Source organism: Oreochromis aureus, linkage group 3 (assembly GCF_013358895.1).
Source record: "Oreochromis aureus strain Israel breed Guangdong linkage group 3, ZZ_aureus, whole genome shotgun sequence".
NCBI lineage: Eukaryota > Metazoa > Chordata > Actinopteri > Cichliformes > Cichlidae > Oreochromis > Oreochromis aureus.
Genome location: NC_052944.1, coordinates 63,617,423 through 63,670,478, shown reverse-complemented (window position 1 = coordinate 63,670,478; position 53,056 = coordinate 63,617,423). Strand labels below are relative to the sequence as shown.

The window sequence follows — 53,056 nt, the reverse complement described above, 5'->3', positions numbered from 1 at the left end:
AAACTCAAAATGTTGGGTCACAGACTCAGCCTCCTGACAACTGCAGACTCAGTTGAAGTCAGCAGCACCCCCAGATCCCCTACACACCGAATGAGTGGAGCATCACTTTGCTCCTGAGTGACCTGACAGCTTTCCTGAATTGCAATTCAAGGCAGTTTGAAAGTCTTCTTACATGGCCTCACTGAACTCAAGTGACAACAAGTCCTACAAATATAGAAGAGATGGGTATTAATTTTGAAGAAATCTTGCTTAACATAGAGCAAGTATGAAGGAGTGCTTAGTCTGGTCTATTTTGGGGGAAAAACTGTTGTCAGTTAAAAGGTTTGTGATTTAGATTCTTTGTTAATTCCAATGCAGTTTCCACATGTGAAAAAAAAATGTTTTTAAGTTTTTCTTCCAGATTTTATAACACTTTTATTCCTTTACAAAAAATATGCACTTTAATAATAATAATAATAATAAATCTTCTTTTGTTTTCCTAAATGTCAGGTCCCTACATAGATTGATTGAATCATTACACAGCCGTGCGAACTTATCAACCAAGTTTTCAACGGCTATGGAGATTGAAAGGAAAAGAAGGCATTCAACTACAAAGAGGTAATCTGTGTAGGGATGGGTATTGATAAGATTTTAACGATTCCGATTCCATTTTCGATTCTGTTTAACGATTCGATTCTTTATCGATTCTCTTATCGATTCTTTTGAAAAAGGAGAACACTAAGGTCGATTAGCTTAGAACTTTGTTTTTATCTTCTCTTTGAACAAGATAGAAATTTAGGAGTAACATGGCCTTACAAACCCAACAGTGCGATCTCAAGAGAACCAGCCTTCAATGGGGTGTCACAGGGTCCCCAGGAAAAAAAAATGTAAATGTAAAATAATAAAATAAATATTCTTCTGTACTATAACATAAATTATTCTGTAGCAATTACACAAGAATATCCAGTAATGTCCCTGCCTACAATTAAACACCTTCACTTACCGAAAATCGGGGGCATCTGCTGTGACAAATGGGTGCAAGCCTTTGACCACAAACTTAGTCACTGCTCGGTGACATTCATCCTGGCCTGAAAGGAGACGCTACCGGAAGACTGCAGCGAGAACTGCCAGCATCTGAGCCAGCCAGACTCTGTCTGTCTCTCTCATCACGGTCACCTAAATGCACAGTAATGTCAGGTTTTGTAATAAAGCAGATCGCGCTAACATAATATGCACTGTTAGTTGATTATTTACCTGCCGCATTAACGGGAGAGGACGTGCAAACGTTACCGCTGCTGCTGAGTTCAGATTCACGAGTCCGGAGCGGAATTAAAAACACGACATTCATTTAAGGTCATCGCGTGTTTTGTGAGCAAATGCTTTTGCATGTTCGTAGTGTTTCCTCCCTTAAGTGAAATATCTACTTTGCAAGTATTGCAAGTTCCCTGTTGTCATTCGTTCTCGTAAAGTATGAACAAACTTTTGAGCGTTTGAGCCGCCATGTTTCCTGCCAGGTAAATGACGCTCCGCAACGTGGTGACGTCATTCGGGGCGACTGGAATCGATAAGGGAATCGTTTGCAAAATGGCAAACAATTCCAAGGAATTGAAACAGTGGGAACCGGTTCTCAACAAGAACCGGTTTTCGATACCCATCCCTAAATCTGTGTGTAAATTTTGTTTCCGACTCAGTGTTTCTGAATAAATCGTCCAACATATTTAATGAGTGCTCTCTCTCTCTCTCTCTATATATATATATATATATGTATATATATATATATGTGTGTGTGTGTGTGTGTGTGTGTGTGTGTATATATATATACACACACACACACACACACACTATATATATATATATATATATATATATATATATATATATATATATATATATATATATATATATATATATATATATATATATATATATATGTGTGTGTGTGTGTGTGTGTATATAATTTATATACACACACACACACACACACACACACACATATATATATATATATATGTGTGTGTGTGTGTGTGTGTGTGTATATAATTTATATACACACACACACACACACACACATATGTATATACATATATATGAGAAACACGAAATCACACACACACATAGATATATATATATCTATGTGTGTGTGTATATATATATATATAAGGGGTGCAACAATACTCGTATCGATATTGAACCGTTCGATACAGTGCTTTCGGTTCGGTACAGTTCGATTAAGAGTAAATCCGATGTAATTTTTAAAGATCAGAGTTTTTTAAATGTGCACAATTGTGAGTCTTGGTAGACGGACCAATCCCTGGCTCCTGGTCGGCGCCCGAGCTGCTCCAGCATGAAGAACCTAAGTTTTTGTGTTTTTTCATATCAGCGGTTTTGTTTTGACTAGTTTGCGCTCTGTTGTGGGCTTCAGGGTTAGTTTTTTACTTGGTCCCCGCTTAAACTGGGGAAAGACCCTCACCCGTATTATTCTTTCTTTCGTTGTTCTATTTTGTGTTCACAGCTCAGGTTTTACAGTACACACTCTTCTTTCTCATACTCTCATACTCATACCAAATATCAGGTTTCTTTGAAACTCTGAGTTCAGGGTCAAAGTTTCAAGAAATTCAATCTATCCATTTTCTTCCTCTTATCTGAGGCTAGGTCATAGGAGCAGAAGCGTTAGTTCCTAGATACATACATACATATATATATATATATATAATTTTTTTTTTTTAGGGGTGCACCAATACATGTATCGATATTGAACCATTCGATACAGTGCTTTCAGTTCGGTACACATATGTATCGAACAATACAATTTTTTTTAATTTATTTTATCTACTTTTCTTCTGACGATGCTGTCTGTGTTGAGTGCTCAGTGGATCTGAGCGCCGTCCAGCCCCACGCACAGGGCGATCCGCGGAAACTTGTTAACGGAGATTTGCCGCATTATGGCGTTAATGTCATTTTAACGAGATTAATGCTGACAGCACTAGTGGGAACACAACGAATATAACTGCAAATTTACAATGACATCATCCTAGTGCAAAGACAAGCAGAAGCAGACAAAAACAACAAGCACGCATGCTATAAACTTTACCCGAGTCATTTAGACAGCTGTTAGCACATGATTCTCCTTATGGGACCTGATATGTTTAATATGCTGCTGAGAATATAGCCCAGAAGAAGCGTACAGTATAGCTTTTATTTTGGAAAGAGCCATTTCTCTGTAATAAACTCTCTTTTCCAAAGATGAGTGATTTCTCGATCAGATAGATTTATTTTTTTTTATTTTGTTGTTTCAGCAGCATTAAATTTAAAAACTGTACTTTTGAGTTGAAATATATATTTATAATTTTAATAAATGACAAATTAAAAAGGCATGAACATTTTTATATATATAACATTTCATAAGGGCTTTATTATTTTTTTATATAATAAATTTATTCAAAACCCAGTGTTTCTGAATAAATTCTCTAACATGCTTAATGACTTTTTTTTTTTTTTACATTTACATTTGTGTGTGTGTGTGTGTGTGTATGTATATATATATATATATATATATATATATATATATATACATATGTACTCATGTCCATATATATGTATATATATACACAATATTTTTGTTTTCTCAGGATCCAACAAACAGAGCACTGTGCTAAAATCTTTGCCAGTTATTCCCCAACCAGTCCCTCAATGCAGTAGGGATGGGTAATTATTTTGAAGAAATCTTGCCCAACACAGAGTGAGTATTGTGGATTGCTTAAACACAAAAGAGTTTTATTTTGTTTGGTTGTTTTTGTTTTTGTGTAATGTAAGCAGAATTGGACCACCTAGTATAGGATTGATAAATTCAGGAATACTAATAGGCAGGCATGCAAGCCATAGACTTCTTTTGAACTTGGTTTATTGGACATGCTCCATTGATTTTGGTGAAAATGTACCATTTTAGTATGCAATGCTGTCCGAGTGCCTTCTTCCTTTTATTTAAAAACTTATTTCTTTACACTTTCAATGTTTACATTTTAAAACACATTTTATGCCGACTAAAAAATGCAAATTGCTTTTCATGTTAGGGAGCACTGGGGTGAAAATTCTGATGATCTGGAATTTCGAGGGCAACGTTTATTTCCTGCAGAGAGGTAATCTGTGTCTAAATGCTGTTCCTCTCTGTGTTTTTGAAAAAAGTCTCCAACATGTTGTTGTCTGCTCAGATTTTTTTTCAGACATATACCTAAGGCCAAATGTGGAATAAGCAATGTTTCTGTGTGTGTGGCTTAGGATCCATCAGACAGACAGGTGTATAGGACAGAAAATACTTTTCATAAGGGCTTGATTATTTTTATATAGTTTTTATATTTCATATTTATATTTTATTATTTTTCTTATCAGAAAATTTGCTTGTGGTTTGGATAATTTATTTTAATTTAATCTATCATGTCGCTGATTATTGTTTTTGTTTTTCAGCAATTTTCTATTTTCATATTTTAAAACACATTTCAAAAAAGAAAATGCATTTTGGAAACAGTTTTTCTGTCTAAATGTTGTTTCTGAGCATTATCTGAATATATTTTTCATAATGTTTAGTATAATCTCAGGTAATTTGATTTTTTTAAAAGAATCTACAGTTTTAAAGTAGATTTTGCAAAAAAAAAATTGAATTTTTTACAATTGTTTTACATTTTCTTTCAGGGATTTTCCTTTAGTACACCTTATGGAATTTGGACAGAGCCATTGGTCACCACAGACAGACAATACAAGGCATATGGACATTAATGTTGAAGAAACCCTTTCTAACAGAGAGTGAGTATTATGGAGGATGTAATAAAGGTTTGATCGTATTTTAGAGGGTAGAGTGATGTCAGTTTAAAAGTTTGTGATTTCAGTTAATTTTGATGTAATTTCAAAATCTGACTTTTTAAATTCTCTATTACTATTATCATTAAACCTTTTTATGTTCATTTTTTAAAATTTATTTTAAAAAGTTTTAGATTTAATAAGGTTTTTTTTTTGATATTTTGAAACCATGAACTGGATCCATTCATATCCTAAAGCCTACTTTCCTTACAGCCTGACAAAGGAAACACGGAAATCACTTTAGTTTTTCACAGATAGTAAAAGAAGCTTTGATTGATTGAACACGTGTTCCTAGTGTTTGTTCTGTGGTCTAGCACCTCTGCAATTCCAATAGTGTGACGGAAACTTAGGAGGAGTTCACAATCAAGTGTAAAAACATTTATACATTTTCTCCGTCACTAAATTAAAATATGCAGGTACTTGTGACAATTTGAAGCACAGTTTGTGCTTCATTCAGTGGTTTTACGTAGGTATGGTCTAACAACCTATAAAAATGATCCCCTCAGCAGGCAGTCTATAATTCACTTAAAAGATGATGCAAATAAAAGAATTCTAATTCTAATTTAAATATCATTGGAACCATAAGTAAACCAGCAGTCTGAGAGCAAAGTGCTCTATTGGAATGATAGAGTATTTTAAGGTAATTAAGTTAAGATGGGGCCTGGTCATTTAAGACCTTGTATGTAAGAAGAAGGACTGAGGTCTGACAGAACAACAGAGATGTGTTCATTGTCACAGACCAAGAAGATCTTTTGTAACTTTCACTAAAGCTGTTTCCGTGCTGTGATGAGATCTGAAACCTGACTGAGACTTCTCAAATAAACCATTCCACTGCAGATGATCTGTTAGCTGTTTGACAACTACTCTCTCAAGACTTAAGAAGTCACTTGGATAACGTTTGACAAAATGTTTCCTCTCTGGAAAACATTTCGTCCACAAGAACAGAATAAACTTCATGGGATACATGTTCAAGTTTTTTTTTGTTTTTTTTTAAGAAAAAAAGGAAGGTTGGAGACGGACCTATTAGTAAAGAAAGCTGGGTTAAGTGATGGCTTTTTATGTCATGGTTAAACTACTGTCCACTTGTAGGCCTGTGGTACATAGCCGATAAATAGAGAAAGGTTGATTGTATTTAAGATTGAAACATGAATTAATGATTTAACTTCTTTGAGTAGTCCTTTGGAAATGAGGTCCAAAAGACATTTTGATGGTTTTGAGGAAGTAATTACTCAAGCTAATACAGAAAGATCAATTGCTGAAATGAGTCTTAATAAATATCAGTTGTATTCTAGCACCCAAATGACAATATGACAAGGACAATAGATTGATGTGAAGGTCAAAGTGATAATAACGCATGTATTTAAAAGAGTTTCTTGCTGCTATTGTTTGCATTGATGACATATAGTCATGTAGTAAAAGGCATATGTGTGTTCTAAATATCAGGTTGATGTAGACTGAAGCCACGATTAATGGCAGGATTTGTTTGACCAGTCTTGTAGGAATAAGGTCTAAAAGACATCTTGATAGTTTGGCGGCAGTAATAGCTGAACTTAACTAATAAAGATCAATTGGGAAAAAATGACAATAAATAAATATCAATTGTATTGAAATTAGCTGTAGATAATTATACAGCTGTGAGATGGTTATGAATACTTTTTTTCTGTAGTGGTAAATTGTTTTGTGTATTTTGTCTTTTAAATGAGCCAAGGTCAGAGTTGATCTTAATTTGTGTTTCAAGAAACCAAAGTGTGGGCAAAAGATACCTTCTTGTATTTTAGGTTTACTATTAAGTTGATGTTTGATTTCTAATTTATATAGAGTGGCTTGCATATTTGATAATTTCAGGATTAATAATAGGCACATTCCAGTTATGTTCACTTAAGGTTAACCACGTAAGTTGACAATATTGTATGGGCTCAAAATGTGGTCATAAATATTTTGTACTTGTAAATCAGTTTTGTACTTGTAAATCAGGATTTGTATGTGTAAAAAAGATTTGTGTGTGCGTAAAAAAGATTTGTATGTGTAAAAAGATTTGTTTGTGCGTAAAAAGATTTGTATGTGTAAAAAGATTTTGTGTGCGTAAAAAGATTTGTATGTAAAAAGATTTGTGTGTGCGTAAAAAGATTTGTATGTGTAAAAAGAATTTGTGTGTGCGTAAAAAGATTTGTGTGTGGACTTAGACAAAAAAACCCTGCAAGTTACAACTACGAATTTTGACCCTATTTTTCTTCCTTTCATCTGATTGGTCAATGTCATGTCAATCACAAATGTAACAATCCAATCAGAGAACAGATGGGTTTGGCTGTCGGAGGGTCACTTTTTTGAACTGCAGGTCCTTGAAGGGTGATACAGTTTGAAGCTGGAGGATCTCTATATAAATATCCGATAGCAGCTAGGTCCCCTAACCTAACTTTCAGCAGCTGTTGAAAGGATAAAGTTGTGGTATGTCAGTGGTTAGAAATACCATTATTACTTTAGGATTAGTTTAACACAAAGTCAGGGCTGACCCGGGACCATTGCTGTGAGTGACAGTGCGCAGCATAAGTCCTTTCACATCGGACGCAGGATGTGCTGCTAATGCTAACTAAAAGCTAAGGATCCAGAGTTTGTTGCGCTGGCTGCTGAGCTCTGTGGGTTTTTGCAGCAGCTCTACCTGTACTAGATGCACCTGCTCCTTGTCGTTTCTATCTCTGACTTTATGTCCTCTACACGAGTTTCTGTTTATTTTGCTAGTTTTTCAAATGTTCAATAAAAACATGTATGCTAATTCATAACGAAGAAAGCTTTGTAGTGAAGACTGTCATTTCCACAACACTTCCCCCCGAGGTCCGCAGTGCTGTTGAAAAGCCTGTGGAAGTCCCTGTATTAAGCACGTAGACCTGTGACACAAAAATCTAAAATCACCAAACTCGGACGACCACATCGTGACATGCCAACCCAGCGTTTTCCTTCATCGTGGTGATGAAGGAGCGCGCTAATTAACATGTAAAGGGCATTATTCCTTCAAGGACCTGAAGCTCCATAAAGCACCCTCCGACAGCCAAACCCATCTGTTCTCTGATTGGATTGTTACATTTGTGATTGACATGACATTGACCAATCAGATGAAAGGAAGAAAAATAGGGTCAAAATTCGTAGTTGTAACTTGCAGGGTTTTTTTGTCTAAGTCCACACACAAATCTTTTTTACGCACACACAAATTCTTTTTACACATACAAATCTTTTTTACGCACACACAAATCTTTTTTACACATACAAATCTTTTTTACGCACACACAAATCTTTTTTACACATACAAATCTTTTTTACGCACAAACAAATCTTTTTTACACATACAAATCTTTTTTACGCACACACAAATCTTTTTTACACATACATATCCTGATTTACAAGTACAAAACTGATTTACAAGTACAAAATATTTATGACCACATTTTGAGCCCATAATATTGTACTGTTTGTGGTTAGGACAGGGATCAGCAACCTTTAACATCCAAAGAGCCATTTGGACCTGGTTTCCACGCAAAAGAAAACACTGGGAGCTGCAAATACATTTTGACATCGAAAATGTAGATAACACTGTATATATTGTTTTTTACCATTATGCTTTGTGTGAACAACTAAGGTGTGCTGCTTATGAAATCCATGAAGTGCTACAGAGAAAATTACATTTTATTTATGTAATTAACACATTTTGAACTCAAATATAACAAAAGGAAAGACACCCAGCTGAACTAAAATGATCCATGTAGCAAACAAAAACTGTTGTGAGCCGCCACCCTTATATCGCCTTTGGGCTTTTGGAGCCTTGACCTGACTTTTAAAAAATATTTGGAAAAAAAGCACTATGCTGCACAAAAACTTAAAAATAGATATTTGCAAAATTCTGCCTAAATATGTATTTTACCTGGTTAATGTGTGGCGGGGCGTGGTCTGCAGCACCGCTGCAGGGGAGGCGGACGCACCTGAGAGGCACCCGCAATCACGCCTCGCCGACTTAATGTCTGTGCTCACTCTGCTGTTGTGTTGGTATATGTCGAGTTGTGACCTGAAAAGCTACAGATGTCTGTATGCGTACAGAAACCGTGTGTGAAAAGTGGTCAATAAAGAGATGCTGAAAAGCGTGTTCATGGAAACGTCACACCTGTGAGGCATGAGCGGTGTTTGTCTTTAACATAGTTCACGGTGGAGAACAGCTGCTGACATAATGTGGATCCAAAGATCCATAATTGGCCTATCTGGGGTTGAAAGTCTCGATAAATGCGGCGGCGTTTGGTAGCGGGAATACCGGCTTCCGCGAGTGTGACGCTTATTTTGAGTGATGAAAAAATAATAGAATATAATTTTATTTTTATATTTCAATATCAAAATAATCTTCCAATTTAGGACTACAAGTTAAAAAAAAGAACTAAACACAAATGAAATACACTTCAGCTAAATACTTCTAATTTATTTTCCCAAACCACACGGAGCCGCACTATAAGGACTAAAGAGCCGCATGCGGCTCCGGAGCTGTAGGTTGCCTACCCCTGGGTTAGGAGCTAAAATAGGTGCTTACCACTTTAAGAACATAGACACAATTGTAGCAGGGGAGCCTGGGGGCTTTTTTAAGTTGAGAGGCATGGCCTGAAATATGAGTCTCACAGTTTTCTGATCATGTTCACGAGTTAGTTCTTTACGATGCCTTATTTTAAACATTGATGCTTGCCTTTTGAAGGAATTCATTGTTACCTTGTTTAGTTAGTAATAAACCTTGAAGTATAACATGGAGCATGGAGAGAGCTGTACAACACAGTTTTTATTTTTTCAGAACAATGCCACAATGATACCATACATTTTTACAAAATTGCACACTACATTAACAATGATATAATAAAAGCTCATAATTTTATTTCTCTTAAATAATCTACAATTATGAAACAGACTTTACAGAATCTTTACATCTAGCAATTTTTTTGTTTTTGTTTTTCAGGATTCTTCCTCTACTAGGCCTTACTGACTCTGTGCCCAGTTTTGTGTCCCTACAAAGTGATTTTTCAAAGGATATGGGCATTGATTTTAAGGAAAGACAGAATTTTGCCATGGAGAGGTAATCTGTGTCTAAATTGTGTTCCTGACTCTGTGTTTCTAAATAAATTTTCCAACATGTTTAATGTCAGCTTGCTTATTTGCCAGACATTTCTATATTAATATATGGATTATAGTATGTTTTGTTTTCTTTGTCAGGAACCATTATATGCAGAATTTGAATGGGTCTGTAGTCAGCCACCGGTCCTTACAGAGCGACTTTTCGAAGGATATGGGGATTGATTTTAAGGAAAGACAGCATTGTGGCAGGAAGAGGTAATCTGTCTTTCAACTTTGTTACTGACTCAGTAAATAAATTCTCCATCAAATTTATTATCATCTCAGCCCCCACTCACATTTTTTTATTCATATGTGAACTGGTCTGTTTTACCACAAACACAGAGTTCAAAAGTACATGAAAGAATGGATGTTGTAGGAGGTGATTATGTAGTGAAGAGGCTGTATCTATAGAAGGCCTGAAAATACAGACAATTTGCATTTCACTTACTGTTTCAATGTTTAGGATTCCTCCCCCACTAGTTTTTACTGAAAATGGATGATAAATTGTCTGTTAAATAGTATTTCAAATAATAATTATTTAAGTTGGCCCATGATGTTCATGTTTTTGGGGGGGTTTTTTGTGTTTTTTATGTTTAATAAAAAATAATTAAATTACAAAACAAATTTTCAAGAAAACTAAATAAAATATATTTCAAAAAGATGATTCTTTTCTCTGTCAGGAACCATTGTTGTGAAACTGTAATTGTTCTGAACTTTACACTACCACCTGCTCTTCCTGTGAGAGAGTTGGGTGTCTAAATGTTTTATCTGAGTGAATGTTAACTGAATAAATTCTCTAACATGTTTAACGTCAAGTAGCTTTTCTACCCACACATTTCTATATTAATATATGGTAAAATATGTTTGTTTTTTTTTATTCTTTGTCAGGACCCATCATATGCAGAGTTTGAATGAGTCTGTAGTCAGCCACCTGTCCTTACTGAGTGATCTTTCAAAGGATATGGGAATTGATTTTAAGGAAAGACAGCATCGTAGCAGGAAGAGGTAATCTGTCTCTCAACCTTGTTACTGACTCAGTGAATACATTTTCCATCAAATTTAATTTCAACTCAGCCCTTCCATGCATTTCCATGTTCAAATGTGAACTGGTCTGTTTTACCACAAACACAGAGTTTGAAAGTACATGAAAGAATAGATGTTCTGGTTTTTACTGAAAATGGATGATAAATTGTCTGTTAAATAGTCCATTCCATCTCATCCATTCACTTCCACATATACATTTCATGGTCGTGGAGGGCGCTGGAGCCAATCCAGCTGTCATAGGGCGAGAGGCAGGCAGTTAAAGAGTATTTCAATAATAATAACTTAAGTTGACTCATGTCCATATATTTTTGGTTTTTTGTTGGGTTTTTATGTTGTCATTTTTAATTAAAATAATTACATTTCACAACAAATGTTCCTCAAAAAATTAAAACAAAAAAAATCTATTTTAAAAAAGAACATTTGGGGGGGGGGGGGTTCTGGCTCCAACACTTTTAATGTTATCTTGAAGCTAATATGATAACCTTTTCCCACCAGTGCTGTGGAGGTCCAGCTCCAATTAAAATCAAATCACTCATAATGATTCTCTGGAAAACAGTGGAATTCTTAGAACAGAGTTTTTTAAGCATTGTCACATGAACAGCAGAACAGTACATTTAAAGGCACAAATATCACATAGAAAGCCATAGAAACAAACGAAAAGCGAACCAACCTTTATGCTTAGACAGAAACACACACACAAAAGACAGAGAGGAAATAAGCAGCAGACAACAGCTACTCAGTGCATTTTGGACTCTTATATAGGGACAGTGACCACCCTCTCCCATCGCTGGGTACTCTTTCATCCTTTGTTTTTTCTTTTCATCTTCCACTTATGATACATACAACCCTACACCATAACTTCTTGCAAACCAGTCTCTCATCCATCATTGCATTGGATCCCTCTGTTAGTTTTATGGCCAAAGTGAGTTCCAAAGTAGGCAGAAAGCAGTCAATCAGTTAATCCATTCAACAATTTTGTTGGGCATGCATGACAGACATAAATGCTATCCATGCTGAGTAAGGGTTTGCTTCTTTGCCTTCTGGCATTTGAGGCGAGAACCAGAATCCCAGGTACATGCCCTGCAAAGGCCAGGTTTATTGGTTGGTTATTCCACCTATTCCACGGAATAGGACCCCCCCCCGACCTCACACACACAACACAGACATTGCATGAGGATACAAGTCGGAGATCGGTAGCAGTACAGAAAAAACACTGAAATGTGTATTACAATGGGAAATTACAGGAGGAAAAAAAGAGACCTCTACTCATGCTGGGCTCCCATGGCAGGACAGCACGAGAACAGGAAACAAAAAAACTCCTCTGCACAAAAAGCACATAAATGTCCACAGCACAACATTATGAAAGACATGACAAGCCACAGGGTTGGGTGGGGGGTGAGGAGTTATCCGAAGCAAGCACAGCAGCCGCCCTGCCCAGCTCTACCATTCCAGCGCGGGCGCAGACCCGCCATGTTCGTCCGCAGGAAACAAGCATCAAAGGTGTTTGGAAAGGGAGGGGGGGATGAGTGTGTGCATATCAGTGTGTATGTAAGTGTATGCGTGTCCAGAGTTCAGCTGAGACAGTGTCCTTCGCCCTGCCAGGCTAAGTAAACAGTCTTCCAGCCAACCCAGGTGGCCTTGCATGGAATGGGAAGGAACAGTCTAAACACAGTCGTTATCAGGGGGTTTTGTTCAGCTCCAGCCTTGAGCCCACAGCTGGCGCCGAAGGGGTAGCCGCATTATGACGGTGATTTTTCTTTTGCAACAACTCATGAGAATTTCAAGCTGTTTTTTAGCACTCCGACACTGGTCTCTCAATCTCCCGTTGGATAGCTGCGAGTTTCTCCATGATGTTATTAACCTTCAGATCCGTGGTGTTGCCATTCTTTTGTTCAATGAGCAGATTCTGAGACCTCACAACCGCAGTCAACTGATCCAAGATGTGATCCAGCTTCCGCCCATATATGTTGTTCTGAGTGGATTCTTTCCTGATGTGATCCAATATACGCTCAGAGGTGTTATTCTGAGTATTCACTGCAGCCGTCAGCGCCTCCAAGCTGTTAACCATGCTGCACTCAGTGAGCCTTTTCTGAGAAGCTGCACCTCGTCCCATCGTTTCAATCCCAGCGGGCAGCTTTGTGGGGGTTTGAACAGCTGGTTCCACTTTCTTAATTCTCCACTAAGCCAGGGCCAAGCCAGCTCCGATCAGCAATAACCCTGTTATCATGGTTCCGAATAGGTAGATATCTTCAGCGTCCTCGATCGACAGTCCCGCCAGGCACACGATCCTCCATTTCTGCCACCCGTCCATCATGTATCCGGCAGGGAAAGTCCCTCCAGGGCACTCGGGCTCTCCCGAGCCCAGACTTCTCGTTGAAAAAAGGGTGTCAATAGCATTCAGAGACCAGTTCTCCTTTAGGTTTTAGACACAGACTGTGAGAGAGTGTTCCAGGGAAAGTAATAAAAAAAAAGCATGAGACAAGACAAAGACACAAGAAGCTAAGCAGGGGAGATAAGGGAGAGGAGAGGAGAAAAGTGCGACCGCCTTCGCTGAGAGCCAAACGAGAAATTTACAGTGATATAAAGAGTTGCCTGCTTTTGTTTTAGTCATTTAGAGGGATGTATGCTTTTATCTTACAGCCCCAGAAAGGGCTGCAGGCCTTTGCTTTACAGCCATCTGAAGAGCTACATACTTCTGTTGTACAGCCATTTAAAGGGCTGCACATACCTTGAAGTAGCCCAGTTAACCACAGCTGCATACTGAGAAAGGTCCTGTGCACATACTTTAGCAGTGCCAAGCTGAATTAACCCTTTGTTGGACTAGTCACAGTCAAAGGTTTCTTTCTGATCCTTATTGTTACATATTCAAAAAGTATTGATCAACATGTGTTCATACAACAAGTGACACAACTTTTTCAATATTATAGTGGGAGATATATATCACCTAAATATACGGGCATGTGATTTGAACATGCAGGTTAAATGCTTAACACAGTGACTTCACTAAACACTTCATTGTGAGTAGTTTAAATGAGTAGATATAATTACATACAATTTATGAGAGTGACTATGATTACATGTCTAGTCTATACAGGTATATATGTCATAATAAAATCCACAACATCATCACTTTTAAAAAAGCTATAAGTATAAACGATTTTACAGAAAATTTGTAAAAGTTAAGAGTTTTTTTTCTTTTTTCCCCCTTTAGGATTTCTTCTTACAACAATCCAAAAGACATGAATATTAATAAGATTAAGAACAGACGACGTCCTGCCAGGAAGAGGTAATCTGTGTCTAAATGTTGTCTCGGAGTGAGCTCCTTCTCCTTCTCATTTCTATGTGCATATGGTATACATCAGTTGTTGCTTTTTCTTTTATTCCCTAGTTCAATCTATTTTTTTCTCAATTGTAATAATTCATATATTATTTCCTTTATTTTTGAAGACGGTTCAAGGAAAATTTGCTTAATTTTGAAATAATGGGATAATATTAAATTTTCTTTTTAATTTAATCACAATCCAGTTTTGTTTTTATAGCACCAAATCTCAACAGCTGCCTGAAGGTGTTGAAATAATTTTTTTTAAACAGAGTCAGGAGTTGTACTATGGAACGCCAGGACTGCCATAATGAATTAATTAAATACACCATTAAATAATTAAATGTGGCAATAATTATTAAAATTGGAATTAATTAAATAAATAGTTATGACACATGTAATTAATTAATTATTGACACATTTAATTAATTATTTAATGATATATTTATTTATTTCATTTTGGCAGTCCTGGCGCCTGGCTCTCATCTTGAATTAATTTTATCAGTCAGCCTCACCCATCAAACTCAGGGGGCGGGGTTAACGCTGATCGAATCAAAACCGTTGCTTTGGCCTGGTGGCCATTGTTTTTAGCCCACAACAACCGGCATGTGGAAACTAACAGAACTGAACTTTGAAAAACCCTGTTTCTGTGTCACCAAATACAGTTTTAATATTTTTTTAGCCAAGAATGTAGTGGTTTAATCTTCATATGTCTGGTCAGTTTGTCAAGATACAGCCTCTTTGCAAAAGTGCTTCGATGATTTTGGGGATGTCTGCCAGTCTCACGGCAAAGCGTGGGATAGACCCGCTCGCCTCGCAAGCAATCGAGCTGTTGTTACCGCCGACAAAGCGCAGGCCCCGCTACACAGCTATAATAACCCCCACTGACACTGACTTCTTTTACTGAGGTTATATTTATCGGGGTGTTATTTCCTGATGTTCTTATGTGTTCTACGTGTTTCACTCGCCAATTCTGAATTATAACTAACATTAAAAACATGTTTAACCTCCTAAGACCCGAACTCTTCCATGACATGCATTTTTAATTTCTCTTTGATATTTGGGCATATTGGGGCCCAATGAATGTAAAAACAAAGACTTTCCAGATTTTTTTTGTTTTTAAGAAAAATAAGAGCCACAAATGAGGATAGTCATTTAAAAATTTGATAGAACAGTAGCAGTATAATGTCCTCGTAAGTGGATATCAGGCCCATGTAGAGCAAAATTGAGTATTTTGGTCTAAATAACCCAAAATGTGATGTCCACATATGTGGACGGCAGGTCCTAGGAGGTTAAGGAGGAGAGAGAGCAAATAAATTCGATTAACATCTAATCTTTGGGTTTTTGTTCAGTAATCAGCGTGACCTGTGTATAATCGCAGAAGAGAGATAACGTTGGTGTTTCCGTCATGTAGTAGCTGCTGGCTTTAACTGTACAAAGGTTATTCGACACTATGAAACACATACAGACTTCATGATGTTCGGCTAATATTTTTATTGTGGATATTAATCATGAGGGTAAACGGCCCTGTACACCACGGAGCGAGGTCAGCATCTCCACGATATCTTCAGCTCTATGAATTAACACAGAGTTTCCCATCTGACTAATCTAACTGTCATCTACGAATATGTCACGGGTCATATCAATATGATTTTACAGAAAAGCATCCTTATTACTGCCAACTATTCCAGAGATGTGAAAATCTACAGCATAAAGAACAACAACACTGTAACAGAGATGAACCGTCAGTTTGTCGCAGATCAAAGTGGAAAGAAAGTGATTGGTTGAACAGGTGTTCGTGATCTGTGTTTTCTGCATTTTCATCAGCGTAAGACTCAGCAGCAGATTAGACTAACATAATACACGCAAGAAACGAGCAAACCTGTTCCGACAGTTTGAGTTTGTATTCCCTCAGCTGCAGACTCGCTGCTGTTTAAATGTTTGAGAGGAAGAGTAGATATAAAGCAAACGTCAAACATAGACTCAGTCTGCGTTCACATTTGATTTGAGGCCAGCACGGATAGTGGCTGTCCTGTTTTAAGATCATACATGTAAAATTGTTGTCTGACCTCTGTCGATCCAGCCGCTCACAGTCCGTGGTTACCATGGTTACTGCATAAGCAGCTATAATGTTAACAGCGGAAACCTACCGGCAGCATGGGTGTTTATGTTTTTCATTGGAAAAGAACTGTCTGAATGGTTAACTGACGTTAACTTGGATAAATTATAATTAAGGAGTATCACAGATAACGCCCATATGAGCTGTGTGACTGTTCACCACTGCACTGAAATCAGTAGGCTATTACTGAAATACACGTGCTATATCATAAACTATGATAGGGAGGTCCTACTAACATGTTTAGTTTTAAAGGACACCTTCCTGCCTTTAGTCTCATTCATGAGCAGTATTAGTTTTCTTCTAACATCCAGAAGTCTGCACGATGTGTTTCATAGTTTGTAACAAGCCTTTGACAGTTAAACATAACATGACCGAAAAAAAAAAGAGAGAGAAATCACACAAATTATATGTTAACCTCATTTATTTTTAGTTAAGTAAACTCTAAAAATTCTAACAGATAGCTGGTGCTTAGAATACAGTTAAATAACTATTAAAAAACAGATATAATATTTCTGTCCAGGTTGCAGTCTTCATGATGACCACGCTGTTGCAAACTCTGCTCCTCTCGGTGGAAATGCGCCTTCTCTTTCCTCTTTGTATAAAAACATTTTAAAAGTCAGTTTAATCTCAAAATTCACTGTTAAATCCAAAACACACCAGATAAAGAAAAGCGAATAGTTCAGTCTAACACATGTGCCAGTGAACCATTAAACGTCTGTAAAACTCTGCAGTTATGAAACGTAACTTTAGCCTCAGCCAAACCGATTTGCTCAGTTGTAAATAAAACAACCTCTGAGAGCTAAAACTCAGGTGAGGTTTCAAAGCTGTGCCGGTGATTGGAGATCAGCCGCTGATAAAGTGGGTTCGCCTATAAAGTGCTCTGTAAGGAAAGTGCTCCAGCAGCTCTGCGCTCGTGAAAAATACTATATTTACTTATCTTGTGCAGAAAAATGCGCTGACATTGCGTTATATCGAGCACCGGCTGCACAGTTAAACTGTGACGATCACCAGGTAACGTGTTCGTGTTTCTTGAATTAGCAGCAGGTGTTAAACAGCTGACAGGTGAGGAGGAGGATGCATGCAGGTAAACTGAGGGCCTGCTCAGCTGATCGCTGGTGTCATGAGAAAAATGTCAGCTCGTTCTTTATGTTACAGAAGCACAGAGACACAAGACCAGGCGGAAAGAGACGATCGTTCGGTGAAAATGAGAATCTGCGAATGCAACATGTGGAACACGGAGAGTGGAATATGTAAACAAACCGGTTAACGTAACCCCCTCGGTGCACTCTGCATGCTGACTGTTAGCAGAGCTACTGAAATCTCTGAAAACATCTGAGCACTTTTGCAAACATGTTCTATGTTGACAACCTGACCAGACATGTGAAGATTACGGCGCGACATTCGCGGCTAAAACACTGTTAAAAGTGTAGTTGGTGATAGAAAAACGGGGTATTTTAAAACTACACCACCACCATTGCTGCCTGTGATTTGAAATGCATTCTGGGATACCTGGCTGCCCCAAGTCCACACAAGCAATCGATTATCTAGGATCGACCTGTTTTGACTTACTTTGCACGGCAACCAATCAAATGTTAAGCTGCATGGGCAGCGTTAACCCCGCCCCCTGAGTTTGATGGGTGAGGCTGACGGATAAAATTAATTCATGATGAGAGCCAGGCGCCAGGACTGCCAAAATGAAATAAATAAATATATCATTAAATAATTAATTACATGTGTCAATAATTAATTAATTAAATGTGTCAATAATTAATTAAAATGTGAAATAAATAATTAATTAATTAAATGTGTCAATAATTAATTAAATGTGTCAATAATAATTAAAACGTGAAATTAATAATTAATTAAATGTGTCAATAATTAATTAAAATGTGAAATAAATAATTAATTAATTAAATGTGTCAATAAATAATTAATTAAATGTGTCAATAATTAATTAAATGTGTCAATAATTAATTAATTACATGTGTCATAACTATTTATTTAATTAATTAATTCCAATTTTAATTAATTATTGACACATTTAATTAATTATTTAATGGTGTATTTAATTAATTTATTATGGCAGTCCTGGCGTTCCATATTGTACGCTCACAAATATCTGATTGTAAAAGAATTTACTTAGAGTTCGACTTAAATCAGGACTGTGTATATTTTTCATTTAATCCGTGTGTGAGCTTTCACTGAATTTAACAGTCTGGCCCTGTGGGGAAAAATAATAATACAGGCTATCCCTACACTGGAGCATGAAATGTAAACAGTCTGTAGTTGAAAAACAGATAATTTACTCCTCTTAGGGTAATGCTTTGGAGAATGTGCAGCGTCCAGCTGTTTGGGGGAATTACAGGCTGTTATTGCAAATCTGAGTCCGTATTAAGAACGAGTGTTTTTGAGGCTCCTCAGCAATGTTCCCTCTAATTTTTCATGTGTCTGAGCGAACACACAAACTCCCTGAGCGATCCCTTGGACCACTGTGAGCGACATCAGACGTGTGCACTGTGATCATGCCAGCATTGAATCCATCCAAGTTACATGGTTTATTAAAATAATCAAATTACAGCATTTACATTTATGTTAGACTAGTTTTAATTAACTGCTTTAGCCCGCTTACAATGAAAATGTAAAAAAATCTAGTCATTGACCTGTGCAGTATGTTGGAAGTAAAAATAACTTGCACTCCAATTTTGAAAAGACAACTTTTTTTTTCTTTTCTTTGTTTTTATAAAGCTCTGACTTGTATTATAAGTATGAGTCTGTGGTCTGGGAGAGAGTCCTGTAACTCTCTGTCTGCAAAATACAGTATATAATGACCAATGTTGGGCAATTAATTATATAGTTACTTCTTCAAAAAAGTAACCGAGTTATGCAAACAACAAAGTTTATTGCAGCTGTTTTTTTAAATGCAGCCAAGGCGTTTTTTTAAATAAACATTTCAAACTATTTACAGAACAATCAGCTGTTCTGCATCAAATCTGATGCAACACAAATTGTTTGTGACACTCCAAAAAATAATTTCTGTCCACTATGAGATAAAGGAGAACAACAGCCTGATCCCTGCAGGCCTGACAGCAGGAGATGTATCACTCCTGTAACACCTGTAACATTCAGCAGTCGCCTCATTGTTCTGACACACACAACAAAACTATTGACTACACTACACACTAACTACACACTAACTACACAACATTTGCGCTAAACGTCGCAAATCTCTCACATCTTAAAACACCGCCGTCACTCCAAAAACTTCCCTCCATTTCTCAACAACTAGATGCCACATTGCCATATCATTTTTTGATTGGTCGACATGGTACTTTTTTCCACCAATAGGAAAGGGTGGGGGTTTTTTTGGTTTTGTTTTTGCTCACAGGTGGAGAGTGCTTTCGAGCGTTTTCCTTATAGAACGCTGTTTTTACCGTTTCTTCCCGCAGTAAATATAAACAACGATAGTATTCAGGAAGAAAACCAAACGTTGCATATATTTTTATCATAACTCTGGTTTTACGTGGCCTATCAACACAATTTAAAAACTGGTATAAACTCCACACTTTTTCCCTCAGTTGTTCCGTCTGTCCTGCTCACATCTCCAATGGTTGTACACGTCGTCATTAACGTGGCTTCACTCCACATCAGCCTCCACTTTGCTAGCTAAAACACCCGTATCGGCACATAAGGACGCTGTCATAGCCTGTCAACGACGTTGATTAACTGCGTATATACGAATGTGAATCGCATCAGTGGCTGGACTATGGGATAAGGTGACATCGTTCTAATCCCATACGGGAGCAGCCAGTCACTTACTGACTAACACTGCAAAATAGAATTGTTAAAGTTTTAATTTTAATTTCAATTCAGGTTAGATTTTTTTTTTGTGCGCAACGCAGATTTTTTGTGCGCACAGACCGTGCCAGCAGTGCGCAATTGCGCACGTGCGCAGCTTAGAGGGAACATTGCTCCTCAGGCAGCCTGTAGTGGCAGATTGCTCTTTGCTGCCAGCCTTGGCTTGTTAAGTGTGTGCTCATTTTGATAAAGAGCCATCGGTCCAATGCCAGACATTTTTCTCTGTCTGATCTCATTAGAGCTATGGAGTGAATCACCTGCTCACATTTTACAGAGAAAACCCCAATAATCAGATGAGCAGGTTAAGATGAGCATTTGTGAGTGATGCTAGTGAGTCAAGCACTTCTGATCTTAGGCTTTTTTTTTTCCAGCATCCAGAGTTATACAAAGAAAGAATGTAATCCTCTTACTAAGAAAAGTGCCCCCTGTGCAAATAGTTTAGATAGCTGGTCTGCACTATGTTAGCACATGCCATTGATAAAAAATGGTAAATGGTAAATGGCCTGTATTTATATAGCGCTTTTCTAGTCCCTAAGGACCCCAAAGCGCTTTACATATCCAGTCATTCACCCATTCACGCACACATTCACACACTGGTGATGGCAAGCTACATTGTAGCCACAGCCACCCTGGGGCGCACTGACAGAGGCGAGGCTGCCAGACACTGGCGCCACCGGGCCCTCTGACCACCACCAGTAGGCAACGGGTGAAGTGTCTTGCCCAAGGACACAACGACCGAGACTGTCCAAGCCGGGGCTCGAAACTGCAACCTTCCGATTACAAGGCGAACTGCCAACTCAAAAACTGTGCAGTGAAATAACCACTTAAACTTATCTCCACTGCTGTGTAATCCACTGTTACAAATTACTATTTTGTAAAGAAATTATTATGAGTTTTTTGGAATACTGTTAAATGTTATTAAACCCAATTCTTTGATCCCCATGATAGAACAGAGAAAACCAGAAAAAACCTGACTCAGAGTGGTCAAAACATTTATATGAGTCCTGCACAGCCAAAAGGCAGTTTCAGAAACTATAACTCTACAATGTGTCTCATATAGTGTTATTTTGGTACTTCAGATGTTACACGTGACACACACAGTTTCATTACAAACTAACTCCTTCTACTCAGTTCCTCTTTTCTGTGTCTGATTTATTAATATGCCTGTGCACTAAAACTTCCTGTGCAGCTTGCAATAACTTTCCCTTTTTGAGGTCTGTTGCCAGGGCAACCTGTCACCATATGCCATATGTCAATCAAGATCCAGTTTGTGATTAAAGTAGAAGTTGAGCTTATTTACATTATGAGTGAACTTAATGGGGTCTAAAAGCATGAATTCAGCATTGGGGCTGTCATTTTCAGCTTCTACAAGAAGATTAAAATCCCCCACTATAAATATTTTCATTTGTTGTTATGGGTGTTTGCTAGGTTTCACAGAAAACAGGAATCATCAACATTAGCATTTCAGCCTTCATATTGTAACCAGTTACATTAATGTACTTCAATATGGCTGATGACCAGTGTTGGGCAAGTGACATTGAAAAAGTAATTCAATTATAGTTACTAGTTACTTCTTCAAAAAAGTAACTGAGTTACAAGATTCTAAAAGTAATTAATTACTTGAAAAGTAACTATTGCGTTACTTTAAAAAAACCTGTTTAACCCTCTGGGGTCCAGGGTATAATTGCCCATTTTTAACTACTCTTGATTTTCCCTCCACATTTTACCTTTAAAACCTATTTACTTTGCCTTGTTTGGTATCATTCTTTTCAGCACAACCTCACGTGTCTGAATTTACAGTCATGTTTTCATTTTGACATACTGTGTTAACAGAATTGATCTAAAATTAGACAAAAACCATCAAATCTGAGTAGAAAAAGTTATATTTTGTACTGTAATAACCACAAATATGTTTAATTAATCATATTTCATAACTTTAAATGCAAATATAAATTGTCAGTTTTAAAATCATATGCGCAAGTTATTTGCAGAAATTTTCCTTTTACCTTTTTTTAATAACCATTTCAAACTATTTACAGAACAATCAGCTGTTCTTCAATAAGATGCCACACAAATTATTTGTGCCACTCCAAAAAAATCATTTCTTTCCACTATAAAGGAGAACATGACAGCCTGATACCTGCATGTCTGACAGCAGCAGGTGTATCACTCCTGTTTCTACCTGGAGACAGCAGTTGCCTCATTGTTCTGACACACAACACAAAACTATCCACAACACTACACACTAACTAAGACAACACATTAACTACACACTCCAAACACGCTAAACGTCACAAATATCTCACATCTCAAAACTCGCTCACTCTCTTTTACTGCTCTCTCTCTCCCTCTCTCTCTTGCTGTCTTCCCCCTCTTTCTAAACAACCAAATCTCATGTTGCCATATCATTTTTTGATTGGTCGACATGGTGCATTTTTCCACCAACACGAAAGGGCAGGTTTTTTGGTCATAAGCAGAGAGGTCTCGCTGCGCTGTCCTTAGACAGTAAACGTGAAGAAACTATTGAGGAAAAACGCCACGTATATGTTGTTTATCATGACTCTGGTTTTATGTGGCCTATCAACACAATTTAACTAACTGGTATAACTTGTTGAATATTTGCTATGAGCTTAAACTAATTCTTTATGATTCCTCCACAGAGTGAACCAGCAGAGCTCAGAGGATCCCAGTGGTCAGTCTGCCCAGCAGCATCAAACACAACTGAACTCCATATTTATGGTCTGTACATGTACAACAACTACTCTTACATCTATTCTGTTCACAGTCATCTCCATGCTGCTCTTTGTAGACCAGTAGATTGTCAGTGTGTCCAACATGGATCTGATGTTTGACTCCATGATTTCAGTCTGATTGGGTCATTCATAAAGTATTCTGTTCCAGATGCTGGAGGACAACATCATCACTTTTGTGAAGAACGAGCTGAAGAAGATCCAGAAAGTTCTGGGTCCAGATTACCCAGAATGCTTAGAGAGTCAGAGAAAGGACAATGATGAGGTGTTGGAGGGCAAAGATGAAGAGCAAAGGAGCAGCAGGGAGGCATTTATAAAGATCACACTAAACTTCCTGAGGAGAATGAAACAGGAGAAGCTGGCTGACTGTCTGGAGAACAGTAAGAAGATTTCTATAAAAACTTTAAGCTGCCTAATAAAATGAACATTAACTGATGTCTCAAGAGACGGATCAGCTCGAAGTTATCCTTATTTTTTCTTGGAATTTAAACAATTGTTTTTCTAGTCTGTCTGTTTAATATGTATTTAAATTAGAATAGGGTGTGGAGTCTAATTTGATAAGGTGAACTGAAATACTGGGTCATGTATTGGAGACATTTTTATACACAGTCCCTTTCAGGTGCTACATAAAATGTTAACTGTGAACATAAACCCATTTCTACAACACATATTTTCAAAGAAAAAACAGAACAAAACAAAAAAACATCACGTAATGCCTTTAAAACCATGTCTACATTTTTCATATCTTATTCAAAAGTATTATTTGAAAAAAAATGTGCTGAACAAATTAGTTCAGCAGTGTGGAGATTTTTGCTGTTTAAAATCCAACAAGACACAGGAGCATGCGGTTCAAATTGTTTCAAAAGCATGTTTCAACAAATGGAGGGAATAACACTAATAATTTTTTAAGCTGTGACTCTCAAGAGTGCAAGTGTCAAACTCCTCGAGTCCTCGAGGTGGCAATTCAGCCATTTGATTCATGTTACAGCAGCTCATGATTGAATGAATATGGTGCAATAACAGTGCTTTTAGATGTACATTTTTCCAAACATTTACATTTATTTAAATTTCCTTTAGCAGAGTTAGGGGTTGCCACATCAGGATGCAGTCAAGTTTGATAGTCTTGTTAATGACCGACTAATTTTATGCAGTTGTAATGTAGCAGGGACACATGTAAAGGTTCCAGGACACTGGCCCTTGAGGACTGGTGTTTAACACCCCTCCTTTAGAGCATGGACAAAGCCAAGCAGAATTAAAATGCAGTTGTGCAATGATCTAGAGTATATTTCCAGTTTCAGACAGAAAATAGTTAATATGTAAACTGAAAATAAAGAACCTGTACAAAGAGAATTTGCAATGCATCAACTACACATCGTCTCGACCCAGAACGCTTAAGTGGATTTCAAATAAGAACAGGAGTGACTGCTAGACTATCAGGTCTCCAGCTGTCCCTGGCTGCCTACAATAGAGTATAATCAAGCCCTAGTACTTTATTAAGTCATGGTAGAAAGTAGGAAGAACAATGAACCTTTTCTGCTGTCTTCAGGACAATATATGTATAGCATTTAGAGATTTTTTTTTGAAAAAGATAGGACATCATATAGGAAACAAATGCTATTGGAAGATTTCCAATCTACTTTTGAAATGCATAAATGGCCTCAACAGAAGACAAAAGGAAAATATATTTGTTTTTGTGTTTTAACATTAGGGGCTGCCTTTTTTGCTGCATTCAGAGGTGCTTTGACTGCAGGCTCTGAAATGTTTATGGGTTCTTAGAAACAACACAAGTCACACACTTAGATTTTCTGCAGATATTTAAACTACTTTTGAAAGAAGACATAACAAGGGAATATCACCCATCTACCAGCAGAACAGATTTCAGGTTGATGTGCAATAAAATAAAACAGTTGAGTATAAAAATGGGAGCAATTCCACAACAGTTATTGCAATATCTGAGCACACTTCACAATAAAGGTGACATGTGAACAGCAAAATACCAGCAATACTCTTACTCTAATTATAGAATTGGTTCTGGATTTTTTTCAAACTGAAAAACTGTTGTTTGCTCTTTTTACGATAAGAAAAATCTTACTGATACCCCGTTTGTTTGTGTGTGTGTGTGTGTGTGTGTGTGTGTGTGTGTGTGTGTGTGTGTGTGCATGTGCATGTCTTTGTATCATTCAGAAACCCCTGCTGCAGATTGTCAACGTAACCTTAAATCTACTCTGAAGAAGAAGTTCCAGTGTGTGTTTGAGGGGATCGCTAAAGCAGGAAACCCAACCCTTCTGAATCAGATCTACACAGAGCTCTACATCACAGAGGGAGGGACTGCAGAGGTCAATGATGAACATGAGGTCAGACAGATTGAAACAGCATCCAGGAAACCAGACGGACCAGAAACAACAATCAGTCAAGAAAACATTTTTAAACACACACATGGAAGAGATGAACCAATCAGAACAGTGCTGACAAAGGGAGTGGCTGGCATTGGAAAAACGGTCTTAACACAGAAATACACCCTCGACTGGGCTGAAGACAAAGCCAACCAGGAAATCCAGTTCATATTTCCATTTGCTTTCAGAGAGCTGAATGTGCTGAAAGAGGAAACATTCAGCTTGGTGGAACTTGTTCATCTCTTCTTTACTGAAACCAAAGAAGCAGGAATCTGCAAATTTGAAGACTTCCAGGTTCTGTTCATCTTTGATGGTCTGGATGAGTGTCGACTTCCTCTGGACTTCCACAAAACTAAAATTCTAACTGACCCTACAAAGTCCACCTCAGTGGATGTGCTGCTGATAAACCTCATCAGGGGGAATCTGCTTCCATCTGCTCACCTCTGGATAACCACACGACCTGCAGCTGCCAATCAGATCCCTTCTGCATGTGTTGACATAGAGACAGAGGTCAGAGGGTTCACTGACCCACAGAAGGAGGAGTACTTCAGGAAGAGATTCAGAGATGAGGAGCAGGCCAGCAGGATCATCTCCCACATCAAGACATCACGAAGCCTCCACATCATGTGCCACATCCCAGTCTTCTGCTGGATCACTGCTACAGTTCTGGAGGATGTGCTGAAAACCGGAGATGGAGGACAGCTGCCCAAGACCCTGACTGACATGTACATCCACTTCCTGGTGGTTCAGGCTAAAGTGAAGAAGGTCAAGTATGATGGAGGAGCTGAGACAGATCCACACTGGAATCCAGAGAGCAGGAAGATGATGGAGTCTCTGGGAAAACTGGCTTTTGATCAGCTGGAGAAAGGAAACCTGATCTTCTATGAATCAGACCTGACAGAGTGTGGCATTGATATCAGAACAGCCTCAGTGTACTCAGGAGTGTTCACACAGATCTTTAAAGAGGAGAAAGGACTGTACCAGGACAAGGTCTACTGCTTCATCCATCTGAGTGTTCAGGAGTTTCTAGCTGCTCTTCATGTTCATCTGACCTTCATCAACTCTGGACTCAATCTGCTGGAAGAACAAACAACCTTCCCAATGTCAGAAACAAGACAATCTACATTTAAACACTTCCACCAGAGTGCTGTGGACAAGGCCTTAGAGAGTCCAAATGGACACCTGGACTTGTTCCTCCGCTTCCTCCTGGGTCTTTGTCTTCAGACCAATCAGACTCTCCTACGAGGCCTGCTGACACAGACAGAAAGTAGCTCACGGGTTAAAAAGAAAACAGCCAAGTACATCATGGAGAAGCTCAGTGAGAATTTGTCTGCAGAGAAAAGTATCAATCTGTTCCACTGTCTGAATGAACTGAATGATCGTTCTCTAGTGGAGAAGATCCAACAGTCCCTGAGATCAGGAAGTCTCTCCACAGATAAACTGTCTCCTGCTCAGTGGTCAGCTCTGGTCTTCATCTTACTGTCATCAGAAAAAGATCTGGATGTGTTTGACCTGAAGAAATACTCTGCTTCAGAGGAGGCTCTTCTGAGGCTGCTGCCAGTGGTCAAAGCCTCCAACAAAGCTCTGTAAGTACAAACAAGTTTCATGATTGTATATAATATAATTTAGATACTATATGCAGTTCCAAAATACACAGGTCTGGAGACATAATGCTAATGAAAATAGTTAGTAAAAATAAAAAAAAATATACTTAAAATTATACATACAAGTTACAGTTATACATACAAGCATTGTATCAACTATGGAATTGTAATCCCAAATTTCAAATGTTATATTATCTGTGTTTGACCATTGGATCTCTACTCTGATCCTAGATTTGATCGTTCTAGTTGAAAGAATCCTGTGATGTTGTAAAGAAAACTTTTTTTTGTTGTTTTTGGTAGTGTTTTTTTTTTTAAAGCTTGATCTAATATCCCACAGGTTTTAAAGGTACTGTGACTCACAGAACCCAATTCTAAGATTCTTATAACTTTTGGAATTCCTTTGTTGATATTTGACCTCACTAAACAAGTATATGTAGCCAAATGTTGGAACCTGATGGAAAACATGACATTGGTCATCTTTCTCAGAGTAAGATCATCATTCTATCTCTTGAACTGGCCTGGCAGGATGACCTCTGGTGGGGCACTCACATAATGCTCAGCGATTCTCTGCGCAATCAACCTCTCACATGTTTAGGCTTGCTGCAGGAGATTTCACTTGTCATGTTCGAATAGTAAGCTAACGACTGATAAGACGATCGGGCAGGGCAGAGATAGATTTTGGTAGCCTGACTGGAAAAATCGCTAGCCCCGGGACGTCGGGCTAGCGATTTTGCGAGCCCTGCGAAGCCAAAGACAGACAACAAAATATTCCGCTGTTGTAACTGGAGGAGCTGGGGAGGATGCTCTGGGTTGTTTCCCCTGTGCCAGTTTTCATCTGAGGAGTTCCTCTGCCAAGGTGACCGAAGGAAAGACGTTGTCCTCGGAGCTCCTCTGTCAGTTGGAGTCAGAACCCCTTTCCATTTTTTACTTCCTGAGAACTTCCAGTGTTTTCATCCAACATGCTATGTATTGCTTTATTCAGGTGTAGGCTCACATTTCCACTTCATCTATAATCCAATCCTCACATCTTCGCCTCCCGTGCAGGTTTGTAAGGGTGCACAGCAGCTAAAAGATCTCCTTTGTTTTTTAAAAAAAGTCAAAAGTAGATCTCAGGCTGCTAATCCAGGGAACTGCATACAGGGTGACCCCTAGTTTGATACCAGTGGGTACTGGATTGTAGAGCAGTCTCTCTTCAGTAGTGGGACCCACATGGTTTTCCCTTCATGAGGGATCCACTCAGTCACCGGTCTTCATTCTCAGAAAATGCTCCTACATTATTTTCCATCAGCTGCTCGGCCTCCACCTCCATGCCTCGCAACCCCAATCCTCCCCCAAAGAAGAGGATTCAGGCACTGGCTAGTTCTCATCATCAGTGGTAATGCAGTCAGCCTCTTTGGAGATTGTCCCCTCATCTTCTGGAGAAGAAGTTTCTTCATCTTGGGCAGATGTCCTTTCTTCAAGGGCAGAGGACTGCTGCTGTCCTTGCTCTCTCACCAGATCATATAGGCAGTGCTTAAAGCAGTGATGATCTTATTGCCATATTGCCATAATAAGTGATCTGGATGTTGTCAGGCTTGCTTACAGCAGTAAAAATTAGCATATTGTGATGAAGTTCATTATTTCCTGTAATGTACTGACAAACATTAGACCAGGGGTGTCCAAACTTTTTTCGCTGAGGGCCACATACATAAAAATATAGGAGGGGCTGGGCCACTTACTAGAAATTAGGTATATAACCTTTACTGTTTTAAAAATCACTTAAAAATGGTCAAATGTGTTATATTGTTGAATATAATTAAAGACGAAACTGCCTTCATCACAGCTTTCCATAAATGGATCTTTATTGATTTATTCAGAAAAAGCTTTGGTAGCTCATTCTCAGAACAGCAGCCTCAGATTTCTTGTTAGACAGAAGATTTACAGGAAAAACAATAAGGGGAAAATGGGACAGGTACATTTCAAGTTTGTTATTTACGTTATTAGGCTTAGCAAAACACCTATTAACGTCCGTTTGAAACCGTTATCAACATTAACAGACTGAACTGGACTTAATAACATGAGTGCATATAATTTTAGTAAATTATTCTGGTGAGTATCAGCTGCGCTGGGTATGTAAATCAGGCCATCCAGCTGCGGTGCTGATCGCCACTCGTGCCAAAACTCCAGACAAATGTCACTTGATCAAGGAGCAGATCTGCATCAGATGAGATCAGCTGACTTTGCGTGTGCGTGTGCTGCGCACAGCGGTGTGTACTCTGTGTGTTAACAAGAAAAACGCATATAAGAAAGTGGTGCGCAAAAGCAGGGTAGTGACAGAATTGATGCGCATTATTGATATTTGAAGCATGTGTACTGCACATTAACACACGGGTACTGTGGAATATATTTTTACTCACCTAAAGCGCTCGTGCTCTCATCCACTCCCCGCAAAAAATTAGCAGCTGTGCGGTGTCTGTGGCATCGGTGCTCTCATCGCATGCGATGGAGTAAAAACCAAAAGCACAGCTTTATCAGACAGTTGCAGTTTAATGTTGGCTGACAGTCTTCAGTGCGTGGCACAACTGGATTTCTGGACATGCTGACGTTGTTGAAGTCCTGTTCTGTTTCCGGGCACATTATTTCGGTGACTTTAACGAGGCTGTGTTTTATGAGGTCTCCGTCTGAAAAAGGCTCGCCATGTCTTGCGATGAGTTGGGCGACCTCATAGCTGCTATTGGAGCCTTTTCCTGAACAATTTGAGCACGAAAAAAAATACTGTTGCTGACCGTGCAGGAGAGCTACCCTTTGCTTTAATTTCTGCTCTCGCTCAGCACCAGTGTAGGATGCATAGGCCTGATGTTTGGTTTCATAATGACGTCGTACATTATACTCTTTCATAACTGCCACAGTTTCAGTGCAGATCAAACAGATACACTTCCCCTTGAATTCTTTGAAGAAATATTCACTCTCTCACTGTGTCTGAAATTTTCTGCACTCACTTTCTACCTTTCGCTTGTTTGGTTCTGCCATGTTTAGTAACTTGGGGTAAATTTCTTCTGTTATTGTCCTTTTTGGTGGAGCAACTGCCTTGATCAACAGTAGCTCCCCCTGGTGTTAAAACTAAGAAGTGCAATAAACTCAAGCAAAAGTTGAAGTGCGGGCCATTTTCTATTCTATTTATAAAATTACTTGCGGGCCAATTAAAACTGGACCGCGGGCCAATTGCGGCCCGCGGGCCGGACTTTGGACATGCCTGCATTAGACTTTCATATATTTGAGATTCATTACACACAACTGAAGTAGTTCAAGCCTTTCATTGTTTTAATATTGATGATTTTGGCATACATAACTCATGAAAACCCAAAATTCCTATCTCAAAAAATTAGCATATTTCATCCGACCAATAAAAGAAAAGTGTTTTTAATACAAAAAAGTCAACCTTCAAATAATTATGTTCAGTTATGCACTCAATACTTGGTCGGGAATCCTTTTGCAGAAATGACTGCTTCAACGCGGCGTGGCATGGAGGCAATCAGCCTGTGGCACTGCTGAGGTGTTATGGAGGCCCAGGATGCTTCGATAGTGGCCTTAAGCTCATCCAGAGTGTTGGGTCTTGCGTCTCTCAACTTTCTCTTCACAATATCCCACAGATTCTCTATGGGGTTCAGGTCAGGAGAGTTGGCAGGCCAATTGAGCACAGTAATACCATGGTCAGTAAACCATTTACCAGTGGTTTTGGCACTGTGAGCAGGTGCCAGGTCGTGCTGAAAAATGAAATCTTCACCTCCATAAAGCTTTTCAGCAGATGGAAGCATGAAGTGCTCCAAAATCTCCTGATAGCTAGCTGCATTGACCCTGCCCTTGATAAAACACAGTGGACCAACACCGGCAGCTGACATGGCACCCCAGACCATCACTGACTGTGGGTACTTGACACTGGACTTCAGGCATTTTGGCATTTCCCAGACTCTGGCACCTTGATTTCCGAATGACATGCAAAAGTTGCTTTCATCCAAAAAAGTACTTTGGACCACTGAGCAACAGTCCAGTGCTGCTTCTCTGTAGCCCAGGTCAGGCGCTTCTGCCGCTGTTTCCGGTTCAAAAGTGGCTTGACCTTGGGAATGCGGCACCTGTAGCCCATTTCCTGCACACACCTGTACACGGTGGCTTTGGATGTTTCTACTCCAGACTCAGTCCACTGCTTCCGCAGGTCCCCCAAGGTCTGGAATCGGTTCTTCTCCACAATCTTCCTCAGGGTCCGGTCACCTCTTCTCATTGTGTAGCGTTTTCTGCCACACTTTTTCCTTCCCACAGACTCCCCACTGAGGTGCCTTGATAAAGCACTCTGGGAACAGCCTATTCGTTCAGAAATTTCTTTCTGTGTCTTACACTCTTGCTTGAGGGTGTCAATGATGGCCTTCTGGACAGCAGTCAGGTCGGCAGTCTTACCCATGATTGTAGTTTTGAGTAATGAACCAGGCTGGGAGTTTTTAAAAGCCTCGGGAATCTTTTGCAGGTGTTTAGAGTTAATTCGTTGATTCAGATGATTAGGTCAATAGCTCGTTTAGTGAACCTTTTCATGATATGCTAATTTTTTGAGACAGGAATTTTGGGTTTTCACGAGTTATGTATGCCAAAATCATCAATATTAAAAGAATGAAAGGCTTGAACTACTTCAGTTGTGTGTAATGAATCTGAAATATATGAAAGTCTAATGTTTATCAGTACATTAGTTTCAGTTTTCAGTTTTCAGTTTTATTTGTCATATGCAAGTTAGCACAGGGTTTGTGAGGATTGACCTTTTTAAAGGTCCATCTCACAGCTTCTGTTTTCAGAGTTAAAGTTGCAGCCTCACTGTCCTCCTGAGGGTAGAGGATCTGCTCTCTGTTGTCTGCATCAAAACGAGCATAGAAGTTGTTAAGCTCGTCTGCGAGAGATGCAGTGGGCTGAACACTGACTGTGTTGACCTTCTTGTAGTCAGTGATGCAGCGCAGTCCATTCCACAGTCGCCTGGTGTCAAATCTGTGGTAGCTGGACTCCATTTTGTCCCTGTAGTCCTTTCTGGCCTTTTTTATGGACTTTCGGAGGTCATACCTGGCTGCTTTATATGCATCAGCATCCCCGGAGTTAAAGGCAGAGGTCCGCACTTTTAGCTTGGCGCGCGAACGTCTTTATTTACCCAGGGTTTCTGATTTGGGTATATGCGGACAGTGGTTTTGTGATGATATCATCCATGCACTTTCCAATATATCCAATGACAGAGTCTGTGAGTTCATTGATGTTGCCATCAGCTGCATCCACAAATATCTGCCAGTCAGTTGTCTCAAAGCAGTCCTGCAGGACCTCCTCAGCCTCACTGTCCCATTTGTAAATAACCCTGGAAGCTGGTTTTTCCTGTTTTAGTCTTTGTCTGTATGCAGGCAGCAGCAGAATGGAACAATGGTCTGCCTTACCAAAAGCTGGGCGGGGAGGGTTTGTAGCACTCCTTGAATGGAGTGTAACAATGGTCCAATGTTTGATCACCTCTTGTGGGGAAGGAGATGTGCTGATAGTATTTGGGGAGAACCTTCTTCATGTTGGCTCTGTTGAAGTCTCCCAGCACAATAAAGGCAGCTTCTGGATTTTTGTTCTCAAGTCCAGTGATGATGTCATACAGTTCGTCCATAGCCGTAGCTTTATCAGCGTGTGGTGGAATGTAAACAGCTGAGAGGAGAACTGAGCTGAACTCCCTCGGGAGGTAAAAAGGCCTGACTTTAATGGTCAGCAGCTCGAGGCTCTGAGAGCAGTAAGTTTTTAAGATACACATCTCTAGCCCACAAGGAGTTAACCATAAAGCACACCCCTCCTCCCCTTTTCTTGCCTGAGTCCATCGTTCGGTCTCCCCGGTAAACAGTGAATCCATCCGGCGTGATGGCGCAGTCGGGGACGCTGGGCTCCAGCCATGTCTCTGTGAAGGCCAGAACGCAGCAGTTCCTGGTGTCTTGTTGGTGTTTAATCCGTGCACGCAGCTCGTCAAGTTTGTTGTCCAGACACTGGAGATTCGCGAGCAGGATGCTGGGGAGAGGTGGCTTGCTGTTTCTCTGTCGCGTTCGGCACAAAACTCCGGCGCGTTTCCCCCTCTTTGTTTTCCCTCGACGTCGCGCGAGTAAACAAAGGATCCCAGGTAGCAGAGCGTCCACGGAGTCGAAACCTGCTGTAAAGTCCGAACTGGCTGACGAACGTAGCTCCAGAAGCGTTTGTCTGTCATACCGAGTGTATGATCGCGCTGTGCGCACAGTAATAGAAAGCAGAACAAAATAAATAATAACATTTTTGCTGAGATGACTGGGAGCTCTCGTCGGTGCAGCCATCTTACGGCGCAACCGGAAATGCGTTGCGCCGTAAGATCATTATTACAGGAAATAATGAACTTTATCACAATATGCTAATTTTTTGAGAAGGACCTGTATATATACACACATATTAGGGTTGCAACGATACACAAAATTCACGGTTCTGTTCGGTGGTTCGGTTCGATACTTTGGTGTCACGGTTCAATATTTTTCCGATATTTTTTTGATGCAAAAAATGTTCATGCCTTTTAAATTTGTCATTTATTAAAATTATAAATATATATTTTAACTCAAAAGTACTGTTTTTAAATGTAATGTTGCTAAAACAACAAAATAATAATAAAAAAAAAATCTGAGCGAGAAATCACTCATCTTTGGAAAAAGAGAGTTTATTACAGAGAAATGGCTCTTTCCAAAATAAAAGCTATACTGTACGCTTCTTCTGGGCTATATTCTCAGCAGCATATTAAACATATAAGGTCCCCATAAGGAGAATCATGTGCTAACGGCTGTCTAAATGACTCGGGTGAAGTTTGTAGCATGCATGCTTGTTGTTTTTGTCTGCTTCCACTTGTCTTTGCACTAGGATGATGTCGGAGTAAATGTGCAGTCACATTCGTTGTGTTCCCACTAGTGCTGTCAGCGTTAATCTCGTTAAAATGACATTAACGCCATAACGAGGCAAATCTCCATAAACGAGTTACCGCGGATTGCCCCGTGCTTGGGGCTGGACGACGTCAACACGTTAACAAGCTAACTGCGCTAACGCACTAGTTTCAACCGATGCGATTGAGCATTGCGTGGCCCATCCGACATACTGTTTTACTTTTGTCCACGACGCGCTTACCATCAGGGTCATGCTTCACATGAAAACCAAAATAGTTCCAAACGCCAGATCTGAATAAGGGTGGGGGAGGTTCAATTTCGGGTAGCGTTGAGGCACTTGCCGTGTAGCAACGAGCTTAACTTCTGTCTCACTAGCTTGCACAGCGTTCAGTGGATCTGCGCTCGACAGTGCAGCCTAGGCGGAGTAGTCAAACGCAGATCCACTGAGCTCTCAACACAGCATCATCAGAAGAAAAGTTATTCGATACGTATGCGTACCAAAAGCACTGTATCGAACCGTTCAATACCGATACATGTATTGTTGCACCCCTAATATATATATACAGTCAAGCCCATAATTATTCATACCCCTGGCTATTTTGGCTATTGACTTTTTGCTAAAATATAAATAAAACCTGAGAAATATTTTTTTCCACGATGATGCCTCTTGTACATTGTCTTATTATCTTTTGGGAGACACCTGTGTCATTTCTGGTCAAAAAAGAACTTGCTGGTTGAACAAAAGAAACTTTAAGTCAAAATTTGGCAGGGGTATGAATAATTGTGGGCTTGACTGTACATATGTATATATATATATATATATATATATATATATGTGTGTGTGTGTGTGTTAGGGCTGCCGCGATTAGTCGACTAGTCACGATTACGTCGACTATCAAAATCGTCGACGACTGATTTAATAGTCAACGCGTCGTTTGAAGCTTTATAAGATCACAAAAGACGCAGGAATAAGTAGTAGGATTTAATAGTGTAAAAACGGACTGAAACAGAAGATGGCAGCACTGCATGTACAAGGATGCCAGCTGCCGTTAAGCCCCGAAGAAGAAGAAGTAGCTCTGTCCCAGAATTCATAGCGCAGCCCAGCTCAGTTTCCAACAATGGCGGCAGCTAGTTAGTTTTAATATTACTTTTATTATTCTTTCTGGGTCACAAAATAAACGTTTAACATATTTTCAGGCGAGAATGTAACTGTGCAAACCTTAAATATCTGCTCAGTTTGTCAAAACACCACATATTTTCAAAAGCGCTCTGACATTTTCGGAGACGTCTGTTACCCACCAGCTCGATAGCTAGCCGGGGGAAAGGCTCATTAGCGCCCGTGAGAACACCGGACTCCCGGCAAATTGTTTTCAAACCCACCGCCGTCTTTCGCTACTCAGGTTAAACATAAGTCACTTAGATAACTTAAAAATGTTATTGTTTGGCTTTTTTTTAGTATTTTATTTGTTCCTGAGTAAATCGGTTTGGCTGAGATAAGTTATAGTTTTTACACAGCTGAATAACCTTCAAGCAGACAAGTGATTATCAGAAGTGTAAGATGCTCGAGAATATACTCTGGTGTCCTGTTATATTTTAGATAGCAAGGAGTTTATTAAACTTCACCAAAACAATCTGCAAATTTCATTAAAATTTAATAAACTATCATCTTGTCTTTATTTTTAGTTAGCACATACCTTAAACACTTAATTTTAGCTGTAAGCTAATGATAGTTATACAAGAGCAGATGCATGCTGGTGCAATAAACTGTACGTTTTACGTCCAGTGGATGCATGATCTGATTAGTCGACTAATCGCAAAAATAATCGGTGACTAGTCGACTATCAAAATAATCGTTTGTGGCAGCCCTAATATACATATATATATATATATATATATATATATATATATTAGGGCTGCCACGATTAGTCGACTAGTCACGATTACGTCGACTATTAAAATCATCGACGACTGATTTAATAGTCGACGCGTCGTTTGAAGCTGATCACAAAAGACGCAGGAACAAGTAGTAGGATTTAAGAGTTTAATAACGGACTGAAACAGAAGATGGCAGCACTGCATGTACAAGGATGCCAGCTGCGGTTAAACCCCGAAGAAAAAGAAGTGGCTCTGTCCCAGAATTCATAGCGCAGCCCAGCTCAGTTTCCAACAATGGCGGCAGCTAGTTAGTTCTAATATTAAACTTATTATTCTTTCTGGGTCACAAAATAAACGTTTAACATATTTTCAGGCGAGAATGGTAAATGGCCTGCATTTGTATAGCGCTTTACTCAGTCCCTAAGGACCCCAAAGCGCTTTACACTACATTCAGTCATTCACCCATTCACACACACATTGGCAATGGCAAGCTACAATGTAGTCACAGCTGCCCTGGGGCGCACTGACAGAGGCGAGGCTGCCGAACACTGGCGCCACCGGGCCCTCTGACCACCACCAGTAGGCAAACACGGGGTTAGTATCTTGCCCAAGGATATTTGGCATGCAGCCAGGAGGCAGCCTGGGATCGAACCACCGACCTTCTGGTTTGTGGCTGACCTGCTCTGCCACCTGAGCTACAGCCACCCCATAGAATGTAGCTGTGTAAACCTCAAGTATCTTCTCAGTTTATCAAGACACCACATATTTTCAAAAGCGCTCCGACGTTTTCGGAGACGTCTGTTACCCACTAGCTCGATAGCTAGCCCGGGGCAAGGCTCACTAGAGCTCGTAAGAACATCGGACTCCCGGCAAATCGTTTTCAAACCCACCGCCGTCTTTCGCTACTCAGGTTAAACATATATGAGTCACTTAGATAACTTACAAATGTTATTGTTTGGCTTTTTTAGTATTTTATTTGTTCCTGAGTAAATCGGTTTGGCTGAGATTAAGGTTATAGTTTTTACACAGCTGAATAAACGTCAAGCAGACAACTGATTATCAGAAGTTTGAGATGCTCAAGAATATACTCCGGTGTCCTGTTATATTTTAGATAGCAAGGAGCAAACAGCTGAGTTTATTAAACTCCACCGAAACAATCTGCAAATGTCATTAAAATTTAATAAACTATCATCTTGTCTTTATTTTTATTTAGCACATACCTTAAACACTTAAAGCTGTAAGCTAATGATAGTTATATAAGAGCAGATGCATGCTGGTGCAATAAGCTGTACGTTTTACGTCCAACGGATGCATGATCTGATTAGTCGACTAATCGCAAAAATAATCGGTGACTAGTCGACTATCAAAATAATCGTTTGTGGCAGCCCTAATATATATATATATATAAGATAGATAGATAGACCTTCAGGTACCTCCTTTTACCTGAAGATGTGGAGCAATATCCCATCTTTGGTCTGATGTCCTCTATCAAATTTTAAGTTATTTCATAATTAACAATTACACAAAAACATTTCCTGCACTTGGAGCAAACACGGGCAAACCAGGTGATATCATATATGATATATTCCACTCCTAATCACTCATCTGTCCAACAACTCTGTGGAAAATGATTCACTGCTTGAGTGTTGTACATGCCTGTGTTCGTTTAAAAAAAAAACAAAAAAAAACTATTTCTTGTTTTTTTTCTTTTCTTCAGATTGAGTGGCTGCAACCTCTCAGAAAGAAGCTGTAAAGCTCTGTCCTCAGTGTCCTCGTCTAGTCTGAGAGGGCTGGATCTGAGTAACAACATCCTACAGGATTTGGGGGTGAAGTATCTGTCAGTTGGACTGGAGAGTCCACACTGTACTCTGGAAACGCTGAGGTTAGAATAATTTTAGTTGGTTCTAATACCTAAATGTAATATATAACAAATTCCTTTCTAAACAATGTTTAATTCATGAGATTATATCACATTCAAATAAATATGGCTCCATAATGTAGTGGTTAACACTTTTATTTAGCAGCAAAATATCACTGGTTCAATTCCAGCTGCATTAGTACAGACGAAATGAAGGTAGCTATCAAGGGAATGAAGTGTGGAAAGATGGTTGGCCCACTTTACATACCCTGCAGAGAGGTATGGAGATGTCTAAAGGAGAGCGACATTTTGACCAGGCTTTTTAAATACAAGGATTAAAATACAATACATAGGATTCGGTGAAACATATGATAGGGTGCCAAAAAAGGAACTGTGGTAATACATCAGAAGTGGCAGAGAAAGTGGGGTTACATTGGGGATTGGCTCTGAGCCTTTTGTTTGCAATGAAGATGGACAGGTTTACACATAAAGTCAAGCTGGGATCTACATGGACTGGAGAGGTGGACGTGTTCTTTGGAAAGATGAGGAATGAATGTCAGTTCAACAAGAGATATTTTCGAAGAACTGAATCTGATTTATTGAGAAACAAAATATAATTAATTATATGTTTCAGAATCAGCTTTAATGACTAATTATTTGTATACATACAACAAATTGGGCTGTTTTTCTTTTTGATTATTGTTTTTTTTGCTTTTATTTCAAATGGAACTGACAATAACAACACACGTTGCATTCAATTGAATTCAATTTTATTTATATAGCGCCAACTCACAACAACAGTCACCTTGAGGCGCTTTATATTGTACAGTAGATCGTACAATAATACATACAGAGAAAAACCCAACAATCATATGACCCCCTATGAGCAAGCACTTTGGCGACAGTGGGAAGGAAAAACTCCCTTTTAACAGGAAGAAACCTCCGGCAGAACCAGGCTCAGGGAGGGGCGGCCATCTGCTGCACCCCGGTTGGGGTGAGAGAAGGAAAACAGGATGAAAGACATGCTGTGGAAGAGAGACAGAGATTAATAACAGATATGATTCAGTGCAGAGAGGTCTGTTAACTCATAGTGAGTGAGAAAGGTGACTGGAAAGGAAAAACTCAATGCATCATGGGAATCCCCCGGCAGCCTACATCTATTGCAGCATAACTAAGGGAGGATTCAGGGTCACCTGGTCCAGCCCTAACTATATGCTTTAGCAAAAAGGAAAGTTTTAAGCCTAATCTTGAAAGTAGAGATAGTGTCTGTCTCCCGAATCCAAACTGGAAGCTGGTTCCACAGAAGAGGGGCCTGAAAACTGAAGGCTCTCCCTCCCATCCTACTTTTAAATACTCTAGGGCAGTGGTTCCCAAACTTTTTTTGCTGGGCCCCCCTTGTTTTACAAGAAAAATGTTCGCGCCCCCCCACCCCCCTTGTGCACGCGCGCACACGCACGAACACATCCCCCAACCACACACACCCATATTTTGCTCCATTGTGGTTTATTTCACACCTCAAACATTTAGTAAACAATTAAGCAAATACATGTAATCTGCAATAAATAACACGTAGTAATAAAATAAACTACCAACTCTTTTACGCTCCGTCCCCTCTACACAGGTATTTTTGAAAACGCAGCTGTTTCGTCCACACGAAGAACGGAGATTTTTTAAAACTCCTTTTTTTGCGTTTACGTGTGGACGAGGAGGTATGTGCCTTTATTCACATCACGCTGTGCGCCACATTATTGTTTACATGAGATGAATTGCAGAATGGCAGGTAGAGACAAAATACTGTTAATCTGACTATCTGCAGGTTTTACACGCTTACATATACATGCAGTTACTGTCCCTCCATTATGAAAGGCAGAGGCGTCACGGTGGAATTATTTTACATGTAGTTTTTTTTTCCTGTGTAATAATGTTCAACATTGCTATCAATACATTTTTCAATCCCTCTGCAAAATGGGTTCAAAAACAAAAACAGCTGTGGGATACTGTTTGTCCGTGATTTGAACGGGGGAACAAATCATGGCAGGATCAGCCTGATATTATTTGTATCCCGCTGTAACTTTACTGTATAAAGAGCTAACATCTCCAAAATGTCAGGAGTAGTTAGTCATTACAACAAGTGTTTGTGAACTAAAAATCAAGAATGTGGGATACTGTTTGTCCGTGATTTGAACAGCCCAGCGCTGCTCCCGACGGAAGGAAAACCAATTCTGCAGGGAGACCTACCTCGGCACTTGTGCAGGTGAAACCAAAGGGAAGATATGCTTCACCATATTTTCTAGTCTTTGGCTTAGAATGAGGTTGGTTTGGAGACATATTCAGCGATGCTTCATCTCCTGCTTTGCGTTTGTGTGGGAGCCCCGTCAAAAACCTGTCCATTAGCAGTGTCCAAGCGTTGTTTTTTTGTTTTTTGTTCATCCATTCGCTTCCGCTTATCCTTTTCAGGGTCGCGGGGGGCGCTGAAGGCTATCCCAGCTGTCATAGGGCGAGAGGCGGGGTACGCCCTGGACAGGTTGCCAGTCTGTCGCAGGGCTAACACACAGGGACAGACAACCATTCGCACTCACATTCACTCACACATTTACACCTAGTGGTAATTTGGATTATCCAATTAACCTATCCCCACAAGCTGCATGTCTTTGGATGGTGGGAGGAAGCTGGAGTACCCGGAGAGAACCCACGCAAACACGGGGAGAACATGCAAACTCCACACAGAAAGACCACGGCCTGATGGCGGAATTGAACTCAGGACCTTCTTGCTGTGCGGCAACAGTGCTAACCACCGTGCCACCGTGCTGCCTTGTTTTTGTTTTTTGTTTTTTTCCCCTTTTCATCCCGCGCCCCCCCTGCAATGGCCTTGCCCCCCCCCAGGGGGCAGGCCCTACACTTTGGGAAGGTCTGCTCTAGGGACAGCAAGTAGGCCTGCAGAGCGAGAGCAAAGTGCTCTAATAGGGTGATATGGTACTACAAGGTCATTAAGATAAGATGGGGCCTGATTATTTAAGACCTTGTATGTGAGGAGCAGGATTTTGAATTCAATTCTGGATTTAACAGGAAGCCAATGAAGGGAAGCCAAAACAGGAGAAATATGCTCTCTCTTTCTAGCCCCTGTCAGTACTCTTGCTGCAGCATTTTGGATTAGCTGAAGGCTTTTCAGGGAGTTTTTAGGACATCCTGATAATAATGAGTTACAGTAGTCCAGCCTGGAAGTAATGAATACATGAACTAGTTTTTCAGCATCACTCTGAGACAGGATATTTCTAACTTTAGAGATGTTGCGCAAATGGAAGAAAACTGTCTTACATATTTGTTTAATATGTGCATTGAAGGACATGTCCTGGTCCAAAAAAGACCTCCAGGGTTCCTCACAGTGTTACTGGAGGCCAAGGTAATGCCATCAAGAGTAAGAATCTGGTTACTTAGATACATTCTAATATAGGTCTTTGTCCCTCAAGCTCAGCTCCTCCACCCAGAGGCCTTGAGGGTCCTGCACAGTATCTTTGCTGCTCCCAGAACTCCAATCTTCTAGATATAGATCTCGGATGTTGTTCCTGGGATCTGCTGGAGCCACTCACCAAGTTTGGGGGTCAATGCCCCAAGTGTTCCTATTACCAAAGCAACCACTGTTACCTTCACTCTTCACACCTTCTCGAGCTTGTCTTTCAGCCCTTGGTATTTCTCTATAATCTCATCATCTCTCAAAGCTAAAGATGTTAAGATTTTTGGAGGGGAACAACCAAATTTGACAAGAGCAGAAATCAATAAATCAGAGGGAGAGTTCTTATAGAGCGGATTAGGTGGTTAGAGAGGCAGGAACAAGACAGAGGAGGGACTGTGAGTGTTATTGATATATTTTCACTTTTTACTGTTTTTTTTATTTGTTTGTTTTGTTTGTGTTTCTGACCTTTCCTTTTCAGTTTAAGGAGCTGTAACCTATCAAAGGGAAGTTGTGAAACTCTGTCCTCAGTTCTCAGCTCCAAGTCATGTAACCTTAAAGAGCTGGACCTGAGTAACAATGACCTGCAAGATTCAGGCATGAAGATTCTGTCTGTTGGACTGAAGAGTCCACACTGTACTCTGGAAACTCTCAGGTTAGAATAATGTTAAAAAAAAGACTTTATGATTGAAGTTTCAGATATGAATTTGTGAGATTAGTAAGTTTTCAGGTGGACTGGTGAGTTCACACTGCAAACTGAAAAATTTCTGATCCAAATAAGTTTATTTGATGTCACTGATGTGTTATTCTCATTAACATTTTATCGATAGATAGACAAAAGGATAAATATAACTAGGATTATGCACTTTAATCTGGGACGGGGTTGGGTGGTAGGAAAACAGAATTCAGTCGACTGCATTTTTTTTGTACACACTATATTTTAAACAAATACTTAAAACCAAAAGAAACCTCCGTCAGTGTTATTTGTGATTCTTCCTAGTACGTCATGATCTAAACAAGACCTTTTATCTTTCAACAGTCTCTCAGGTTGTCTGATCACAGAAGAAGGTTGCACTTCTCTCCTGTCATCTGTAAACTCTAAATCCTCCTGTCTGAGAGAGCTGGACCTGACGTACAATTATCCAAGCAAAACATTGTTGAAGCAGCTATTTATTACAGTGGAGGATATGCACTGTGCACTTGACATGCTCAGGTATGGAGAAACCTACTGCAACAATAGATGATGTCTAAGGAGTGAGATCGGAAAGATTTTCTCTGTCATAATATTAGCTTGCCTCATACGAACCTTACAAACAAAACTGATTCCAAACAAGCTCTGCCTACAACTGATGTATTTTTTTAATCATACCAAGACCACAAAATGGTTTACACTATTGTGCTATCTTGATGCATGCTCAATCATCCAGATAAGGAAATCCAAAAATTATGTGGTAATTTGTGGCAGTTTAGAACATTTCTAACGAATAAACACTAAATAATCACACAAATGCAATGATATCAGACTGTGCATCTCTAAGTGGAAAATATCCAGTAGGTGATGGAAATATTTTAGCAGACATTGGATAATACCTCAAATGTAGTACACTTTTTCGTGGATAACAGTGTAAAGTTACTTGTACTCATCCTAAGTGCAAATCTGGTACTGGGTATGATATTTGCGCTAACTTTGATCCTGGATAGCCTCTGCAAGCCGTCAAACTAGCTTTTCCACTGCATTAACCAGTGTAATGTATGTTGTTATTGTTGCCTTTTCTGTTCTATGAGGAAATGCCATTTTGGTAATCGTCCTGTCTTTCAACGTTTCATCCATGCATATCGAAGGGCAGAGTGTCAAAAGAGCATCTAACACCTGTGACAGAGCTGGGGCTGGTTTTTGTTTTAATTTTACATAAGTACAGTGACGAAATGTGTATATCTTGCAAGAAATGACTGTACTATCAGATCAAATTGCAAAAAACAAAACTTGACATGTGTGTAATGTCCATGTGTTCATGCTGAAAGAAACTGTGCTGGTCTGACCCCTCTTCTCCTTTCAGGGTGGAGCCTACTGGAGTCCAATGGTTAAGACCAGGTCTGAGGAAGTGTAAGTGTGTTTTTAATGTGATTCATGAAAACAAAGCAGCACACATTCAACCATCTTCAAACTGTCACATCACCCATTCACATCTCTGATGTCAGGAGTCATCATCAATAACTGCAACTGGATTGTGTTTGTTCTCTCCATCAGATTCCTGTGAACTTACACTTGATGTTAACACAGCACACAGAAAGCTCAAACTGTCTGACAACAACAGGAAGGTGACATGTGTGAAGGAGGATCAGTCATATCCTGATTATCCAGACAGATTTGACTTCTGGAAGCAGCTGTTGTGTAGAAGAGGTCTGACTGGTCGCTGTTACTGGGAGGTTGAATGGAGAGGGAAGGTTGATATATCGGTAAGTTACAGAAGAATCAGAAGGAAAGGTGACAGTGGAGACTGCAAGTTTGGATGGAATGATCAGTCCTGGAGTCTGAGCTGCTCTGATGGATGTTACTCTGTCTCACACAATAAGATAAAAACATCCATCTCCTCCTCCCCTTCCTCCTCCTGCTCCTCCTCTGTCTCTAATAGAGTAGCAGTGTATGTGGACTGTCCTGCTGGCACTCTGTCCTTCTACAGAGTCTCCTCTGACACACTGATCCACATCCATACCTTCAACACCACATTCACTCAAACTCTTTATCCTGGATTTGGAGTCTGGGCTGATTGGTGTGATTCCTCTGTATGTCTTTACAAAGAAGTGCAAACTCCTTTTGGAGAATCCCTCACTGTTGATGAAATGGTTCTCTCTGTACAGGATTGAACACAGCAGCATTGATTATTAAGTTAGACGCACCGGCACAAAATTTAGGCGCACTCAAATTTTTCAACCGCATCGCTTAACACCGCAGTTTTACATGTGCACTTGTTTGGGGGGGAAGTTGCAGTCCATACAGACAATATTAATTTCTAAATTATTAACTAACAATCTTGTGCTTAAAGTGCTTTGGCAATATTGTAGAAAATGTTAAACTTAATCATCATCTCGGCCTCCTCTGACGACATGTTTGCTATTGCATGCTGCTGAAAGGCAGTGGGGAGAGGGGACACTTAGGCAGTGCATTTATTGCAGCATATAATGTGTTTTCTGTATACACTGTGCTTTTTCAGCGTTCAGAGGTTGATGGCACCGTGTCAGAGCACTGGCTATGAATTTCAGATGGATCAGGCCTTAACTTAACAAAAAAGTTATCAATAGTTTTGTATTTCTGTTCATGGGGTGAAACTATGGAACAGTCTGAATATGAAATTAAAGCAATGTCCAAACATAAAACTGTTCAAAAGGAGTTATAAAAATATGATCTTCTCGAACTATAAAGAAAAATAAAATATTGAAATTAAGTGAATGTCTCTATTTTTAAAAAAAAATCATGATGTAATATTATAGTATTAAGTATATCAGAAATCTGTTCACTATTTTTATTACAAATTATATCAGTAAGGAAGCTGACTAAATATTAACTGATATTTTATGGCAAAGGGGTGGGATTAGATAAGTGTTTACTTCTTCCCACTCCCTTTCAACATGTAAATTAATCAGAATGGGGGTTTTTTTGTATGTATTTTGTATAGTATTTTTTTCTCTCTCTTATTTTCTTTTCTAAATGTACCTGTATATTGTTCACGTGTTGAAATAAATTACCAAACAAACAAACAATACTTATTTTCATCTTTTCTTATTACCCACAGCTACATCCACTTCTCTCAGGCCTAGGCTGCTCACTAGGGCTGGGTATCATCACTGATTTCTATAATCCATTCGATTCCGGTTCTCAAAGTCCTGATTCGATTCAATTTAGCCTCAGACAGTCAGAAATATTATAATTGTGATCATTTATCAGTACTGACACATGTGAGACTTCATCAGAATTGTGAACATCACAGCAGATGCCTTTGTGTGAAATTAAATGAGAATAAAACACAGAAAAACATGAAAGAGATTTTCCTGGTCTGGCTTTTTATAGCAGATAAACTTAAAAATATTCTGCAATTTTGTACAATTTTAAAAAGTTTACATTTCTTCAGTATTGAACAGCAGAAATTAGGTTTTCTTGTCCGAGGTCATTTAAGTGAAAAATAAAAAGACAGCGCCCTAAACAACGGTAGACTGGTGGGTAATAAGCGAATGAATAATGCAGAAAACAGATATTTGAGACGGGAAACTGTTCTTGAAGTACACAAACAGAGAGAGAGCTGTGCATGAAGTGTGATTTTTATCGTGGTGGAAGCAAAACAGCAAAACTCTCGCGATTTCATGACGACATTGATCACATGTGAAGCGTAGTTTGTTGCTTCTTTTGCTGCTGGCTTGGCGAATTTTGGTTGGAGAGAGACAAAACCTGCAGCTCAGAATCAGCGCAAAAAGACGTAAACACAGAGCGGACCCGACTCTGAAAAAAAAAAGAAAAGACAATTTAATACACACTGAAGTGTAAATGTATCAACTGAAGGGCCAGATGCATCTCTCGGGTCCTGCATTTGGATTGTATTTATTTATTTTTGCTATTTCTTAAATATATTACTTTACTGGAAAGTAAGGAGAAATACACAGACATCTAGCTTAACACAGAGAGAGAGAGACTCACACACACGCTAAACACAGCAGAAACATCTTTATCTGACTGGACTGCAGCTTAATTGCTAATTAGTGGTTCAGTTTCCTCAACCACAGCCTAACTGAGTATTCTTGCTGACCATGTGAATGAAATGAATGACCTGTATTTATATAGCGCTTTTCTAGTCCCTAAGGACCCCAAAGCGCTTTACATATCCAGTCATTCACCCATTCACACACACATTCACACACTGGTGATGGTGTAAGCTACATTGTAGCCACAGCCACCCTGGGGCGCACTGACAGAGGCGAGGCTGCCGGACACTGGCGCCACCGGGCCCTCTGACCACCACCAGTAGGCAACGGGTGAAGTGTCTTGCCCAAAGACACAACGACCAAGACTGTCCGAGCCGGGGCTCGAACTGGTAACCTTCCGATTGCAAGGCGAACTCCCAACTCTTGAGCCACGATCGCCCTCAGATGTGCATCCCTTTATGATCACAGTGTACCCATCTCCCGATGGATGTTCACTGTACTCACCTGGCCTCTACAAACACTACATCTCAGTCCAAAAGAGGAGCTCTGGGTGTTTTTTGAACGGGAGATTTATGTCATGGATGTGCAGGCTACAAATCTGCAGCAACAGTGTGATGCTATCATATCAGCAACCTGTACCCAATGAAGTGGCCAGTCAGTTTTATTAGTTTCATTAAAGAAAGGAAAGAAAGAGGGGGGGGGGTGTCTGTGAGGATCATAACACAAGAAATATATTCATTTCTGTCTCTTTCATGTGCTGACAGCCACTTTGGTCTGTCTCCACTAGAGGGCTGCTTAAGATTGCCATAAAGTTTGGACTCATTAAAATAATATTTGTGTACTGCCCCTTTGTCTTGTTATTCTTTGTTCAAACACCTCCTTCTGTCCACTGGTTTTCCCCCCATTCAGTCATTTATTAGCTCAGAAAACATGTGTCTTTATAAACCTGAATATATACTTAATAAACACAGAGCTATTTGGAACATAGCAACATAGCAAACAGCTGGATTGTCAGATTGCTCATGTGGGAATGCCTCCTGTAACAGCTGTATTACTCTGGAATGCAGGACTGCTGTTTGTCTTCTGGAGTTTACATCTGCAGGTAGGATGTGTCAATAATTCTTTGGATTTAGTTGATTCTGTTCCTATTTAGTAACATGAGTTAAATTTCATATTAGAGATGCTGTAGTTTATAGTGCTTGTGATGGGGATGGTATTTAGGGGGGTCGTCTATAGCCAGTGTTGGGAAGGTTACTTTTAAAATGTATTCCACTACAGAATACTGAATACATGCCCCAAAATGTATTCTGTAACGTATTCCGTTACGTTACTCAATGAGAGTAACGTATTCTGAATACTTTGGAATACTTAATACATTATCATGCTGTTTACAACTACGTGAATGTACTATTGCTGTGATTTATTCCTGTTACTGAAGGTCCGAAACGTAGTAAAGGGACCTCTGGCTAATACGTCGGGTTAGTGTCGGGCGGGTAGCCGAAAACTAGCTTTACTTTGTTGTCTGGGTCAACTTTGCTTGCGGGAGACAGAGAGAGGCGTTGAAAGGCTGCTCCAACGGAACTTATTGTTTCCGGAGGAAAACACGAACACTGCGTACAGTCGAGTCTTAATAGCTTACTTACAAATGGGCTCCTCAGGCACTCTTCTTGGCTGCAGTGGTTATTATTATATTTACATGCTTCCAGCTCCCGTTTTTGCTCCGTGACAGCTCGGACTTTTCCTTTCTCTCCTCCCTCGCTCACAGACACATAACGTGTATGGCAGTCCATTCTCCTGCAGCACGGACTACACTGCCCATCAGGCTACATGCTTTAGAGCTATGCCTGTAGCATTCTGCCTTTAGCTTAGCACAACAACAACAACAAAAAGCGCTCTCTCACCCAGGAAACACGCAGAGAGAGAGCGCGTCACCCTGTAACCATGGCAACCGTAACGCTGCCGCCTGGAACAACAGAACGTAGCTGTCAAACAAACCCAAACAATCCTGACCCGCGACAATATGAAACAGGAAAGTACCGCCGTGTAATCCATTTATTTCAACAAAGTAACTGTATTCTGAATACCACCTTTTTAAACGGTAGCTGTAACAGAATACAGTTACTCATATTTTGTATTCTGAATACGTAACGGCGGTACATGTATTCCGTTACTCCCCAACACTGTCTATAGCAGAGTGAAGGAACAATGAGAGTGGCCAGGCACAGACTGGTAAACATCCTGTATGTTGTAATAGTTTAATAGTTTAATTATTTATATAGCACATTTATTTGCAACTGGAGCATTGTACTACACTCAGTCAAGAACATCAAGAATTCAGGGCCTATGAGAGCTATTTGAAAATATAACTAGCAATAATACAAATGACAAATATGTAAAAGTCTTTAAAATTTCATAAGACATGAAACCAGTTCAGTTGAGTTAATGGCACAAATGGATGACAAGATAAAATCAAATATTCTCTTTAGGATGAAATCTTAAACACAAGCAAACAAATTTTTCAGCGGTTTAATAAATGTAAAACTCGATCACAAGCATAGGAGCCAAATTTTTGGCACATAAGACAACTCGCTTGTCCTTTGATTAGAAGTTTGATTAGAAATCGGGGTCATAAGTATGCCATGGCTCTACTCGCCATAACAAACCTAACTGTATAATCAATGGACTATTGTTGATTGTAGAGTTCATAAATTAAGGTTGTAAAGGGAAAAAGTAAAACTAAGATGTTAAACAACATTTCTGGTGTCCACTGTGTGGTGGTTTACCCAGTGTGTCTAACTCCAGTGTCCTCTGGAGAAGTGAACTGTTTTACTTTGACCTTTGACCTCTGGGCTCTGTGTTGTTTCCTCTTTCAGACCAGAAAAATATCACAGCTAATTCTGGACAGGATGTCACTCTGACATGTCAAGCTCCAGATAACAACATCATCATGATCATAGAGTGGAGCAGAACTGACCTGGGCCCTGTTTCAGAAAGCCGGTTTAGTGCAAACTCTGAGTAAGTATACCCTGAGTTAACGAAAACTCTGGGTTTTCGGTTTCACAAAGCAAGTTTAGATTAATTCTGAGTGAGTTACTATGACGACACACTCCGTGAAGCTAACCTGCCCCCTAGCAGGTTTACTTCAACTAACCCTGAACTTCTCCGCCTCTTTGTCGGAAACCTGACTGTAGGAAGTGTCAGACATGGCGTGCCCCTTCCTTGAAGAGCCAGTAGATGTTGAAGCCCAAATTCTCCGCAGAGCTCTCCGCCGGGAGAGAGTGATTAGAGCGCGTTTGGACATTTTATCATGTCCTGATGATTTTCTGTGTGAACATTACCTTTTTTCAGCACAATCGATAATTTATTTGAATAACATCCTCAGGCCTTATATTGCTCATGTGACACATCGCGGACATTCTCTCAGTTCTGTACATATTATTTGTATTGCACACTTTTTTTTTTTTGCAAGCGGGCGCTTTCTGTATAATATTGGTGACGCTGAGCACGTTTCAAGGCTACCGTCTGTCGGGCAGTCAGGAATGTTACAGTTGCACTGAAACGTCTCCTGTACTCGTTTGTGGTGTTCCCGGTCATAGACCCACAAGATTTATCAAAGAGGATTCCACAAAATTGCAGGTATCAGGATGAACAAAACCTAATTCATGATGTGGTGATACTTGAACTACTACTTAGATTTTACATTTATTTTCAGGGTTCCCAGGCGTGATTGGCTGTATAGATGGCACTCACATTCCATTCTGCTGCTTGAAGTGTTCCATTTCCAAAAAGCATTTTTTATTTTCTTGATCAAACAGGTCTTGTACAGCTGCTTTACAGGGAGCTATTGAAACACAGAAAATAGCATTGACATTCATAGTACATGCCTACTTAGGTTGGTTGTAAATCAGTGCTGAACATCTTACTGAGGAAAGGTTTGTTGGAGAAGTGGCTGGACCCTCTTCCTCTACATTTTTATATTTCATTTTTACTTGCTGCCAGGAACGTTTGGGGCCTGTTGGGTTGCACATGCGCTCACATCACATCACAAAATAAAATGTATAAAATAAAAAATAAAATGAAATATAATAAAATAATGTGTTAAATGGGTGGAAATCCCTAGATCAATTTTTTAAATTAACACTCACGCATTGACTCTGTCGGCTATGTTTTGCCATGCATGCTCCCTTTCTTTTGCAGCTGAGGCTGTGTTACTTTTTTTTCATAAAATTTGCATGTTATCGGCATATGCTGCCATCAGAATTTCGGCCTCAAGTGCTGTAAAATACATTGGCCGCGCCTTCTTTCCCTCCGTCTCCATGGCGACTCGCTTAATCTGTGCTCCACTAATCAGGGCTTTATGCGCGTGCTTAACTTGGGGTTAAAGCAACTCCGCGTTGATTGAACTAATTGTTATCAGCCTTTCTGAAACCGAATATTCCGAGTTGGACAGTTCGGGGTTACTCAACCCTGAGTATCATTTTTAACTCTGAGTTTTCTAAACCGGCTTTCTGAAACAGGGCCCTGAAGCCAGAATATGTTTTTGTGTATCGGAATAAGATGCCCGATCTGGAAAACCAGCATCCATCTTTTAAAAACCGAGTGGATCTGCGGGACAGACAGATGAAGGATGGAGACGTGTCTCTGATTCTGAACAATGTGACGATTAATGACACTGGAACATACCAATGCCATGTCTTTACAGTAAAAACTCAAAGGAAGAGAGAAAATCACAGTGTTGTCCCCATCAGCATCATCTACCTTCATGTTGTTCCTCCAGGTGAGTGAGTAGAGTTGAGTGTGTGTGTGATCAGAGGTGAAGCTGCTTCCTGGTTGTTGATGTTTGTTTCTAAAGATGTTGTTGATGAGACTTTGTAGAAAGCAGCTGGTCTGAGTGATGTGATCAGAGTGCAGTAGATAATGTCTGACAGCAGTTTGAAGAGGAAATGGATTCTGTTCTGTTCTTCACTCATCACCTACCTGACAGCTGACACCTCACACCTGTTTCTCACCTGCAGGTCAGACACACACAGAGGATGGATCTGTTGGACTGAAAGTTGATCACTTTCTGCTTTAGTTCTGGTTGCTGCTGCTGGTTTTGTGATCTACAGAAAACTTAATTCTCATCAGAGACAGGATTCAGAGCAGTCTGCTGCCGGCAACAAGTTTGAAATTCTGCCATTCCAAGCTTGATGTTTTTACTCAGCATGGCTCAAGACATTATCTGACAACGTACAGAAATAATAAATGTCACTTCATATCGTTACCATAAAACATTTCTAGAATTTGAGAAGCTGACCAACAGGTGGCTGAAACAGCCACAAAACCAGAGTATAATTGCAGCATCATCCACTGCCATGGGCTCTAAAGATGTTGGAGCTTTGAGTTGCTGATAAACAGGTTCCCAGCGGTGAAAACCAAAAACTATTTCCTGTTTGTTCCCATGCTGCGTAAAAAATTTAAATCAGATCAACAGACTATGTGGTGCTGAATGTGGCATTTCTCTTTTCCTAAACTCAGAGGGTTCCAAGCTGTTTGACATGACTGGTGTGTTGGTGGATCCGAGGATGTGAACTCTTATACATGAACACGTTACCTCAAACAGTCCAATGTAGTCTCACAGCACTTCATGAAACAGTCACAACTTCTAATTGTGGTTCATGTCCCTGAACACTAAATTAATATTTTCCCCTTTTAAAGTGTAAAAAGTCCACATCCTGAGGTTGGAGGGGCTGAAACTGCCGGGTTGGATGGAGATGCCAGTTGGCATTCTTTCAAAGTCAGTTTTAAAAAAAGAGTATTTATTCTCACTAAAGAGTTTGACAAAAAGATGTGCTACACTCATGAAATACACGATTATGAAGTCATGTTGGCTGTGATGAAGTGAACATTTGTGTCACTGAACACAAACACTGTTTTGTGACTGTTTCATATTTCCTATGAGACTGGGCTGACTGTGTTTACACCACAGCACTGTTTAGTGCTAAAGGCAGGATTCAGTTTAAGCTTTAAATCTGTGCCCTGACTATTATCTCTGAAGTGTTTTTATACAGTGAACAAAGCTTTATATTTTCTAAGCTGATGATTTATTTTGTACATAATAACTGAATTTAATGTAACACTGGCATCAAATGACTCTTTCTGACTTTAGTTAACTATTTATTTATTTCACTACAAAAGCACCAGCTAATGTTTGTTATTTTGTGTCAGTGTTGTGCTGCCAACTCCAAGTCCAAAGGGTCTGATGAAAACGATAATTTTAAAATTTATATTTGAGTAATTTGTTTGTCACCTCTCCTCCAAACTGCACTTGACCTGATTCAAAGAACAGCCAAAACAGTCCAGTTCAGTTTCATGGAGGAAGGTGCCAAATGTAGTAGGAAGTAGAAGTTTGTCTGATTTTCTTTTTTTTTTAATTATGTGTTGATTTCATTTACAGAGCAGGTTCTCTTAAATATTATTTTCTCTGTTAACTTATTTCCGTTGTCTTTGAATGATACACTTATCACCTCATCCACTGTGTGTCTTTTATCACATCTTCATCACCTCATCTCCAGCTGGTCATGGCAGATGGCCCCGCCCCTCCCTGAGCCTGGTTCTGCTGGAGGTTTCTTCCTGTTATGTGTTTCCTTCCCACTGTCCCCAAGTGCTTGCTGATAAGGGGCCTGTTCTTCGTACCTCGCTTACTACATCCAAGATCAAATGACACATCCAAGATCAAATCATCGCGCTAACCGTGAGCTCGCTAATCCGGTTCTCCGAACGCACCTGTTGTTGACGATTAGTACAGCTGGATGAAGTAATCTGAGATCACTGGGTGGCTTAAAAGGGGCTACGCATCGATAGTAGAAACATTGATCGGCAACCCTGTGATTGGTCGGCGAAGATGGCGAAGGAGCGCGCTCAGTATTTCACGCCAGCAGAGCAAGAACTCTTGATTGAGGGATATCAGGAGTTCCAGAGTCTAATTAAAACGCAGGGGAACACTGCAAAGGCTGCAAAAGCAAGGAGAGATGGCTGGCAGAAAGTTGCTGACAAATTAAACTCGTAAGTGATCCATGATATTACATTATATCATGTGATATTATATTATACCACATTATATTATATTACATCATATCCTCTTTCACATTAGAGCCACAACAGGACCCACTAGAACATGGGAAAAAGTAAAAGTGAAATATAAGAATATTCTACAGAATGGTAATATGTATCACTTATATTG

At 39.6% G+C, this 53,056-nt stretch overlaps 1 protein-coding gene across 1 annotated transcript; it reads left to right on the top strand.

The window, feature by feature from the left end:
* The first annotated feature begins 26,972 nt into the window (after nucleotides 1–26,972).
* On the top strand, nucleotides 26,973–44,178 carry LOC120436380 (stonustoxin subunit beta-like). Its single transcript, XM_039607322.1, has 6 exons — nucleotides 26,973–27,026; nucleotides 37,554–37,718; nucleotides 41,624–41,797; nucleotides 42,182–42,355; nucleotides 43,200–43,246; nucleotides 43,391–44,178. The coding sequence occupies exons 3-6, from the start codon at nucleotides 41,742–41,744 to the stop codon at nucleotides 44,005–44,007; spliced, it is 894 nt and encodes a 297-aa protein (XP_039463256.1). The 5' UTR covers nucleotides 26,973–27,026; nucleotides 37,554–37,718; nucleotides 41,624–41,741; the 3' UTR covers nucleotides 44,008–44,178.
* Nucleotides 44,179–53,056: the final 8,878 nt, after the last annotated feature.

Coding starts and splice junctions, on each gene's coding strand:
- LOC120436380 (XM_039607322.1), top strand. CDS start 41,742: ATGAAGATTCTGTCTGTTGGACTGAAGAGTCCACACTGTACTCTGGAA. Junction 42,356..43,199: donor TGTGCACTTGACATGCTCAG/GTATGGAGAAAC, acceptor TTCTCCTTTCAG/GGTGGAGCCTACTGGAGTCC. Junction 43,247..43,390: donor AAGACCAGGTCTGAGGAAGT/GTAAGTGTGTTT, acceptor TCTCTCCATCAG/ATTCCTGTGAACTTACACTT.